Source organism: Callospermophilus lateralis, chromosome 18 (assembly GCF_048772815.1).
Source record: "Callospermophilus lateralis isolate mCalLat2 chromosome 18, mCalLat2.hap1, whole genome shotgun sequence".
In the NCBI taxonomy this organism is placed as follows: Eukaryota; Metazoa; Chordata; class Mammalia; order Rodentia; family Sciuridae; genus Callospermophilus; species Callospermophilus lateralis.
In genome coordinates this window covers 3,441,712-3,513,800 of record NC_135322.1, presented here as the reverse complement: position 1 = coordinate 3,513,800, position 72,089 = coordinate 3,441,712, and the positions used below count along the sequence as shown (strand labels likewise).

The window sequence follows — 72,089 nt, the reverse complement described above, 5'->3', positions numbered from 1 at the left end:
GCTAACATTGTCCAGCCTGTGGTATGCAAGTGTGGGCAGTGCTGTCCAGGGCCTGCCTGGCACACTTTAACATTGTTTATAGTATCCATTGATCTAGGCATTTTTAGGTTATGGATGTTGGGTAGGATCACACAGTAACCTTCTGTGACCGTTAGAGTGACACTGGTCAGTGGAGTTTGTGAGAGTTACACAATTTGAAATAAATTTTAAAAACTTATCTGTTGACCATGTTGAGGAATTCAAAATTAAAAACATTTCTCCTTGCAGAATCTACAAGTGGTCATGGTCAGTGGTACTCTCTTCAGTAAAGACAAAGATTCTCACAGCCCCACAACCTAATGGCCATCACATAAGTAGCATCTCCCTGATGCTGTTGCAGGATCCTCCTCATGTGACCAGGGCTACACTAGCCCAGGGTGCTCCACATTCCAACCCAGGTTGGAACCTTGAGAGTCCAAGAGCACAAGGTGACTGGTGAATGCTAGTCCTGGTTCTCTACTCCCTAAGAGACATGATGTCCACGTAGGCTACCTTCAGGGCTGTATACTTACTTCTGAACTGCTCCAACACTCAGACAGATTTATAGGCAAAGACACCATAGGTCCTCACTAGGACCTCTCCCTGACACCAGCTTCTGAAGAAGTAAAAAAAAAATCTGTGGGTTTTTTTTTTTTTGAAGCCCATTTCAGGGATCTCTCTGCATCAATAGAATGGATCTCTGAACATGGGAAGATGAAGAAGCAAGACTATGGTGGGATGGGCTATGTCCCTTTTGTGACTTGTGTCTCTGACTTAACAATATAGGCATGAATAGATTCAAATCTGTGTTTTAAGAAAGAGGAGCACCTCAGATTCATTCAAGAAGCAGAACATGTAATCAGTGTTGCAGAGTATATCCAGCTCAAGCCCAGCCATGGGTGCTGTTTCCTCAGAAAAAAGGAATGATTTCCATCAGGTGAAGCAACTGCCAAGCTTCATTCTGCTTGCCAGAGCCTATGCACTCATCACTAGAGTCCCACAGTTACATGACACAGAAACAAGTTGTTCCAAAGGATTGTGAAGGGTTATGTGACAACCAAAAGGATATGAACCTAGAGCCCTATTTCAGCAACAGATTTAATTGATACCATCACAACTCACACCAATATGAGTGTTTCACACTTCCTTGGGTCTCACAAGCATTGATTCACAAAGATAAAAGGTTATTAATGCTCTTCCTTTCCCCAAATCTCTTGGATTTAAATTGTTCACTTTTAGCTTTGGATTGTTTCTTGCCCTCTACTTTCATAGCATCTCTGTGTCTCATTCAAAACTATGATTTTACCTACATTTGTGTGTTACCATGAATTTATTTAGATATTTTTTTCCAGAAGAGCCAGATAAGATGGGAATGAACACTTAATAAAAGAACTAATTTTGAGTCCCACCAACTGCCGGTTATCTGGGCTGCCACTCAAGTTGGTGAGGTGTTTTTAGGGAAAAGAAAGACATGTGGCAGAGAAATTGGCAGATTGAGTTCTCAAATTTGGTATATAGTTTATATAAATTTCCATCAGTTCTTTACCTAGAGTGGGTCAAAATGAGATAATCTTTTATGAGTTAGCATTCAAATTGTCAAGAGCCTAGTAACAAAATAGTAAATGACATTCACTTCAGTATAACTACTGTTGTCCCAGGAAGCTAGGTGTCTAAACCACATCACACGGGGCATTTGAGTTGGAGATTGCTGCATTTCCTAGAGGGTACCATTGAAGAACTGAAGTTTTCCATGGGCACTAAGAGAATTTAGCCTAAGTATCATTCAAATCAGAGTTTTCCATTAACTTTCAAAAACAGGATTCTCTATCATGTTCCATTTCATCAGATTTCTCCTCTTAGGAGACTGTTGATTACATCTAACACATGAAGATTGAGCCTGGATTTCTGACATTAAAACAAGAAGAGCACAAAATACCTACCAGATGTTGGAGAGGAGAGGTAGGAGGAATGCTGGATCAAGGGTGAACTCCCCTCAGGAGAGCATGCCAGTGGAATTCCTCACTAAAAATTCTCTACCTTCTCCTCTCCCATCTTCTATTCGCATCCCATTGCCTTTTAGCCACAAGCTTAATGATATCCCATAGTGTGTGTAGAACATACTTTCTGTATCTACACATCTCTTGGGCATTCACCATGGCCATTGTGAAGAATGTCACAATAAGCATGGGCGCCCATGTATCTCCTCAGTGTTCTTCGGAGTGGTAGCTCTGGGTCATACGGCAGCTCTATTTTTAGTGTTTTGAGAAACCTCCATACTATTTGCTATTGGGTTTTGACTAATTTATATTGCCACCAATAATGTATAAATGTTCCTTCTTCTCCACAGCCTCATCAGCATTTGTTGTATTTTTTATTTGTGTTACCCTTTACTTATTTTCTTTTTTATATGTTCTTTTTACATATAATAAAAAGTGAATATTTTGGCATTTTATATAGACATGGAGTACAACTGGTACTAATTAGGATTCCATAATTGGGGTTGTACATGATATGGAGTTACACTGACCATGTATGCACATGTGAACATAGGAAGTGACATCTGTTTCATTCCACTGTCTTTCCTATTCCCACTCCCCATCCCTTCCCCTCATTCCCTTTGTCTAATCCAATGAACTTCCATTCCACACACACACAAGTGTGTGTTAGCATTGAAATATCAGAGCATTCAGCCTTTGGTTATGGGGAGTAGCTTTTTTCATTCACCATGATAGTCCCAGTTTCATTCATTTATCTGTAACTGCTATAATTTTATTCTTCTTTATGGGTGAGTAATATTCCATTGTGTATATGTACCACATTTTCTTTACCCATTTATCTGTTAAAGGGTTAGTGTCATAGCTTAGCTACTGTGAATTGAGCTGTTATCAACATTGATATGGTGTGTCATCCTAGTATGATAATTTTAAGTCCTTTGTGTATATACCAAGTGCTGAGAGCCATAGCCAAGTAGGAATGACGCATGGCATTTTTGGTTTAAAGGTGATGCCAGCAAGCCATTGAGATAATAATGATTATGTTAAGATGTGCATTCAATTAGAGACCCTGCTGTCTGCCTTGGCCTACTACTTTGGAGCTCTCACAGGACTCCCAGAGAGTTCCCATTGGTTGGGGAAGTGCAGTAGGAGGTAATTCCGGAGGAGGGATTTCCTGTTGGTGTAGTGTGTCCCGGGAGAAGGACGCGTGCGTGGCATTCACGGGAGTTTTGGAAATAAAGTTTGTTCCTGCTTGAGAGGCTCATGATTTTGTGCCCAGCCAGACTGAGGCATTTGGTGGCCAGTGCAGGGAATGCCTGAAGCTCAGAGGTAAGTGAAATTTCTCGCCCCTGAGGGAAAGCGAGAGAATGGGTGAACATTTCAAAAAACAATGTGTTCTTGTTTTGATTTATTTTGTTTTTGTTTCAAGCAGCCTATTCCTAGAACTTTCCCAGGCAAACTGGGAAAAATGGTTGGCTCAAGGTTTGAAGATATTAGGCCCTGAGGAAGAGATAGAGATAGACCATGAAAATACATTTCAAGAAAATAGGAAAATTGATACAACGATTTTTTTGTTCCGTTTTTGTTTCATTCTTTTTCGGTTTTGTTTTGTGTTATCTTGTTGGGTTGCGTATCTTTATTGTAGATTAGAAAAAAGTAAAAAAACAAACCGAAAGAGTATTAAGTAAATTGTTAGAGGTCCAGACTATGGTAGAAAACATGTTAGATCAAGCAAAAGAGAAGGTCTCTCAAGCTAGTCTGACAGAGGAAGAAAACTTAAAGGAAGAAAGCTTAGAGGAGAAACAGCTATTAGGGAAAAAGCTACAACAGGAGGCTGATATTAACACTGTTCTATCACCAGAGGATGTAATTCAACCAACAGCTCCACCTACAGAGATAGCTGAGTGGCCCTCAACCCCCATAGTTGATAGATGGGATCCTGAGACAGGACCTCAAAGATTAGCATGCCCTGTACTTGAGCAGGCAGGAGGGCAGTGAATTCACCGTGCTCTAGATTTCAAAACAGTGAAGCAGTTAAAGGAGGCTGTAACAACATATGGTCCCCAAGCACCCTTCACGGTGAGCATGGTCGAATCCATTACCAACTTGGACATGACGCCAGCAGATTGGGCTAGCATGTGTAAATCTGTGCTAAATGGAGGACAATATTTGTTATGGAAGGTTGCCAATGAGGAATTTTGCACAGAGACAGCTAGGCGAAATGCAGCAGCTGGTTACCGTCAAAGAAATCTAGATATGTTGTTAGGAAAAGGACCTTATGAGGGTCAACAGCAACAAATTGAATATGATCCTGCTATATATGCACAAATTGCTGCAGATGCAGTTAGGGCATAGAAGACTTTACAAGGACATGGAGATTTATAAGGTCAATTATCTAAGGTAATACAGAGAACTAATGAACCTTACGCTGAATTTGTAGATAGGCTTATTCAAACAGCTGCCAGAGTTTTGGGGGATATAAAACAAGCAATGCCATTAATAAAACAACTGGCTTATGAGCAAGCAAATCGTTGCTGCAGAGAGGTCATTAGACCATGGAAACATGAAGATTTAAACTCACATATTAAATTATGTAGAGACATTAATGAACAAGGGCAAGTCTTGGCAGCTGCAGTACATCACGCTTTAGATGCCAGGCCAAAAACATGCTACAATTGTGAACAAACAGGACATTTTTAAAGTAATTGCCCCATAGGAGGAGGGTTTAACAAAACTAGGTATCAAAGGAGTAGAATACCAGGTATTTGCCCACGATGCCATAGAGGGAGACATTGAACTAATGAATGCCGTTCTCAAATCACCATAGAGGGTACTCCATTATCAAAAAATGGACAAGGACCAGGTGTTTACCCATGGTATCAAGGAGAAAAGCATCCGGCTCCATTGCCAAAAAATGGACAGGGGGGCCCAATGCTCCGGTGCCCACAACCACAAATATATGGGGCAATGGAGGAACCCAGCAACACCATCAAGGTAGTGCCCAGGACACATTGTCCATCAGACCCCTCATCAGACAAACCAGAGGGAGCCTAGGGTTGGACATCTGCACCTCCACCAGAGCAGTACTAACTCCAGAGATGGGAGTTCAAATCATTCCCACAGGAGTAAAAGAACCTCTTCCCCAAGTAACAGTAGGCTTATTATTGGGATGCAGTTCTTCTACACTAAAAGGACTTATGATAAATCCTGGGGTAATTGATCCTAATTATGTAGGTGAAATAAAATTTATAGCTAGTTCTCCAAGAGGTATATCAGTAATTTCACCTGGAGATAGAATAGCACAGTTGTTAATAATACCCAGCCTGCATGATAAATTTTCCAATAGTACTGTAGAAAGAGGTTCTAGGGGATTAGGCTCCACAGGTGTAGATTGGGCTATGCTGTCTTTAAATTTAGATTCTTGCCCAATGCTAAAACTAAATATTCAAGGACATGAATTTAATGGGCTACTGGATACAGGTGCAGACCTTAGCATCATCTCTCATCAAGAATGGCCAAAACATTGGCATTACAACAAGCCACTCAAACACTTTGAGGCCTAGGAGTGGCAACTAATCCCCATAGAAGTGCAATGGTATTAGATTGGAAAGATCTTGAAGGATGTTAAGGAACTATACAGCCATATGTATTGGATCATCTTCCTATAAATTTATGGGAATGAGATGTCCTAGATCAATTAGGTTTGACATTAACAAATAACATCAATCCAAATGCACCCACTATTAGGGCTAGACAAGGTTTCAGGAAAGAAAAAAAAAGATTAGGAGAACAAGAACAAGGTATAGCAACACCAATTCAAATAGATCAAGGAATAAATAGACATGGATTGGGTTTTCAGAAGGGGTCACTGAGGCAATAAAAATTACTTGGAAATCAGAAAGACCAGTGTGGGTTCCTCAGTGGCCCCTGACTAAAAAAAGATACAAGTAGCTCATGACCTCAAACAACAATTAGCGGAAGGACATATACAACCTTCCGTATCTCCCCATAATACTCCCATTTTTGTCATTAAAAAGAAATCTGGTAAATGGAGATTATTGCAAGATTTAAGAGCCATTAATAATGAGATGGTTATTATGGGACCTGCTCAATCAGGGATTCCTCAATTGTCTGCTTTGCCAAAAACCTGGTATATTTTAGCTATAGATATTAAAGATTGTTTTTTTTCAATTCCAATTCATCCTGAGGATAGTCCAGGTTTTGCATTTACTATCCCTGCACTGAATCATGAAGGCCCTGATCAGAGATATGAATGGACAGTACTCCCTCAAGGGATGGCTAACAGCCCAACTATGTGTCAAATTTATGTTAACAAAGCAATCCAGCCATTTAGAAATCAAAATCCTGAACTACAAATATTTCACTATATGGATGATGTATTATTAGCACATAAAGATAAAAACACATTGCTAGAATGTTATGCCACACTTACAAATTTATTAAAAATTATAATCTAGAGATAGCAATAGACAAAGTACAATTAAATCTTCCAATTAATTATTTAGGAGTTCTATTATCCTCAACCATGGTCCGTCCACCAAAAATTCAAATACAAGTAGATCAACTCAAATCACTTAACGACTTTCAAAAGTTATTTGGAGACATAAAGTGGATAAGGCCTTATCTAGGCATACCAACAGGAGAGTTGGGACCTTTATTTGATATCCTAAAAGGTCCATCAGATCCAAATTCACCCTGCATGTTAACGCCTGAAGCAAGAAAGGCATTGAAAATTATTGAAACATATATGGAAAATATGCATTTGGATAGAATTGATATAAGTTTGCCTTTATTATTTATTGTAATACCAACAAAAAATATTCCTACAGGAGTATTTTGGCAAGAAGGTTCATTATTGTGGATACATTTATCTTATTCTCCTAACCCTATTCTTACTAGGTATCCTGAGGCTGTAGGACAATTAATACTCAAAGGAATAAAAGCAGCTAAGGGAGTGTTTGGAATTTCTCCCAATAAAATTATTACTCCATGTACTATGGATCAAATTGATGAGCTAGCTAATGAGTTAAATACTTGGGCAATAATCATGTGTAAAGTTAATATTTCATTTGATAATCACTTTCCATCTAATCCTTTGTTGTCTTTTTGTTCTTCGCATCCTGTAGTTTTTCCAAAAATAACAAGAAAAACACCTATCATGAATGCTCCAAATATATTCACTGATGGGTCAAATAGATACAGCAGCAATAGTTATTACCCCTGATCAAACGTTTACATTTTTAGTACCCAAACAATCAGCTCAAAAGGTAGAGCTTAGTGCAGTATTACAAGCTTTTGTGATGTTTAAAGATTCTGTATTTAATTTATTTTCTGATAGTCAGTGTATAGTTAATGCTATAGTATCTCTTAAAGATGCTGGTAGGATTTCCCCTTCCTCTACTCTTTTCTTTTTGCTTTCCACTATACAAAGTCTAATCTGGGACAGAAAAGATCCATCCTTTATAGGACATATCAGGGCACATACAGGATTGCCTGGAGCCCTTAGTTTGGGCAATGATTTAGCAGATAAAACTACACATGACATACATATTTTCTCCACAATAGAAGAAGCTATAAATTTTCATAAAAGGTTCCATGTCAATGCTAATACTTTACAAAAGCATTTAAAAATAACTAAGGAACAAGCCAGACATATAATAAAACAATGTCAAAATTGTGTGACCTTTTTACCACAAGTTAATCTTGGAGTCAATCCTAGAAGATTGATACCTAACCATATTTGGCAGATGGATGTCACACACTTGCCAGAATTTGGAAAATTAAAATATTTGCATGTTACAGTTGATACTTCTTCCAGATTTTTGATGGGCTCCCTTCATGCGAGAGAAAAAACTAAAGATACTATAGCTCATTGCTTACAAAATTTTGCCACTGTGGGCATTCCAAAATAGTTAAAAACAGATAATGGTCCTGGTTATACTTCTACCTCTTTTAAACAATTTTGCTCATCATTTGGCATTACTCATATAACAGGAATCCCATACAATCCACAGGGACAAGGCATAGTTGAAAGAGCTCATCAAACTATTAAAATGTACTTATTAAAACAAAAAGAGGTAATTGGAAAGGGGTATATATCCCCCAAAGATAAACTTAAAATAACACTTTTTACTCTAAACTTTTTAAATTTGAATTCATCAGGGTTTAGTGCTGCGGAAAGGCATATGTGTCCAAAAAATGTACATCAGTACTTTGGAAGGATATTCTAACAGGACAATGGAAAGGTCCTGACCCACTGATTGTCTGGAGTCGGGTTCTGTTTGTGTGTTTCCACAGGGAGAACAGCAGCCGATTTGGATTCCAGAGAGACTAACCAAAGTGATTTCTACAGACCAAAAAGATGATTTGACTCAAATCCATAACAGCTGATATCCAGAGCTCCAGCTTGGCTAGTCTTACATCTGTGACAGTGATTAACCAGGATGCTTTTTCAATATCTATTTTATTATTGCCTTTTCCCACATCATAAAGTTTTATTTTATTTTTTGAGCTCATACAGACCTAGGTTAATATTTTTCTGATCAGTTTTATTTTTTGACTGTGAAGTTTTTAAACATTGCAATGGAGATTTCACCTGTGTAAAGCTACAAGGCTTTTACTATTGTCTTATGTGTTGTATGTTTGTGTGCACACTTGTGTTTTGTGTTGTATGTCTGTATGTGCGTATGTCCATATATCATATATGAGGAGCGCTCATGAAAAAAATGGATCCGAATTTTTTTATTCACGTGATTTTAATGGTTTAATTTAAATTGGGTAAACAGCTGTTGAGGATTGTTTTAATATGTGTACAAATAAGGAGGTTAACAGATCTGTTTGTCTACTTTCACCTTTCCTTTTCATTATATTTAATATTTCTGTTCAGGATAATGTAAATTGTTCAGAAAATTGTTTTCTTAGTACCTGTTGGAATGTTACATATTTTTTTTAGCCATCATTGCCAGAATTCCTATCTTCATCCCAGTGCTGGTGAAGACAAAGATAAAACCAAACTACAGCTTCTTCAATAACTGTAAAATGATGCATCAGTGAATAATAACTCAACAAGTAATGCTCAATCAAGGAGTTGATTTACTTTGGGAGGTAATGGACATATTGATAGATTCCTCCACTTTGAACTACTTGCAGAACTTGCCTGGACTATGTATCACTTGTATACATTGTGAACTATCTGTTGGTACAGCGAATTGTGGTAGTGCTGGCATATCTTTGCTGATGGTGTCACCGGTGATACAATTTTTCCAAAGTAGCCATCAATTGGCTTGGTGTCATGGCATTTCTGAATCCTCCTCCCTCTACTAGTGATGGTCTAAAATTTGGGGGCCAACAGAGGTGAGGCAAAGAATCTCACCCCCCCCACTGGCACCAAGGCCAAATTTTGGGGCCAACAGAGGTGAGGTAAAGAACCTCACCCCCCCACACACACTGGTGCAAAGGCCTATCAACAAGTATGGCTGTATGCTGGACTGGTAGTCAGTGACAGGTATGGTCCAATTGCAGTGGTACCAACCTAAGACAGGAGGCTGACGCCTAGAGGTCAGGTCATCCAATGACGGGTAAGAACCATATGTAGTATTGGACAGCCTAACAGGCATGGTCCCTAAGCCACATGCTTGGTGCTTAATTAAACAGATGTCGGGGGGAGATGCTGAGAGCCATAGCCAAGTAGGAATGATGCATGACATTTTTGGTTGAAAGGTGACACCAGCAAGCCATTGAGATGATAATGATTATGTTAAGATGTGAATTCAATTGGAGACTAGACCCCTGCTGTCCACCTCGGCCTGCTACTTTGCAGCTCTCACAGGACTCCCGGAGAGTTCCCATTGGTTGGGGAAGTGCGGTAGGAGGGAATTCCGGAGGAGGGATTACCTATTGGTGTAGTGTGTCCCGAAGAAGGCTGGGTGCATGGCATTTGAGGGAGTTTTGGAAATAAAGTTTGTTCCTGCTTGAGTGGCTCGTGATTTTGTGCCCAGCCAGACTATGGCAACCAAGGATTTGGATAACTGAGTCAAATGGTGGTTCCATTCCAGGTTTCCTGAGGAATATCCATACTGCTTTTCAGAGTGGTTGCACCATTTTGCAGTCCCACTGGCAATGCATGAGTGTCCCTTTTCCCTCACATCCTTGTCAATATTTACTTGTATACTTTATAGTTGTCATTCAGACTGGAATGACATGGAATCTCAGTGTAGTTCTAATTTTCATTTCTCTTATTGCTAGAGGTATTGAACCATTTTTCACATATTTGTTGACCTAATATATTTCTTCTTCTGTGAAGTGTGTGTTCAATTCCATTCCCCATTTATCCCCCCCACACACACACAGTGGTAAGTTTTTTGAGATCTTTGTATATCCTGTAGATTGATGATCTATCTGAGGTGCAGTGGCAAAATTTTCTACCATTCTGTAGGCTTCCTCTTCATGATCTTATTTCCTTTGCTGGGAAGCAGCTTTTTAGTTAGATACTATCTCATTTATGATTCTTTTACTCCTTGCATGTTATATTTTGTTGGTAACAGCTATTCTAAGGGGCGTGAAATGGTATCTGTACTTTAATATGCATTTCCTTCATGATTAATGGTATTGCGCATTTTTTCATATATTTGTTGGTCATTTGTTTTCTTCTTTTGAGAAGTGTTGGTTAAGAGCACTGTCTCTAGCCTGGTACAGTGGGAACACCTGTAATCCCAGCTTCTTTGATTCTGAGAACAGAAGGATCACAAATTCTAGACCATCTGAGAAAGTTAGCAAGACTCTTGAAATAAAAAAATAAACAGCGCTGGTGGTGTAACTCAATTGTAGAGTGACCCTGGGTTACATTCACATACAGAAAAAAAAATAACTCCCACGTGTTTTTAGTCGTTTTCTGTTTTTCTCTGGAACTCATAAACCGTAAGGGAAAACTTGAAAACATTGGTGTGGGCAATGATTTTCTGGATAGGATCCTGCAAGTGCATGGAACTAAAGCAAAAACCAGCACGTGGGACTTCACAACCAGCCAGGGCTTTGATTCACAGCGTGAATATCCAGAATTATAAGAAATTCAATATTCTACCTCATAGTTCTTCACCGAGGACCAGGAAATAGAGAGATTTTCAGGAGAAGATGATCCAAGGAGATTCCTCCTGTGAGGAGAGAAAGCAATCCCAGGTGACTCTCTCCTCTCCCTCTGTGTTGGAAGTGGGATAAGATAACATGCTCAGCCTGTTTCCCATCTGCATGGGAAATCCTCCAATGTCTTGAAGTCCCCTGGATGCTGGGAGAGGGTCTTTAGGGAGCTTGAACAGATGCCTGCAGAGTGACCAAACAGGAGGGACTCAGGCTGATTCTGTGAGGTCACAATAGAGAAGGGACCTGCCCTGGTGAAGCAGCTGACCTGGGTCCAGGAGTGGTATTCTCTGTCTCTGATCAGCTAACACTGGGGTAAGAGAAAGGACGAGAATACTGTGTTGCAGGAGCACAGTTTCAAGGTTGGTATACATGTCGACTGGCTGTGAATATCTGTGGGTTCTGAACCCCTGGAGACACCTCTTCTCCCCTTCTGACATTACCAAACAAGTGTGGGTTTCTCTGTCAGCACTGGGTTTGCCAATGCTCATTTTGCTGTTTTCACTTACAGATCCTTCCTGGCCAAACAGCCCTCAACAGAGCTAGAGCAAGTCACTGGACAAGAGAACTATGGGAGAGTCTCTGACCACAGAGTCCATGTTGATCTCACACAGAAAAAAAAATATTTCCCCTTGGATGGCTGTACATACTTAGTCTGAAGTCTGACCTGTCATATGAATGCCAGCCTAAGGCCAGGCTCATTGTACAGAGTCTAGGGGGATCATGCTGGCCTGGATCCCTGTTTACAGACAAGGGAGGGAAGGTAGAGGAGAGATCCCCTCAAGCAGGGTCCTGATAAAACCCCAGATCTTGGGGTGCAGCTCAGTGATAGAACACTTTTGCAGCCTATTTAAGGCCTAGAGTTCAATTCCGGGTACAAAAAATAATAAAGATAGTAACCACAGGCCCTGTACTCAGAATTGGCAGCTGCATATTTATGTCCCTGGAGAGGAAAGGAGGCTGCAGGCCACAGATGCATATTCCTGTGCATTTGCCAACACAGAAGGAGGCAGAAGATGGTCAAGATTCTCAGGCCAACTCAGTGCACTCTTGCATGTCCAGCTGGGCATCTGGACTCCACAGTCTCCGTAAACAATTTCACATCTCCAAGTGCATCAAAAGCCAAGGCTGGAATTGCCAGTTGCTTCCTTGTGAGGCTCCTTTGCCAGGAACCTGGGCTAACTGTCCTTAGGAAGGTACTGTAGATCCCAGACAGGAAGGAAACATCCTGTGTACAGATTCTGAAGCCAGTGAGCTCTATTCTGCAGAATCCAGACACTCGGGTAGGAGTCTGGCCAGCCTCTGCCAATTGCTCCACTAGAGCAAAGCCTGGTGAGGGCTGCCCGTGTTTATATCCGACATGATTCTGGACAGTGGTCAGGAAATAGACTTTAAAACAAATCACCACCAATCCTGAAAAACGTTCCCCACAATGAGAAGAGGACAAATATTTTATTATTCAATTAAATCAGGATGTGAGATGAATTATAACCCATCTACTCAGGGATTAGAACACCGAAAGATATGTCACCCTTCATAAAATCAACCAGATACCACCCACCACACCCATGTTCCCCAGGTGAATAAACAAGAAAGAATAATTGAAAGTAGGAAGTCTGGGGTGGGTACAGCCACCCTGGGCCTTGAGGGAATACGGTGGGCAGGAGGCTTGCATGCAGACGTAGGGAGGGGACACGGCAGCCAACTTGGACTGCCCACAGTCACTGGACTCTTTCAGCCCTCCCGGGCTTCTAGTTGCTCAGTGTGTATATAAGACAGAAGACACGTCTTCTCTGTACTGATAATCTACCATTCCTTGTTTGATCTGAACACAAACTGACAGAGCTACTTTATTACAATTTATATCAGTATTTAATGTGTGAACATAACCCACTGAACAAGCGCCCCATATTAACTTCCACAGCTATTAGACCCTTTCTACTGTAGTCAGGCACAGTGGAAGCATCACAGTCTCTGAAAGAACTTGGGGCCTTTGACCTACAACTGCATGAAGTCCCTGGGCCAAAATGCTCAGTGTCTGTCGGGCCAGCTGTCTACTGAGGCCATTTCAGGCTTTTGCCTTCCAGCCGAGTGCCGTCTCCACAACCCTACACCCAGTTCATTGAAGACCATCCCACTTGCTATTCATATTAAAGGAACTAACCTTCCAACCTCTTGGCACTTACCTGTGGGGAAGTCTTCAATTGAAAATTACACATTCTATCTCTTATTTATTTAAGAGAACTTATTTTATAATTATTGATGGGGCAATGAACTTTTGTACTCGTTCATGAAATTAAATTATATGTGAACTTACATAATACTTACAACCTATTTGATTTACTGCTGCTCATGTTTAGCATTTATTATGGGAGCAAGATCACATACACAATCCTCTCTGCAATAAGAGTTTATCAAAGTATAATTGAGATTTCTTCCATCAAACTCCAAAAGCACACACAGAAAACCAAAAAATGAATCAGTGGAATTATATCAAACTAAAATATTCTGTACAGCAAAAAAGTGAAAAGGGGACCCACAGAAAAGGAGAAAAATATTTCCAAATCTTATCTCTTTTAGGGGTTAATGTCCAAAATATATTAGAAACTCCTACAATAGAAGAGCAAAAATCAATGAAATAAACATACAATCTAATAGCCAAATAAGCAAATGGAAAATGAGCCAAAGGACAGTTCTCTCGAGAAGACATAGAAATTAGCCATGTATGTGAAAAGAAGAGGACATCACTAATGTTGGGGGAAGATGAGGCCCTCACTATCAGGGAAGGGAGGGGGAAACGGATGTTCACAGGCAGGGGTGTGGGACTGACAATGTGGGAAGCAACATTCTGGGAAACCCACTTCATATAGTTGTAATTTATAAGATATTTATTTTAAATAAAACATAAGGCAAATTAAACACATACCCACAGGAAATATTGCTTTCCTGAAATAAGACTTCTGCTGGACATGGTAGAACATGCCTGTAATCCCAGTGACTCAAAAGGCTGAGGCAGGAGGATCATGAGTTGGAGGCCAGCCTCAGCAACTTAGCAAAACCCTGTCTCAAAAAAAGGGCTGGGGATGGGACTCAGTGAGAAATCGTCCCTAGGAAGACAGACCACCATTCCATGCTTTTGCTTCTCAGGTACATGGCTAAATTTTGCTCTCAAACACAAATTAGGACAAGATTACAGGAAGTTTCAGGACTGAAGATGTAATTCAGAGCAAAAGTGCTTGCCTAGCAAAGGGGAGACCCTGAGTTCAAACCCCAGTACAACACACACACACACACACACACACACACACACACACAGCCTCAGGTTTGAATGGCATTGATTTTTGAAATTTAGTTTTGCTTTAGTTATACCTAATTTTAGTATACATTTTGACATAATAACAACAGCGTGGAATATGATTTGTTCTAATTCAGTCCCCAGGACTCCCCACCTTTTCCTTTCCTCTGGTCCCCTCCATCTACTGATTTTTTTTTTTTTGAATTTTGATAAAGGCTTCATGAATGAACACGTAATTTCAAACATATTAAGACATGGATTTAAAATCAGCAAATTGTTGTACATTAATCACACCACAGTAATGCAAGTATAAAATTAACAGTTGAAAAATGAATAAAAGAATTTTAATAATTGCATACAGTGTAATCAATATTTAAAGAATTATTTGAAATATAAATGATGCAGAAATTAAAATGTGAAATAAATATCTGGATCTGACATGCTGGATGAAGCAAGGATACCTAGAAGAGAAACAAAAAAATATTAAATGAGAGAAAACTGGGGCTGGGGTTGTAGCTCAGTGTAGGGCACTTGCCTAGCACATGTGAGGCATGGGTTCAATCCTCAGCACCACAAAAAAGGAAATAAATAAAAGAATTAAGAAAAATTTTAAAATGAGAAAGTTAACTTAAAGATAGTGTCATTTATGAGATTTATTAGATTGAATAAACAGAATAAAGGCAAAACAAACTTGTTAAATCATGGAGTATATCAATGAAATATACCACATATAGCAAAAATAATGAAGGCAAGAGAGCACAAAAAAATCAAAATATGTACAAAATTATTTTTTAAAAATAAACAGTAAACTGATTTCATGTGGTACTGTTATATATTACTCTTGGTTAGAGAAACAAATGCTTTAGCAACTAGGCTGGCTTCATAATTGCAATTAATAAGGGTACCTGAGTCCCGTGCTACATGAAGCAACCATGATATACAGAAAAATAAGGTACCCATGTGAGTTGAGCTGTTTGTTTATTTCCTCCAGGTGTGGTGGGATGCGCAGCGTTCACGACCCATGAGGATGAAGGGGCTGGCTGTGGGGAAGCACCCATTGACTAAGGCAGAGGTGCTCACCAGCCACCACGCAGTTGTACCAAACTCAGAAAAGCAAACATGAATAATGGAGGACAGGGTGTAGGAGAAAATGAAGGCACTCCCCAGGACAAGGATGCTTCGTGTAGCGCGGGTCTCAGCAGTAGATCTTGATGACACTTGGTATCTGTGAATATGGTGGACACGTTGCATGTGCCTGTTCAGAATGAGAACCATGGAGCCACTGGCCCAGATCATGAGTTCCAGACACAAAACGTCATGTGAGAAAGTCAATGCTGCAAATACTGAGTCTGTGTCTCTGTCGTGGAGCACAGCTGAACAGTATAGAAAATCTATACCTGTGCTGACGTTGCTGTTGCTCCATCTGTCAGTCATAAGCATAGGAGTTCTGATATTTAGCAGCATGTGTAGGACCCAGCAGAGGAAACTAAACAAGCCAATAGACTTCTGGGCTTTCACTCTATGCTCTGCCCACCTGGAGTTCCTGGGGCTGACGGTGATGTACTGAAAGATACTCAACAGGCAGGTGGTGGTAACAGACACACCTCTGGCCACTCTGTGAACAGAGAAAACAAGCTTGCATCCAATATCACCGAGGAAACGTCGCAACCCAAAAGCTGCCATGATCTCTGGGATTCCTCTTGAGAGAAGGACCAAGGAGTTGGCCACAGTCAGGTGCCTGAGAATCAAGTCTGTGGGCCTTGATCTGAATCCGCTGAAGTAAAGGAAGGCATGATAAAACAAGAGTGAGAAATTCCCCAGAGTTCCAATGAAAATCTGAAAAAGGAAGATTATTCCAAATCTCAAAACCTTGGAGGTCATCCTACTATTATCCAGGACTTCATTTAAACATTGAAAACAGGATTCTGTACCAAAAGAAAAGTTGTAGGGTTAATATGTCACAGAAAAAAAATTCAAATTTTTTTACCTACCATCAGTTCTCCTTAAGAATTTCTTATAACATAGATTTTCATTGTTAAGAGTTTTCCAAAGTCTCTGTGTTTCTGTCGCATTTACATTGTATGGTCCTCTGTGACTAATGGTTTACCTATTATAACATTTAACATGATAATTTAACAATCAGAAACTTCTGCCTCAATACTAATATTATTTTTCTTTTACACATAAAGAAAATTTGGCTCCAGGCATGGTCACACATGCCTTTGATCCCAAGGACTGGGAGGCTGAGACTGGAGAGTCACAAGTTCAAGGTCAACCTCAACCACTAAAGAGACCCTGTCTCCAAATTAAAAATGCAAAGGGCTGAGGGCGTAACTCAGTGGTACTAGTCTCCAGGATCATCCCCAGTACCACAAAAGAAAAAAAAATAATTCAGTAAAAATAATGCTCTGTGTCTCATCCAAATATTAATGAAAAGGTTTTGTACTTAGCGGCCAGGTTACATTGATGGTGCTCATTTCAGTACTATATCATCATAGCTAAATGGTGTTCATTCAGTAATCCAAACAGACATATATTTTTGTGATACTTGAAATCCACTGATTGAATGTGATAATTTCCTATTTTCTGTGAATAATTTATTTTATACCCAGTATCACTTGTAAATGAAGATGCAAAGACTTGGTAAAATATTTATGCACCCGATAATTTTCTGTGGTCAAATTTGATTTACTGAATAGAAATACATATTAGAATATCAATAGAAATAATCACATAACTTTTTGCCAATGGTATCTACCACAGACACTGTTTTGGTGTAAACTAAGGTCTATGAAATTTAGAGAAGCAGCAAACAATTTTATGGTAGAATTAAATTTGTCATCATTAGGTAGCATATAATGCTGAACTTCTCATTGTACAAAAATAAGTAAAAGGTAAGGTAATTTTGGAATGATGCTAAAACAGAAGACCACAAGACAAGTATATAGAATGAAATGTGGAGGTATCAGATCTTGTGAAAACAAAAAAAAAAAGAAAAGTAGAGACTGAAAACAACATTAGAATCTTTACAGCCTGACAAGTATCATGAGACATATTTAAATCTGAAACATGCTAAATTCTTAATGCTGTGTGAATCTCATGCATATAATATTAGCTTTTCTTAGAAACCTCCTTCCCTCATTTCAGGAAGAAATACTGTCCCACATTGATCAATAAAGTACAAATATTTTCAGAGAGAACAAATTATCACCTCCATTAAATACATCAAGCCCAAGTGGAAGAAATCTCATTACACTCCAGAAATTGCCATTTGATCCCATTGTGAGATAGAAAACTGGGTGGCTCCGTTGACACCCTCGAACTCATCATTGCAGACATGGAACATGAAGCAACACAGGGCACCCTCGTGTCCTGGCCGGGTCTGCAGAGTAGGCTGAAGAGTCCACTGGCTCCTGAATCACAGTCTCAGTGCTCATACAGAGCAGCCCTCAGTACTTCTTGGAACAAATTCCCACGACCATCATTAGCACTGCTGTGTTAAAGGATGTTAGGAGGAGAGAGGCTGCGGTAGGGTCTCAGACTGCAGTCACTCTGCAAGCTCAGCCCTTGTCCCTTTTCCTCCTTCGTAGGTGGCTTTGTCACCCCAGATGGACCATGTTTCCAGACGTTGCCTAAGCAGACACAAACTCATTTATAGCTGATCCCCTTACACACTGTTTCACAGGCTGAATTGAGAATACTCACCGACTGTTTCCTGCTTCCAGAAAGCCAGGCTCAACTGATAGTCATGACACCCTGTGTCATATGGGAGGGAGGCAGCCAGACCTTGAGGCTGGGTCCCCCACCCTGGGACCTCAACTCCCCAAAGAAACACAATTATCACTTCACTTATAGTTTCAGCAACAGCGCATGATTGTGATGTTGACATTAATAAGACTTTCTTCCAGTTCCCAATTACCACAGGCACTTAGAAGTTTCTATGATTATCAAAGTTTCTATAATCAGGTCTAAAGAGAGAGGATGTGAGTGTTTTGGAAAAACACTTCCTTTGCCTTAATGCCTAGGGACAGACACAGCCTCACATGCTGATGCAGAAAATGTTGAGACCTGACAGATGAAGGATTCAGAGTGAAGAAGGTGTACTATTTTTCCATTTTAAGTGATACCTAAGAATTATATATGTGCCAGATGCAGTGGTGCACACCTACCTGTAATTCCAACAACTCACGCAATTGAGGCAGATGGAAGAAAATTTGAGGCAGCCTCTGCAACTTAATGAAACCCTTTTTCAAAATATGAACATAAAGGACTAGAATTTAGCTCATGATAAAGTGCCCCTGGATTCAATTCCTGATACAGAAATGCATTACTATACATACAGAATGATTATATTAAGCTAATTAATACATACACTACATCACAACTTTTTGTGATAACACAAAATCTACTCTTGTAGCAACTTCCAAGAATACAATACACTGCAATTGACTTAAACCACCATCTTGTACAATAGAGCTCCTAAATGTAATCCTCCTATGATTTTTATCCCTTGACATGGGGTGACAACTCATCAAAGATGATCATCTTTCTATTCTTCTGAGTTCAACAGTTTCCATTCCACATGTTTGTGGGATCAGGCAGTATTTGTGTTTATGTGCCTGGCTTATTTCATTTAACATAGTGTCTTCCAAGTTCATCCATGTGAAAATGACAGGTCTGTATTTTTCAGACCACATTGTATCCTGTTGTGCATATAATCCACATTTCCTTTACCATTCATCCATTGATGGAGTCTTAGGTTGACCCCTTGTGTTGGCTATTGTGTAAAATCCTGTACTGAGCGTGAGAGTGTAGACATCTCTTCAACATACCGACTACATTTCCCTGAAATTTGCACCCCCAAGTGGTGAGATGGATAGGTTTTATGTAATTCTATTTTGCATTTCTTGAGGAAGCTCTGTACTTTTCTCCACAATGGCTGTACTGACTTACTTTCCCCACAATATATGTAAGGGTCCCATTTTTATCACATCCTCTTCAACACATGCCATTCTAACAGCATGTGGTGATACCCCACGGTGGATTCAACGTGCGCTTTCCTGATGACTAGGGAATTGTAAATTTTTCATACACCCATTTACCACTTGTTTTCTCTGAGAAATGACTATTCAGGTTCTTTGCCAACTGTTTGTGATATTCGTTGGTTACAATGGTCAACTGGATCACACTGACCAGTGAAAATAGAAGCACAGGCCCGCAAAGAGCAGTCCTGCAGAGAGCGTGGTGAGAACAGAGCGCGGCCTGCTCTCCAGGGCCCTCGGGGGACCCCGGCCCCAGGCCAGCGGTGAGCTGGGGGACCCGGGACAGGACGTGGCCTCCCCTGCAGCTCCCTGGAGCTCCTGCTGCGACTGCCACTTGCCTGGCTGTGAAGGACTGGTAAGCCTACCACCCAGTGACCCGATGGCTTCCGGCGACCTGTCGGACCTCAGACCCTGCTGGCTGCGGGGTCTCCTGACCCAATCCCGTCCTTCCCAGCTGAAGATGCAGGCGAGGACTGGCGCCTTTGGATGGCGAGGGGCGTGGGGAGAAGAATGGAGGCCGGCAGGGGCTGCAAGGTCCCAAGAAGGAGCGTGGTCACTAGAAAGCTCGGCCCTGCGGTGGACAGCTGGACAGCGGAGCCACACAGACCAGGGCCCTCCGTGAGCGCTCCATGTGGCTCCTCAAGAGTGCACCTGGTCTCAGCAAGGCAAACCTGGAACCGTCCTGGAAGGTGAGCGAAGCCCCCAAAGATGACCACGGGTGGACGGTCAGCGGCCTCGCCTGTTGGCGTTGGTTCTACCAAAGAGAGAAACGTAGAGTCACTTGCCGTATCTGACCAGTCAGAACCCCCCGCCACCCTTCGGGAAGGATTGGTGGCCGTTCCTAGCAGGCCTGTGTATTTAAGGGAAAACCTGCTCTCCACCTGCCCCCGACCCTTCAAAACCTGTGCGACATCTGGACATTCTAGATGTGAAGAGGAGTCCAACATGTGATAGAGTTAGAAAATAATGTCTTGTGAATGTCCATTTGTTTGAAAAAATCAGAAATGCCTTCTGGAAGTGACTTTGAAATGGATTTGTTAGGCCACCTCCAGGAGCGACACTTGTCCACGTTGGTCCAGTGGGTTGTTGGACATGGAGAAGAGTGGCCGCGAGAAGGAGGTCCTGCCCACACTGGTTTTACGTGAAGACAATTTTCAAATGATGACCATTGTTTTGTGTGTGCATTTTATTCCTCATTAGTGTATATATAGTTGAAAATTTTAAGAAATTTTTTTTAATAGATAGGCTTTCTAGGTATTCTAAAGTGCCTGCCTGATATATATTAAGAGTAGAAGTGGTAAAATTAATAACACATTTTGTAAGTTTCTTTTTGTTAAAAATATTACAAAAATGTGTTGGGAGGTGGTGCAACAGCCAATCCCTGTTGAGTGTCCAGAGTTGTGTGCTGGTCCTGGGGAGCCCTGTGCCAGTGCGCTTCCCGAGAGCCAAGAGTTGTCTGTGGGGTTTATTTTACTTTGCTGTGCACATACTGTGTATGAAGGACAAGTGAGTCCTCCTAATCTATATCTAGTCTTTCTAGATGTTAAAGAGGTTGCCAGTGTGTGACAAAAGTAGAATTAGTAAACCAATTTTGTATGTTTTGTGTTAAAATTCCTAGGAAGGACTGTCTTCTGAAAATGTGAGCATTATAGCCCCCTGGGTCAATGAGGGGTCAGAATGCTCATATTTTGAAGTCATTTTCAAATGAAAACTATTGTTACATGTGTACAGTGTATTCAAGACTGTTACAGAGTGGACAGATTGAGTCCTCTAGTCTTGTCTAGATGTTTAGAAGTGCCCGATGTATGTTAAATGTAGAGGTAGTAAAATATCATTTTGTAAATATCTTTCTGCTAAAATTCATATGAAATAGTCTTTTAGGAATGGAAGTATTAAACCACCTCTGTGAGCAGTGTAGTACTGTCAGTACTTGCTCAGGGATGTGGAGGAGGTGGGAAGGAAGCAATTGCAAAAGGTAATATGTTAGTGTGTTCATACTTGGATGTTCTCAGACATCAGTTTTCTGTGTTTTGTGCATTTTGTTTTGCTGTGTATATAGTGTATATAATTGACAAAAAAAAAGAGTCCAAATTTTGCTATATCTAGTCTCTAGATATTAAAGAGGTTGCCAGTGTATGACCAAGTAGTTAGTAAAATTAGAATATTTTGTACATTTTTTGTTGAAATTCATAGGGAAAGCTTGTCCTCTGTAATGACTTTTGGATATGGATTTGTTCAGCCATCTCAAGTGTTACATATGCCTGGACTGGTCCACTGGACTGAAAATAGAAGGAACTGAGGAGGGAAATGTTCAGGACAAAATGATCATGTTAGAAGGTGCCTCATACTTAACCGCTGCTATGTGTGCAATTTTATTTACCAGTGCTGTGTGAACAGTGGACAGGGTCTTTTGTGAAATATCTAGTCCTTCTATATATTCAGAAGTGCTTGATATACTTAAAAGTAGAAGTAGTGGAAATGAAACTTTTTGTAAATAACTTTTAAAAACTGATAAGAAATATTTTGTTTGGAACTGTTAAACCACCTCTTAACATAAAAAACAAATAGGACCACAACCGTAAGATGTCCAGGAGGAAAACACTGAAGGCCAGAATGAATAATATATTCAGGGTTCTAAATGAGGGCTAGGTTTGGAACTCAGTGGTGGGGCACTTGCCTGGAGCCCTGGTTTCCATCCCTAGAATCACATTTAAAAAAAATCTCTGATCAAATGAAAAATACCAACCATTAACAGTGTGTCTGGAAACTGTCCTTCAAAAATAAAGGGAATATAAAAATGAACCTCAGGGAATTTATAAGCATATACCTGCCCTAGTGAAAATGCTAAAGGAAATCAACACTTTACAATGAAAAATAAAATTATGACACACAGAAACACAAAACCATATGAAGTTCTGACTTGAATGAGATGAGCTCTTTGTGCACTTTTGATTTGCATCTCCCTGATTGCTAGAGAAGTTGAATATCTTTTCATATATTTGTTGGCCATTTATGTTTCTTCTTTTGAGAAATATTTGCTCAGTTCTTTTGCCAATTTTCCATTGGCTTATTTCTTTTTGTTGTTTTTGATTTTGTTATGCTTTTTAAACTCTTTATACAAATGAATGTATATCTAGGAGATGGATATTAATCCCCTTTTAGAGGATTAATACAATTGCTAAAGATATTCTTTCATTTTCTAGGCTCTCTCTTTGTACTTGTTTGATGCCGTCTTACTTATTGATCCTTGGTTTTATATCTTGGGCTTTAGAGTTCTCTTTCTAAACCATTGTTTAAAAACATTCTGTAGTTGTAGATGGAAAGAATGCCTTTTTTATTTGTGTATATTAAGTTGTGTGATGGACTGAACCCAGTGCTCTGCCCCTGAGCTACACAGCCCCAGCCCTTTAGAGTTCTTGCTAGGGAAGTCAGGACTGCATCAACATGTTGGAGCATTGACCCAATGTTTTCTTGTAGCAGTTGCAAATTTTTCACTTTAATTCCAAAGGGGTTGATCCATTTTGCATTGACGTTTGTGCAGGGTGAGAGAGAGGGATCTAGCTTCGTTCTTCTACGTACAGATAGCCAGTTTTCCAGCACCTTTTGTTGAAAAGGCTATATTTTCTCCAACCTATATTTTTTGGCAAATTTTCATATTATCAGATTCTTTTCCAAATTATCAGGTGACTGTAAGAATGTGAGTTTGTCTCTGTGCTTTCTCTATTCCATCTGTCTTGAGTTGTACTTTATACCTACCCATTTCATGCTAAAATAGCTAGATAACTATTTTAATAATAGATAATTTTGTTACTATTGTCCTGTAGTAAAATTTAAGATCAGATATTGTGATGGCTCTTACATTGATATCTTTGCTCAGGATTTCTCTGGCATATTCTTCTCAACTAATTTTTTTAATTTCTTTCCAAATTATCTGAAGAAAATCATTGGCATTTTGAAGGGGATTTTATTGTGTACGTACAGTACTTTCAGTAATATGGCCATTTTGACAATACTGATTCTGCCTATCAGAGAACACGGGAGGTGTTCAACCTTCTAGGGTCTTCTTCAACTTCTTTCTTCAGTGCTCTTTCTCCTCCTTACTTAGATAAATTTCCAAGTTTCATTAGGCAATTGTGAAAGGTGTAGATTTTCTCATTTCTTTCTCAGCATAATCACTATTGTACTATAGAAAAGCTGTTGATTTTTTACTATTAATTTTGTTCCATTCTAATTTGCTGAATTCATTTACCACATGTAGAAGTCTTCTGGTGGGAGTTTTTCAGGTATTCTAGGTGTAGGATCAGCTCATCGCCAAACAGAAAATTTGACTTCTTCCTTTCCAAATGGTAACCCTTTATTTTCCTTCTCTTCCTGACTGATCTGGCCAGAGGGTCAAGAACTGTATTGATAGGAGTGGTGACAGTGTACATCTTTGTCTTGTTCCTCATTTTAGAGGAAATGCATTCAGTTTTTCTATATTCAATATGATGTTGGCTTTAAGTCGGTGACACATATAGCCTCGATAATGTTGAAGTAAGTTCCTTGCATTTCTCTTTTCTCCAGCATTTTTAAAAATAATTCCTGCTGGATTTTACCAAAGACCTTGTGTGCATCTATTGAAATAATCATATGGTCCTTGTACTTAACTCTATTTGAAGGGAGAATTACTTTTACTGATTTTCATGTCGAAACAATCTTGCATCCCTTAGATGAAAGCCACTTGATCTTGATGTATTATCTATGTGGTTTTTGAATGTGGTTTGCTAATATTTTATAAAGGACTTTGCCTTTATGTACTTCAGGGATTTGGGTCTGTGACCTTGTTTCCTTGATGTGTCTTTCTCTGGTTTGGGGATCAGGGTTATACTGGTTTCCTGGAATATACTTGAGTATTCCCTTCTTTTTAATTTCATGGAATTAATTTGAGAAAGACGGTGTTATTCCTTTAAAGGTCTAGCAGAACTCAGCTGAAAATCCATCTGGCCCTAGGTTTCTCCTTGTTGGAAGTCTTTTAGTTGCTTTTTCAATTTCATTACTTGAGAGTGGTTTTGTCAGGTTTCTATATCTTTCTGATTCAATGTGGGCAGATCTTATGTGTCTAGAATTGTCACTCTCTTCTAGATTTTTCAGTTTATTGGAATATAAATTTTCAAAATAGTTTCTGATTATCATCTGAATTTCGTAAGTGTCTGTGGTGATATCTGTTTTTTTCATCTCTCATTCTGTTTATTTGGATTTTCTTTCTTGGTATGTTTGACTAAGTACTTATCAATCTTATTTATCTTTTTGAAAAACCAACTCTGTCATGTATTGATCCTTTCTATATTTTTTTATCCTTCGCTTCATTAATTTTGACTGTGATCTTAATTATTTCTTTGTTCTACTGATTCTGGAATAAATTTGTTCTTTTCTAAGGCCTTGAGATGGAGCATTATATTTTTATTTGGAATCTATTTTTTGATGTAGGCACTCAGTGTTATAAATGTTGTCTTATAAATGCCCTCACACTGCTGAGAAATTTTGATAGAATATGTCTGTTCTCATTTGTTTCTAGGGATTTCTTTATTTCTTCTCATTTATTCTATGATATTAAGTGTCCCCCAAAAAAATCATGTGTGAAATGATGCAGGAAGGTTTAGGGGGGAAAGATGATTAAGTTAGGACAGACGTAATCCACTCGGTGAATCTCGGGCAGTATCAACCACACGGTAACTGAAGGAAGGTAAAGTGTGATGGAGGAACTGGGTTCTTTCTTCAGAATAAGATAGTTTTGTTTTCGTGAAAACCCTTTAGTGTGACCTTGGTCATCAAATCATCTTGACTGTCTCCTGGATAACCTGCTGCCCCTTCTACGTCCACTCCCCTTTCACATTCTGGAGAAATCTTTTCTAGCTTCCAGCTTTTCCTCTGCAGTTTCCACAGCTCTCAGAGCCTTCCCCAAGTTAGAGTGAGGGTCTGGATCTGACTCACCATGGGATCTTCCATGCAGGCCTCCAAACTTTTGCTAAACCAGGAGTAATTTGGCTTCATTTCTTACCAATCTGGGGTTCTCTGGATCACATTTTAAGACTCCCCCGGAAGCTTTTCTCTTGCGTTAGTGATGTGGCCACCTGTTTGGCAGAGAGGCCTCGCTCACCCACCTTACCTTTTGCCCTGACTTCTGCATTAGACCTAGCCTTTTGTATCTTTTGATTATAGTGAGAGGTGTGTGATGCCTCCTTTCACTTGAAGACTTGTTGGCCATTGTTGAGTCACTAATTGGTCTAACTGCAGTGTTTTCCTGTCTCTGGTGTAGGCACAAGGGGACTGAGGGAGACAGGGACAGCATGTTCATGAGCTTTCAGAACACACCCATTTCAGAGATATTTTTACCTCATATTGGCCTTGGTTATGGAGTCCTCAAGGAATTACCATGGTGCTCTCAAAGATCACTGGTCAGACATCACCAAAGCAGGCCTAATATTAATGAAATAGTTTCAATGTTAAAAAAATTATGAAAATGAGACATGAAGACAAAAATTAAAGACATGCGCTGGTAAAATTGTGCAAGGGACTTTCTCAAGGCAGGGCTGCCCCACACGTGAGTAGTTGTGAGGGAAATGAAGTGGAGCACAATCAGAGGAGATAGTCTCAAGGCTTTCTGTGGTGTGCTCTTAAAGTTCATCTCTAGTCTTCCACTGGAAAATAAGATAACAGTGGTTGGCAATAATTAATTATTTCTAAAGAAAAAAAGCTTATAGAGAATGTTTTGAATGCTCTCAACACAAAGAAATATTAAATGAGATGATGGTTATGCCAAATCCTCTTGTCCAATCATTACACATTGTGCAAATATCTATAATAAATGTTACGCTGACATGTTATTATTCACCAATAGTATTGTTAAGTACAGCTTTAAAAATATGCTAAGGAAAACATCAGCAGCACAACAACTGCCCTATAGGAAATGCTAAATGGAATCCACCCAATGAAAAACAAATTTCTGAAAGCAAAACAAACATATGGGAAAGCAAGGCTTTCTGAGACATTTTGATACATACAAAATACAGAATTCAGTAGTACTGATGTACTGATGCATAGAAGAGTTTTAATATTGCCACAGAATTTGAAAGACAAAGCATATAAATATTCATAAAACTGTTAATCATTATGCAGTCTGAATAGGTATGGTTTGTGATATCAGCAGCGTGATTGTGCGGGTAGACAAAAAGACAGATACGTGGGTGCCAATCCACAATGGGGGTGGGGGCTCTAAGGAAGAATAGATTTACTTTAGGTAGAGGGTAATGTAGGGAGGTGAGGGAGTGTGGGAGTAGAAAGGATATAATTAATGAATCAGACATTAATACCTTGTGTAAATATATGACTGCATGATTGATGTGATTCTACCCCATGCACAATAAGAAAAGTAAGAAATTATACTCCATTTATCTTTGATATATCAAAGTGCATAAATGCATTCTACTATCATGTGTAATAAGAACAAATAAAAAATTTAAAAATTAACTGAAAAAAAACAAACAGCTTTGTATGAAGTCTAGCAATTTATAATCAGCTTAAAATATATACTTGTAATGTTATGATGGCTATTGTAAGCCCATTATAGAAGAAATAAAAAGAAATGATAGCAGATCAATGCATGCCCCTAGAAAAATCAAGATGAAAAAAAGACTGAGTAATACAGAAAACAATTGACCAAATAGACACAGTAATTCCTTTACCTCAGTAATTTCTTTCCATCAGCAATTTCTTAGTTCTACCTCTCTCTTTTGGAAAATACTGTTATTAGTGCATTACATAATAGTGGGGTTCATTTTAACATACTCATACATTTATAGAACATAATTTGCTTCATGTTAATACCTAGTACTTTTCCATTCCCTCCCCTCCTTCCTGGCCATGACCCCTTCTACTCTATTAGTTTTCCTTTCATTTATTTATTTATCTATCCATTTATTTTTGTTTTTTATTTCTTTATTGGAGAAGGTACCAGGGACTGAACCCAGGAGTGCTTAACCACTGAGACACCCCTAGCCATTTTTAGGGACAGGTCTCACTGAGTTGCTCAGGGCCTTGCTAAGTTGCTGAGGCTGCATTTGAACTTGAGATCCTCCTGCCTCAGCCACCATAGTTGCTGGGATTACAAGCGTGAACCACCACCTCCAGCTTCTTATATTTATTTTTAATAATAGGTTCCTTATCTATTTTTATGATACATAGTCATCATCCAGAATAGTTGGCATTTGCTTATTAATACATGTACATAACAAGGTGTGATTGGCTTCACTCTCCAGTATCCAAATTGTCATATAAGCACTGAATATTTTTCTGTTCCCACTGTAGGTGGCTGTGGTGGACCTTGGAGGCTTTGGGCTGTGTGCAGAACAGTTTTCTGTGTATGGATGGACAGTCATGTCAGGATTTCCTTCAGAAGGCTTCCAGATAGTTCCACCCAACTTCTCAAGTTGGCTCCCCAGTACTTCACAGTGATGTTGCACAGTGACTCCGTGATACAGCATCACCTTCTTTATGTGGCTCCCTGACACTGATTTCTGATCTTGTCAGGGGGAGTTACTTAACTGTGACCTTCCCAAGACAGTGCCAAGACTGAAGTCTAGACTCTATGCCTAGTGCTTGGAGTTCTCAAGCACTAGGAGAGCTCCAAGTTAACTCTCTGTTTAGACTGAATCTCTGCAGGGTGCTCAGATCTGAGCAACTTGTATTCTCTAGATCTGCACCTCACTCCCCCCATTCACTTCTGCCTCAAGCATCTGCAGTGATGTAGGGTGTTAAGAGCTCTGTTCTAGTCTCAGATGCCACCAGCATTTTCAGAATCTGGCTTGGTCTATTCAAAACTAAACTTCAGTTCCTTTGTACAGTCACCCACATTAATAGCCACACTCTCAAACTATTTTGCAGTTTTACTGAAATCAGAATGGATTCCATAAGCATCTAGCGATAACTGAGTATTTTCAGATCATGTTCTTAGAATCTTTCTCAGTAATTTTTAAATATAAATGGATTAAATTTTACAATCAAATTGCTTATTTGCCAAAAGGGATGTAAAAAAATAAAAACATTTTTGACCTAGATATTGTCTAAAATAGATTCAATATAGATCTAGGAACACAAAGAGGCTGCAAACAAAGGAATGAAAAATACTCCCCATGCAACTATAAACCAAACTATAAACCAAAACCATGTTTATTTCATGGTTTACAGTAGTCATTATTATTCTATCATGCAAAAGAGCCCTTTAAGACAGAAACCATAAAAAAAAACAAAAAGAAAGATAGAACAAAAGAAAGAAAAGAAAAACAACAGGCCAAAAGAAATGTGTTCACTATGAACCTATATAATTATAATACATATGCAGTTTGCCTTGGGTTTCCAACTATCTGAGGCAATTTTGACAGAAATGAATCAGTAGACAGCATCACAGGCACACGAGAAGCCTTAATTATCCTACTTTCCATAGTGGATAAGAAAATCACACAGTACGCATAAGGAAGCAAGGATATAAACACAATGCTGCAAAACAATCATGCCTAACAAGCCTATAGAAAGTACTCCACCAAACAGCAGAATACACAGTTTTATCAATAGCTCAAGGAACCTCTCACAGCATAGATCACTACATAGGCCATTAAAATCCTGGAAAATGTTAGAACATGGCAATCCAGTAACTCTCTTTTTTGACCAAAATGGAATATGGAAATAAATAGCAGATGGGAACCCTGAGAAGATATAACATGTTGACCATGTGTTCTGTTCAGTTTCCTTATTAGACCAACCGGAGATGAGAAACTGAGGAAATTGTTCCAGTGTAAGCTCCATGTTAAGTTTTACATCATGTGATCCAAGCTTGGTCCCCAGGTGGCTGTGTTCAGAGGTAGGGCCTTTGGAAGGTGATTTAATCTTTAGGGTCTAACACATCAATAAACTTGTTCGTGGGTGGACTTATAACATATGGGCTACTGGGAAGGGTTAGAGAGTGAGGAGATGGGGCCTAATTGGGTGTTTTTCCAAGGATATATTTTGTCCCTGGACCATGAGATAAGCTGTTATGTTCCACTCTTGCTTCCTGACATAATGTTCTGTATCAATGCAGTCATAGAAGCAACGGAGAAGTTGATTATGCACTAAATTTGGGATGGCATCAAATTTAAAAGCTTCTGCAAACTAAGGAAATAATTAAGAGCATAAAGAGAGAGCCTTCTAAACTCAGAGAAGATCTTTTCTAGCTACTACTCTAGAAGGGAATAAATATCCAGAATATATAAAGAACTTTAAAAAATTAATACCAAAACCCCCCAAATATCCCAATTAATAAATGAGCAGAAGAACTAAATAGACATGTCTCAAGAGAAAAACAAATGGCCAATGGATATATGAAAAATGTTCACGATTTCTAGCAAATTAAAATTACATTGAGATTTCATCTCGTACTGGTTAGAATGGCAATCACCAAGAATACAAATAATATAAATGCTGGCATGGATGTTGTGAGAAAGTACATTTACACATTGTTGTTGGGACTGTAAATTAGTATAGTGACTCTAGAAAACAGTATGTTGAGGGGCTGGGGATGTGGCTCAAGTGGTAGCGCGCTCGCCTGGCATGCGTGCGGCCCGGGTTCGATTCTCAGACCATGTACAAACAAAGAGGTTGTGTCCGCCGATAACTAAAAAATAAATATTAAAAAAAATTCTCTCTCTCTCTCTCTCTCTCTCTCTCTCTCTCTCTCTCTCTCTCCTCTCTCACTCTCTCTTAAAAAAAGAAAACAGTATGTTGATTTCTCAAAATCTAGAAATGGAACCACTATATTATAAACTCTTTAAAGACTACTATATTAAATGGCTTAAAAGGATGTGAAAACTATTCAATCTCCTTAGAAATCGGAGAAGTGCAAGTAAATCTTCATTTTTCATAAAGAAATAGACCAAACAAAATGACAAATATTGGCAAGAATTTTGGAACACTAAGAAAACCACACCCTTCCAGTAATTGTGAAAATTGATCAACATTATGCAAAACTATTTTGCAGTTTTACTGAAATCAGAATGGATTTAAATAACAACACTCCAATTCCACTACTATGTATACATGTGGTACAATTTTGTGTGTGTGTCAACCTAAAATGTTTTCTAGAATCCATGTATTCTATGACTCTTTCTAATAATTGAACTAACTGGGAAACACATTCCTATCTGCAGAGAATGATTAAGGCAGTGGTGTGACATTCACATAGCATAATTCAGTGCTGAAAAAGGATTTACAAACCATAAAAAATACAGATAAATTAAAGCAACCCATGGAATTTAAAAGCCATGGTCAACAGAGTTCCTGTTGTATGATGTCTGTATCAAGAACGATATAAAATGCTCTCTGCTTATAGATGTCAGAATAGGCTCACCCTTCAGGTGAGGGACAACAGGAATCATGAGGAGAGCTCTGTGGCCAGCATGTTCTGATTTTTGTCTGACAAGACTCAGAGCCATACCTTGTTTTTTTTTAACATCATGTCAACATCATGGATGACATATTAATGGAGCATTAAATATTTCACATGCATGACAATTAGTTTTGGGTTCAGAGGACTGAATCCAGTGCCTCACACACACTAGGTGGACACTCTATCAAAGCCCCAATATCAGAATATTTCTAAAGGAAGGCAAATATAATAATGTGAAATTACCCAAGTCCACAGATATTAAATCTCTAACCTGTGCTTAGTATTTCTTAAAATAAGCAATAGTCTAGGTTGATCACAAAGATAAAATAAACATAAAACTAGTGATGAAACATAAAATGTATCTCAAAGTTATTATAAAAGAAAGATGGAAAAATAAAATGTCATGAAGAGCACACATAAGGTGATAAATCACGTCACAATTTTTGTTATAGTCAACAAAAATAGAGTAAGTGTTCCTACTGAAGACATATCTTTCACTATATTCTGTTATATTTTTGAAAAGTTTAACCGTTCATAAATACCCTCCTGGCATAGATATCAAAAGCAGATAATAAATGGTATTTTTTTTCATGTAGTAAATATTTTATACATTTTATTATGTTTTATTAGTGAATTATAGTTATACATAATAATGGGTTCATTTTTTGCTTTTTATTTATTTATTTATTATTTAATTGATTTTATTTATTTAAATACATGACAGCAGAATATATTACAATTTTTATTACATGAATAGAGCACAATTTTTCACATCTTTGTATATAATAGTGGGTTCATTTTGACCTAATCATACATGCATGGAACATAATCTGTTCCATTTAGCCCCCTGCTGGTCTTTCTGGTATTTAATTATTTTTAATTGATGCCATATAGATATACATAAAGGAGGAATTCACTGTGGCATATGCAGATATGTACAAAGCAAAATTTGGTCAATTTCATTCCCCAGTCCCTCCCTGCTCCCCACCCTCCTTCTTCCATATCAATCCCTTTCTTTTAATTCAGTTTTCATCAGTTTTCCTAGGATCTGCCTGTCCCCCTTTTTCTTTTCTTTTGCCCTTGTTCCTGCATATGAGAGAAATCATTCCACTCTTGACTTTCTGAGTCTGTCTTATTTCACTTAGCCTGATGTTCTCCAGTTTCATCCATTTACCCACAAATGACATCACTTCATTTCTCTTTGTGGCTGAGTAAATCTCCATTGTGCATATATACTACATTTTCTGGATCCGTTCTTCTGTGGACGGGCACAGTGTTTCATAAATTAGCTGTTGTGAATTGTGCTACAATAATTATTAAAGTTCCTGAATCACTGTAGTACAATGATTTTTGTTCTTTGGATTAACACCAAGCATGGGATGCTGGGATGTACAGTGGTTCCATTACTAGTTCTTTGAGGTATCTCCATACTGCTTTTCAAAAGAGTCACGCCGTCCCACCACAATGTCTGGGTGTACCTCTCCTCTGCCGCCTCTTCACCAGCATTTAGTAGTGTTTCTGTTCTTGATGATTGCCATTCCCAGTAGAGTGGATGAAATCTCAATGTAGTTTGGATTTTTTTTCCTAATTGAGAGGAATGATAAACAATTTTTCATATATTTTTAGCTATTTGAGTTTTTCCCTTTAAGAAAAGTCTGTTTAGTTCTTTTTCCCATTTATCATTTGAATTATTTCTTGGGGGTTTTTTTTGGTATTAATTTTTTCAGTTTTTTGTTGGTTCTTAACATTAATCCCCCATAAGATTATCTGGCAAAGATATTCTTCCTTTCTTTATTAATTCCTAATCTACAATTTTACAATATTATTTCTTACCACACAAGCAGCATGATATAATAAATCATCATACACACTCAACACATATAGTGGCTCGTTTACACTCCTGCAGATGTCTGTGTTCTGACACTTGCTCGTGTTTACACTCTGTCATATTGTGTTCATGAATCCAGGTAGGTGAGTAATAACAGAACATTTATATGTGCATATAGTTCACGTAGTCATGCAGATGAAAGAGAATGCTCTACTCCAGGTGAAGCAGAGTCTGGATACTTTGGAGTCCCCTCTCATGAGAACAAAGGGACTGAGAGCTGAGAAAGCTATATTGGTTAAGGCACAGAGATGCTCCAACAACTGACTGGGATTTCCAGAAACACCCAAGCAAACCTGAAAGCTGCAGGAGAGCATGTACAGAGACACAAAGGTGCTCGCCAAAACAAGAATGGTTACAGTCGCTCTGGACTCTGGGGAGGATCTGGAGGCAGGACTCTTGCTATGGAGGTGTTGGAACCTCTGTTTGTGCCTGTATAGAATAAAGACCATGTAGCCACTGGCCCAAGGCATGATCCCCAAACACAGCACATCAGGGAACGACAGCAAGACTACATTTACTGTGTGTACACTTTCTTCATAACCACTAGCAGAACAGTATTCAAATTCTTTTCTCTGTGTCATATTAATGTCACCCCTATTCACAGTCATATGCATAGGAAAAATGATATTGACCAGCAGGTTGAGGATCCAGCACAGGAACACAGAGGTGCCAGTGTACCTGGGGGCTTTCACTTGGAGCTCTGCCCACCTGGAGTCCCTGGGGCTGATGGTGATGGCCTGGAAGACACTCAAGAGGCAGGTGCTGCTGAAGGACATACCCCTGCCCACCCTGTGAACATAGAAAACAAGTTTGCATCCAAGATCACTGAAGAAATGTCTAAAGCCAAGAACTGCCATGGTCTGTGGGACTCCCCTGAAGAGCAGGAAAAGGGAGTTGGCTACAGTCAGGTGCCTAATAATCAAATCTGTGCATCTTAACCTACACCCAGAGCAGTAAAGGCAGAGGGAGGAGGAGAGGAGACAGGAATTCCCCAGGATTCCAACCACAGTCTGGGTCAAGAAGACCATACCCAGGGTCAGATCCCCAGAGGCCATTCTGCCAGTTCCCACAGACGATATTGATCTTCAGATCCCAGGATCCTGCATGAGGACAAAAGGTAAGGGGTACAATTAAAAGGTCAACGATGGCCAATATGTCCACTTATTATTAGTTCTCACTTAAAATATTTATGATTTTTCAATTATCAGATTTCAACTGCATTTTAACTTTCTATGTACAAATTTTAAGTGTATGAAAAAACTTGATACGTTTTTAAAAGATTCCAACTTTAGAATGTCGACCATTTCAAGTGTTTTGTGATATACTTATAATTGATGTAAAGTGAAGCATAAACTTTCATTCCTTATAATTCCCTTCATGCTATGAAGCCAGCACTTGTATTACAAGATGAGAAAGATTTAAGCTGAGAGACATCTGATTTGTTTATATCCACACTAGATCAGTAGTATAGGGGTTGATACAGTCTGGCCTGATTTTAAGAAGTGCATTTAGCCTAGTTGTTGTATTTATACCAGTTAGTTGTAACTAAGTTCATTATGACATGATTATATTTCCACAGGAAGGTACTGATATTTGAGGACTTGATCACTAAAACTAATAAAACTTTAAGTTTTATCTACAGTGCTAAAAGAGTGCAGTTAACCACCATGTTCTACCGTCAAAGCTAGTTAGCTGAGTTTTCTCAGTAACCCAGACATATACTTAATTTAATGTTTTATACTTTGTCATTCTATTTTTTTATACCTTTATTTTATTTATTTATTTTTATGTGGTGCTGAGGATCAAATGCAGGGCCTCACACATGCTAGGTGATTGCCGTACTACAATGCCACAACCACTGCTCCTTTGTCATTCTATTTTATATTAGTAATATATAATTGAAGTTTCAGAATATTTTCACTGATATGTAATGCATTATTCTGTAAGCCAATATCAATTAGAAACAAACCTTCAAAGATCTTGATAAAAGGTATATGCACAGATTGATGTATAGATTTATAAGAAACTACCCCATGACCAAGTTGGATTTCATGAATATAGGATTAGCCCCACATCAAGAGAGCCACAGAAAAACTTGTTTTCTTTTATACCAGGAAGAAAGCTAAGTATCCCTACCACAATCTGATGATACCCCTAGATTATAAGTAATAAAACCCTAGTGCATGATAGAGTAGGGTAGAACTATAGTTACCTATTGTTAGTTCATATGCTAATCATGTAACATATATGTTAAATAAAATAATGTAAGAGATAAGATGTGTAAAGAATATTTCTGCATGATAGTTAAAAAATTTAATAGTGTGGCATGAAATCCTGTGCATTTTATACACTGAAATGGTGGGCATGGGAGTTGGTATATATTTTCAATTATATTTGTTTTAATTGACTAATGATTTTGTACACTAATAGTATACAAAGTTATGTATTTATATATACATATATATAACTGCACATTTTTAGAGTCAGTCAAGCTCAATAGCATATCTATCAGCCTGTGACCTTAACAAGATTAAGTAGCTGAAAAATGTAATAATAGGATTTTCTTGTGCAGAAAAAAAAAATCATCCTAAGAGATTTTTAGTAGTCATAGTAGAGAGACACTGCTATCTGACACTGATTCTCATGAATTTGACTCTTCCTTCCACACTGCCCCCGGAACCACAGGAATGGAAACAGTCTCATCACCACCAACATCCACTCATGTCCCCAGTACAGATGCAGCCACTGTACCATTCAGCACCTCTGACAGCAGAGTTTGAGGAAACCTTTCTTATCCAGTCACTAATATTCAGATACACTGAATCTCTACACCATTATAGAGTTCTTGCAGGCTTATCATTTCATTATAAGAATGGAGGTATATAGGCAGACCTCCAGTTATCTTAAAAGTGTGTCCATGATTGGTCTGAAGCAAGTTCCACAGAAGAATAATTTCAGAATTACAGTCTTCAGTTACATTTGCATACTCCGTTTACCACGTCACGTGGACTACCAGGAACCTTTATTTTAATAACTGCACTAACTTCCATTGAGGTCATCAGGTACTGGGGAGGTGTCTGTTATCCTCAACTCTCTTCACTAATTCACTTCCTGCCTCAGGAATCACTCCTCCTCCTAAGTAGCTTAGGCATTGGACCACAATCAAGCCCATAAAATCCCCTTTGTCATATGTAACCACTTACCTAGATCCCTGCTAGGTCTCCTTCCCCTACAGATTCTCCGTGTCAGACACAAGTATAACATCCCCACCTTCCTCCATCCTGCTCACTGGTGAGCACATCCACTGGTCCTGGCGGGCAGTGCTGTGTGGGTGGAGGCAGCCAGACCCTGAGATATGGCTTTGTGATTCTGTGACCTCAACTCCCTGCAGAGCTGCAATTTCTCCTGTCACTAAAATGATGGAGAAGTCTGGGGAATATGAGAATAACTCTGGAAACTTTTACCCTGTTGCAATTAGCAAGGTAAGTTCCTAACTCCCAGCTAGCATCTCCAAAGAGAGTTGAGATTGTCTTGAGACTGTGTTTCCCTCCATCATGATCCCAGGCCGTGGGACACATAGAGAAAAGCAGGGAATATTATGGTGTCCATAGATGGTTGAACAGTTGAAGAAAATGTGGCTCATATACCTGTTGTGATATTATTCAATAATCTATAAAAATATAAAGTATTGTCATTTATATCAACATGAATGAATCTGGACGATATAATAAGTGAAAAAGGTACACATAAAGATGAATACTGCATATTCTCAGTTATGTTTTAATCTGCAAATTTTAAAATTAGGGCAGATTGGTGGTTACTAGAGGCAAGGTAGAGTGGGAAGGGGGATGGGAAAAGGATGGGAAACAGAGAACAGCTGTGCCATTTTATAGCAGGAATAATTTTTAGTTTTCTGCACAGTAGGGTGACTAGTTGATAACAATTAATTGTGTAATTGAGAACAGCTAGTAGAGAGATACTGAGTGTTTAAAACACAAAAATGGTTAATGTTTGATTTGATATGTCGGTTCCCTCCCCACTTTTAACACATATTGTGCACATGTACTAAAATATTCCATAGCCCTTAAATAGGCACACTGCTTACATCAACTTCACATGCTTAAAAAATGTTTCTAGAAAAAAAATACCTAGAATTGTAATGTTTATATTCCTGTCTGGTTCACACTGCATGTTTTTGCCCCGATACAGATAGAACATGATTTCAGATTGAGCATGAAGAAGGTAACTTTAGTTAAATGTTGGCATACTTGAGGGCTTTTGTGATAGGATTAGGACCCTTAAAAGAACAATTCCTGAAGGTGTTACTGTCCTTCTTATACATAAGACACAAGAAGGCTACCATGTGCCAGTTTGTAAGCGCTCTCAAGAAGTTAGGGGCCACTTAGCATCATGCTAAGTAAAATTAGCCAAACTCAGAAATTCATATGAAGAAGATTGAGTAAAATAAAGGAAAGGAGATGGAAGGATAAGATGACATAAAGAACTAATCAAATACAAATTAATACAAGAGGGAAAAGAAGTCCAATAGAATACATGAAGAGTGGAAAGGGGAGGGAAGATGGGAAGGAAAAAGTGGGATCAAAAACAAATCAGGGGGTTGGGGATGTGGCTCAAGTGGTAGCGCGCTCGCCTGGCATGCATGCGGCCCGGGTTCGATCCTCAGCACCACATACAAACAAAGATGTTGTGTCCGCCAAGTACTAAAAAAAATAAATGTTAAAAAATTCTCTCTCTCTCTCCCTCTCTCTCTCACTCTTTCTCTAAAAAAAAAAAACAAATCAGGATTAACCCAAGTACTATATATAACTATAAGGCCCAATAATAATAAAAGAAAGAAGTGGGCCCAGAACTTTGGGGTTGGCCTCCCAGACTTCAGAAATGATAAGTGAACACAAGCTGCTGAAGCACCTGGCGTTGTGTTATGGCTACATGTGCATGGGCTTACTCTCATCCAGCAAGGAGGTCCACAGGACAGGATAGAGAAGAGTGTGGCTGCAGAGTCACTAATAAAGACCTCCTGAGACCAAGCAGGAAGCAGGTCTGATTTTATTATGCAGTTAATATATATTAACTGCATAATAAAAGCAGTAGCTAGGCAGATTACAGGCAGCCACCAATGCAATTTCTGCTAATATCCTTGCAGCAACTAATCAAGGAGTGGGCAGTAGAGCAAGCACAGGGACTACAACACATGCCTCATGCCCAGGGCTGTGCCTACCAAGTAAGCGACCTGCCACTCATGCAGTGAGTGCCTGAGGCCTGCACTCTCCATACTAGCATAAGGGGAGTGGCCTGCCACTCAGACACCCTTAACCTTAACGCATGCCATGTATGCAGTACTCCATGCACCCATCCCTACATCTTCCCCCTCTGAGTGTGCTGCAGGGACTTCAGCCACCATTGCTGTTTTTCATTCAGTGGCCTTTACATGGTTATATAAGCGCCTCACAACACAAGAAAAAATTATCAGTATTATAAACAGTAGGGCCAGGATAATAGCATTATAAGGATTAGTTAATTTGGCTACAGGTTTTTCCAATGTTTAGTTAATCCCTGGAAGAAAGAAGGGGTTGTCAAGATAGACACCCTAGTCTCATTGATTTTGACAATTGTCTTAGTAAGGTTATGCATAGTCATAGTTAGCATCCCTTAATATACTAAGAAAAATGGGAGAAGTGTAAGGTTACATCTTCAGATACAGCATATTGGGTGACACAAATACTATGAAATTCAGGGTCACAAGAGAGCCTTTGCAATATAAACAGAATATCTAGTTGTTCCTGGTGGAGGTCTAGTTCTTGCTGAATGACTAAAATAGTGGTTTGAAACAGTTTATTTAAGTCATTTTGAACACCAAAGGCTTCTGCAATGGCAGTAGACACATTGTTTACAGTCTGAGCCATCTGGATACTATGAGCAAAGATGTATGGTGGCAATGGTGGCTCCAAGGCAATAATTCCAGCCATGATGAGGCTAACTGCACACCTTGTCCAGTGTAGGATCTCATTCAGAAGATTCTTCATCTCCATGTCCCCTGGACTCCTCCACTCTCTGGACAGGTTCATTGGAAGCCAGATTACTGGGGGCAATCTGGGGATAAATATATGTTTAACTTTAGAGGTTGTCTAACCTTTAAATTTAAAGGTTAGACAATTTGTGAGCCAGCAGGATGTATTGACTGCACAAGGGATCTCTGGATGAGTGACATTTATGCCATCAGTATCATTGATTATTAGCATGGCAAAGGAATGGCATAACACAAGCTTGTGCATAGGGGGTATGGGTATAATTTGGCACAAAGGCAAATCCATGGTCAGGGTCTGGACTCAATATCGACCCATTCATCCAGCCAGCTGCTGCCCATTTGATGACTCTAGCAGCCAGCATAATACCATATTGATTTCCTGCATAATGGTTGGAATCAGATTGTCTCACATAGCAGTAGCCCATATGGGTTTGGGGCACATCAGTCACATTCCAGGGAGCTGTGCCGTCCAGCACATAGATGTTTTTCTTCCCCAGAGAACTTCTTCTTATCAAGGAGATAAGCTACGGCAGTGACACTGATACCATGTGATCCTATCATTATCTGAGAGGGGGGCTTTTAAAAAGTGTTGTTGGGCATGTTGGCAGCAAGGGCTTCCTGCATTTGCCATGGGGAAGTCTATGGCTATAGGTAGCATTAACTATACCTCTAAGGTCAGTGAGAGACAGCCCAACATATGGCTTATTATAGTCATCTACGATAGTTTCATTGACGAGAGCAAAACAGAGGGGACTGTCTGGATTATGGGTTTCACTATACACTACAGAGAAACAAATAGGCAGAGTGGTTATGGAAATGTTGGCATTCCAGGTTATGGTCACCTCCTGGATGGATAACTCAGGATCAATAAGTTTGGAATTATTAGAGAAGAGCTTAGGTAAAGCTCCTTCCCAATTAGCAACTGCTAAAGATGGTGGCCCTAGTGACCAAAGCTCAATTTGCCTGATGGGAGGCTTCACCGTTAGCAGTGAGCACTGCACACAATAGGACCATCAACCTAAGCCCAGGGATTGTATTGCCACCAGACAAAGGAGCCAATCTGGTGGCTTGCTCAACAAGACCTTTAATATCAACCAGGTTACTTTAAGGGCTTGTTCAACAAGACCTTTAATATCACCCAGGTTACTTTAAGTGAGGTCCGTCTGCATTGTTGAGTCCTTTGTTTGTGAGGCTTCTCCTCCAGAGTTAGTTTCTTCATCTTCTTGGTTGCTGGTTTTGGGTGTTCAGGGCTTGACTTTCTGGCAGGCTCCCAGATGGGGTGAGGTTCCTGTAAACATATGTAAACCCTCCACTCATGGTTAGGAGGGGCCCCAGACCATCCTATGCATTTGTTATGGCATCCATGAGACCATAGGTAGATGGGAGGGCCCCATGAGGAGGGTCCCAATGCTTATGGACTGCTGTTTCTGTAGAAAATTTTGAAACTGAAAGAAAATTTAAAGTAAATAAGATTCTTTTCAAGGCATCACAAGGGGACTTGGTATATAGTTTCCCCCTCTGTTTTGTAACATGGTCTTTAATTCCTTGTGTGTTCTTTCTGTGATGCCTTGAGTCCAAGGGTTTTAGGGGATCCCAGTTAGGTGCTGTTTTTGTCAATAATTACAAACTGCTTGAAATGTCTTGCTGGCCCATTGTCAGTTTTAATAGACATGGGAACATCCATAATTCCAAAACATTTAAGTAGGTGGGAGATGACCTCTTTTGTGGTTTCTCCTGCAGAGACTGTGGCCATTACACAACCTGAATAGATATCAACAATTACAAGAATTAGATGTTAAATTTCCAAAAGGAGCAACATGAGTGACAGCCATTTATTTGCCATAAAACATTATATCTCAACTCTTGGGGATTCACTCCAGCAGGTTGTAAAGGGCCAGTGGGGAGAAAAGGTGCACATTTTTTTCAGTCTCTGACTCACTGTCTGCAGGCCTCCTAGGTCCTGCTTTTATGCAACTGCCATGGCTGAGGCCAGCAGAGAGGCTTGAACTTCTTGTGTCCCTATATCCTGAGTGGCCAAAATCCAGTCATCCAGTGTGCCATTTTGTACTGGTGCCACTGCTGCTCTATGTTCCTTATTTAGTCGTCCCAGATCAACTCCTTGGCTAAGGCCGTCCTGGCTCCTTCTTGAGACACCTTCCCTTCTACCGCCTTGTTTACTCTGTCAATAAACTGTGGCAAGTCCTCAGTGGCATTCTGCCTTAAGCCCTGTGTAGAAACTGTCCCTTCCCCAGATGCTAACTTCCTCCAGGCTCTTAGAGCAACAGAGTCGCACCTGATCTAAATGATTTGGTGGGCCTATGGCTTGTGCCACAGGGGAACTGTAGATTCCCTCTCCCCGCAAGCTCTCAGCTGGGAGGTTAACATTTGTGGTCACAGACATCAGTGTGTTATGATCCCCCTGCTGTTCACATTTATCATAGAAGAATGCTTTCCACATCAAAAATATTGCAGGCTAGGGCTGGGGATGTGGCTCAAGCGGTAGCGCGCTCGCCTGGCATGCGTGCGGCCCGGGTTCGATCCTCAGCACCACATACAGACAAAGATGTTGTGTCCGCCAAATACTAAAAAATAAATATTAAAATTCTCTCTCCCTCTCTCTCCTCTCTCTCTCTCTTTCTAAAAAAAAAAAAAAAATGTTGCAGGCTCAAGAGTTGCTCTGGCTAGGCCCTTCCAGTTTTGAGGGCAATTAAGTTCAAGACTGAGTGATTCAAGCATTTGCTCTGCAAATAGCCCCCAAGGTCCATCCTCTTTTACTTTAACTCCTTCAGGGTACCCCAATGCATGTGGATACCAAGTGACAGGGCACTGTGGTGTGGGGGCCGTGCTGACTGGGAAGGCTTGTACTCCCTTATCCCACTTCTCATCTCTTACTCTACACAGATGTTCAAAAGGATCTCTGGCCTCCTGGAATGGGTTTCTGAAGACCATGGCTTGGGCTTGTCCAGCGGCCTGGTCATTTCTAAGCTGTCATAGTCTTTGCTGGCTTTGTCATTGCCTCATAAGGAGGCAGTTGCCATTGACTCAGGGAAGATATAATCTTTGCCTGTCTCTAGAAGGTGCACCTGCACCATTTGTGGTCACCTCTTCCTGCACCATGAAGGACAGAGGTACCATTTCCTGTCTGTCTCCTTCCTGCAGCCATTGTGGTTGATTGCTTTGAAGTAGATTCTCACTCCCCCCTTCTCCCCTTGCCTGTCTTTCACACCCTCTTCTTCCCTCAGGGCCATCATTATATGACAAGGGTTTGTTTCAGGGTCCCCTGAACTTTGCTGAATTGCTGTTACAATAGGAAAAATGTAGTGGTAAAGTACAACCCATCTCACTTCAGCTTGCCATGCATTTGCCATTATCTTGTCCCATATCCTAGGATCAAAAACATCAGCAGCACTTATCCATCGACTGGTATCAATTACAACATCCCAGAACTTCTGAGCTTCTCTCTTATTCAGGGTTAAACCTCTAGTATCTAAGAGAATGAACAACACTTGCAGCTGTGAGTCTGTGGTGGAACTCAGTAGGTTCCCCATTTCCCCTTCCTCACTGCTTTGTGAGGGGTCACACCCTGTCTTATAGGCTTACCTCAGGTCCCTGTTCAGGCACCAGCTGCATGGGCCCTCTCTCTTGTTCAGGATGTCCACAGAACAGGGTAGAGGAAAGTGTGGCTCTGGAGTTGCTAATCAAGACCCCTGGAGACTAAGCAGGAAGCAGGTCTGATTTTTTGTGCAGTTACCATGTATATATACTCAGCAGATTACTGGCAGCCACCAGTACAATGTCTGCTAACTTTCCTTGCAGTGATCAGTCGAGGAGTGGGCTGTGGAACAAGCGCAGGAACTGCAACACATGGTCTCATGCCCAGGGCTCTGCCTACGGGGTAAGTGGCCTCTGCTCACGTGCCTATCATGAGGGGAGTGGCCTGCCACTCAGACGCCCTTAACATATGCCCTGTATGCAGTACTCCATGCACTTATCCCCACATACATGAGCAGATTAATACTGTAAACCAGGTCATGACTGGATTTTTCCTTTTTTAAAATGTGTATTGTCTATGTAAGAAAGGACTAATCATTTTCCTTGGATGGTTTTCATATAATTTAAATAATGTTTGATATTATTTTTTGCTATTTAAGTGCAGCCTCTTTTCATAATATCTTATAACTCATTAAAATTTGTTAAAGAGTTATTTTTATTTCTAAAAATTGGTGATGACTATTCAGAGATAAAATGATTACACAATGAGAGTTGTGACATAATTCGTCCATTCTTGTTTGAATGAGCCACTGCATGGTAACTGTATGCAGGGGGTGTTGCAGAAGGAAGTGTGTCACTGGGGGCATGCCCTGGTAGGTTTAATCTTCCCTGGGGACCTTTGCCTCCTGTTCCACCATGAGCTGATCATGTGTCCTCCTGCTTGGCCCTTTGGCCATAATGTGCTGCCTCATCTTGGGCTCAGAGCAATGGTTTTGGCCTACTATGTGCTGACCCCTAAAACCACAAGCTCCAAATAAACTTTCCCACCTCTAAGATGTTCTTGTCAGTTATTTGGTCACAGCAAGGATAAGCATAAGATGATTGAAACACCCAGTATCATTGTATTTGGGATTATCTGATACTCATCCTGAGTAGGGTTTCTTTTACAGACATGAGTGTGCCAATGTTTGGGATATAAGTATTGATACTTATTATAAGGGACCCAGAATAACCAAAGCAATCCAGAACAAGAAGAGTTATATAGGAGGCATCACAATTCTTGACTTCAAATTATGCTACAGAGCTATATTAACAAAAACAGCATGGTATTGGAAAAAACAAATATGAAGACCAATGGGATAAGATAGAAGACACAGAGACAAACCAACAGAGGTACTGGAATGTCATACTCTACCAGGTACCAAAAATATACATTTGAAAAATGGTGTCCTACTTCATAAATGGTGCTGTGAAAACTGGATATCCATATTCAGAAGATGAAAATGACATCCCTATCTTTTACCTTTCACAAAAATCAACTGAAACAAATTCAATGACCTTGAAATTAGGCCAGAAAATTTGCAACTACTAGAAGAAAACATATTTCTTCACACACCAATGACCATTAAAGCTCAAAAAATAAAACCAGGAATCAATAAGTAAGAGGGCATCAAATTAAAGCTGTCTGCCCAGCAAAGGAAACAACTAAGAGCAGGAAGAGAGGGCCCACATAATGGGAGAAGAGCTTGTTCAGACACCCCAACAACATGGAATTTATACCCAGAATACATATAGACCTCAAAATACGTACACAAGAAAATAACCTCATTAATAAATAGCCAAAAGCACTACAATGTGTATCAAAAGAATACAAATGATCCATGTGTATATTTAAAACGTTCGAGACCTCTAACAATGAGGGAAAGGCAAATCCAATCCACATTGAGATTCTATCTGCTTCCAGTTAGAGTGGTGATCATGAAGAGAACAAACAACGCTGGAAAAGATGTGGGGGACAGGTCCACTTACATACTTACGGTGGGACTGAAAATCAGGACAGCTCTTTGGGAAGCATGGAAATTCCTGAAAAAACGAGGACTGGAACTGCCATATGACTCAGCCATCCCACTGCTTGGCATATCCCTAAAATCTGCACACTGGAGTGATACAGGAACATCAATGTCCACAGCACCACAGTCCACAGCGGCCAAGTTAGGGCACCAGCCCGGGTAGCAGAAAACAGACGAGTAGATAATGATAGTGCAGTGTTTTGTTTGGCCATGAAGAAGCAAGCGATCATGGCATTTACTGGTAAATGTATGGAGCTGGGTAATATTGGGCTAAGCCAGGCAGAAAGTCTGGCCCTGAGAAATGTCTCTCAAATGAAGCAACTAGAGCAAAATAAGAGGGGAAAGAGGAAGCCCATGGAAAGAAGATGATCAGTAGAGAAAGGGAGGAGAGCTGGCAGGAGAGAGGGGCAAAGGGAGAATGTAGGATGAAACTGACTGAGTAATGTTTGTGTATGAATAGACCACACAGAATCTGACATTTCTATATTTCCTTAAAGCACCAATTATGAAAAAATGAATGAAGAGAAGTAAGACCACCAGAGCAGAGGAAGGGGAACAGGGGAGGAAGAAGAGGAGACAAAGAGACATCACCATGTGGAACAAATCAAATTCCATGCATGTGTGATTGTGTCAGCATGAACCCCATTAATATGTAACTAACTAAACACAACAGGGAAAAGTGAATGCCCTGATTATGAAAAGGCTAAAGGATTTGGTAGATATTTCAATATGGTTAGTCCACAGTGAGATACCTCCTGGCCCCGTTGAGGATGGCTGTGATCTACCTCAGAACATCACACGTGCTGTGAGGGGTGTGCAGAAGGAGAAACCCTGCTGCTCTCATGGTAGGAAGGAAATCACCACAGCCATTGTGGGGAGCAGGTGGGAGGTCTCTCAAAGCTGGCACTAGAGTGGCCATGGGGCCCAGCAACGCCGATGCTGGAAGTAAGCTGAAAGGGATGAACTCAGGATGTCACTGGTGTCTGCCTCCCATGTCGACTTGCAGCACTATTCAGTACAGCCAGGATGTTAAATCAACCTGAATGTCCCTGGTTAGACAAATGGAAACGAAAAAGAGCCGTGAAGTCCTTTCATCGGGATCAATCCCCGGGAAGGAACTGGAGAACATTTTATTACGGGAAATGACACAGAATGACAAGCAACACGGCCTCAAGTGGAGTCTAAACAAACAGATGCATTGAAAGCTGAAAGCATGATCGTGGATATTTGATACTAGGGAGAAAGTGGTGTACTCTGTGGGTACAAGGTTATTGTCTGATACCAGGAATATGTTCTGTTGTTCTACAGAAAAGAGAGTACATACAGTTAACCACATGCATCGTGCTTCTCCACATAATCAGAAAAGGGGAAGTTCATTATAGTTATTATAAAGAGACAATAAAATTGGATGTGCATGGGGCTAGGTTGTAGCTTAGTGGTAGAGCACTTGTCTAGCACACGTGAGGCACTAGGTTTGATCCTCAGCATCACATAAAAATAAATAAATAAAAATAAAGGTATTGTGTCCATTTTATTTATTTAAAAATTAAAAATATTTTTAAATAAATAAACAAATGGAAGTGCATGGATATGCTAATTACCCTGAACTGATCACTATCCAATATATGCACACAGCATATTATCACACAATTTCTCATAAATATATACAAATATTGTGTTAATAGAAACAATCAAAAATGAATTTTAAATGATTCCTTCGACCTACTTCTCCAACCTTCCTTTCTGTTTCTTCAGATCTATGTAATTCACCTCTTTATCTATGCAACTTACATAATACAATGATAGGGAAGAGAAGAGATATAAAATTCTGGAGTGAATTATGGGACACTCAGTACCCACCTCTCTGTGTATTATAAAGATTAACTCAGAATATAACTGAAGTTCCAGCAGATGGCACCATAATATACTTTGGATCATGCAGTACAAGTTTAGTAAATTCTGCATTAGTAAATATAAACATGTTGATTTCCAAAGAGCAGATTTTTGTTAGACAACTGTCTTTACCACTTTTCACACACTAGAAAGCAACAAAAAATGCGGTCGTTCAGAATGATGATTAGCATTTTCACTGGGAACAAACAGAAGCAGCATTTGTGTCTATATAATGGATCTGCGTGGAAGGACCCTGCACAGTACCTGCTTTCTCTAGCTTAGTGTTGCTGACAATGAATGCAGGGGGAAGAACATTGCCACCAACAGGGAAGTTCTTAAAGAAGCCAACTCATGGTGTCACTCCAAGTCTGCAGAATTGCAATGCCTTAGAGAAGGCTGAGGACACCAAGTGATCGACAAGCACGAGGAAGTTACCGAGGCAAGACTTGCCCAAGTGGTCTCAGCCCAGAGTTCCAACTAGGATCCCATGGCCAGTTGTAGGGAATGTATTTCCACTGTCACCACTGTGAATACAATCTATTTATCTGGGTTGAAGCATCAGTGGCGTTTGAATTAACTGTCGGTTTTGAATTAAGATGAGTCCACAGTCAACCATGAGGGTTCTGACCGTGCTTATAGAGCTGAGTTTCGTGTCCATTCCATACGGAGGCAACAGGCTCTGCCTAGTTGCATTAGGGCAGGGCAGGGCCACCCACATTCCCATTACTGTAGCAAAAGTTCATATTTTGGAGGCAGGAAGGAGCTCCCATTTTGGTCTCCATGCAGATGCTCATTGTTCTTGAACCTCTGCTGTGACAAAGGACAGGGGAGTTAGGCCTTATCTGTTTGGGAGACCCTTGTGCCCGAGGGTGTGGTGGGATAGGTGAAGGGGGATTGCAGATGCTTTTAAAGGCAGATTCTCAAGAGGAAGGTAGGAATTGTCAAGGTAATCCTGCCTGAGAAGGAAACTTACAACAGGAGGAGGAAGAGATGGCAGCCTCTCAGGTAGGAAGTCCCAGGACAAGGGCCCTGTCCATTTACCTCCTGAAACAATATGTATTCAAAACTCTCAAATTTTTGCTTCTGATGCCCTTACCCAATGCGTCTATATCCAATGACTTCTTTTTATTTTTCTTTGTATTACAGTCAAGGTTACTCTTGGCATGCTAGGCAAGGCTGTACCAACGGCCTACCTGCCAACCCAAGGTTGACCCTTAACATTTTTCCCATAGCCATCAAAGCCAGCTCTCCATTCTATCTTCATCGGGATCTTTTGTTTGGGACAAATCCCGACCATGACTTCATGAGCTGTGATATTGCCAATGTTCCAGTTGTGACAGATGAAGATGGACACATGCTGACACTCACGTCCTACTGGCAATGGAGTCTAGCCCTCAGGATCAGTGAGGAAGGAGCAAGCAGGTCCCAGGGGTGCTCTATCAGCTGTTTGCAGTCCAGGATGTGGGAAATGCACATGGAAACAGAATGGCCTTCGTACAAACCTTTTACAAATCTACTGGGCAGTACCACCTAACGCTGAAGAGATTTACACACCTCCTCACCACTTCCTCCACACCACTCCCTCCACACCACTCCCTCCTCACCACTCCCTCCACACCACTCCCTCCACACCTCTCCCTCCACACCACTCCCTCCACACCACTCCCTCCACACCTCTCCCTCCACACCACTCCCTCCACACCACTCACTCCTCACCACTCCCTCCACACCACTCCCTCCACACCTCTCCCTCCACACCACTCCCTCCACACCACTCCCTCCACACCACTCCCTCCACACCTCTCCCTCCACACCACTCCCTCCACACCTCTCCCTCCACACCTCTCCCTCCACACCACTCCCTCCACACCTCTCCCTCCACACCTCTCCCTCCACACCACTCCCTCCACACCTCTCCCTCCACACCACTCCCTCCACACCACTCCCTCCACACCACTCCCTCCACACCTCTCCCTCCACACCACTCCCTCCACACCTCTCCCTCCACACCTCTCCCTCCACACCACTCCCTCCACACCTCTCCCTCCACACCTCTCCCTCCACACCACTCCCTCCACACCTCTCCCTCCACACCACTCCCTCCACACCTCTCCCTCCACACCACTCCCTCCACACCACTCCCTCCACACCACTCCCTCCACACCACTCCCTCCACACCACTCCCTCCACACCTCTCCCTCCACACCTCTCCCTCCACACCTCTCCCTCCACACCACTCCCTCCACACCTCTCCCTCCACACCTCTCCCTCCACACCACTCCCTCCACACCTCTCCCTCCACACCACTCCCTCCACACCTCTCCCTCCACACCTCTCCCTCCACACCTCTCCCTCCACACCTCTCCCTCCACACCTCTCCCTCCACACCACTCCCTCCACACCACTCCCTCCACACCTCTCCCTCCACACCTCTCCCTCCACACCTCTCCCTCCACACCTCTCCCTCCACACCTCTCCCTCCACACCACTCCCTCCACACCTCTCCCTCCACACCACTCCCTCCACACCTCTCCCTCCACACCTCTCCCTCCACACCACTCCCTCCACACCTCTCCCTCCACACCTCTCCCTCCACACCTCTCCCTCCACACCTCTCCCTCCACACCTCTCCCTCCACACCACTCCCTCCACACCTCTCCCTCCACACCTCTCCCTCCACACCTCTCCCTCCACACCACTCCCTCCACACCACTCCCTCCACACCACTCCCTCCACACCACTCCCTCCACACCTCTCCCTCCACACCACTCCCTCCACACCTCTCCCTCCACACCTCTCCCTCCACACCTCTCCCTCCACACCTCTCCCTCCACACCTCTCCCTCCACACCTCTCCCTCCACACCACTCCCTCCACACCACTCCCTCCACACCTCTCCCTCCACACCTCTCCCTCCACACCACTCCCTCCACACCACTCCCTCCACACCACTCCCTCCACACCTCTCCCTCCACACCACTCCCTCCACACCACTCCCTCCACACCACTCCCTCCACACCACTCCCTCCACACCTCTCCCTCCACACCACTCCCTCCACACCACTCCCTCCACACCTCTCCCTCCACACCACTCCCTCCACACCTCTCCCTCCACACCACTCCCTCCACACCTCTCCCTCCACACCACTCCCTCCACACCTCTCCCTCCACACCTCTCCCTCCACACCTCTCCCTCCACACCTCTCCCTCCACACCACTCCCTCCACACCACTCCCTCCACACCACTCCCTCCACACCACTCCCTCCACACCTCTCCCTCCACACCACTCCCTCCACACCTCTCCCTCCACACCACTCCCTCCACACCTCTCCCTCCACACCTCTCCCTCCACACCTCTCCCTCCACACCTCTCCCTCCACACCACTCCCTCCACACCACTCCCTCCACACCTCTCCCTCCACACCACTCCCTCCACACCTCTCCCTCCACACCTCTCCCTCCACACCTCTCCCTCCACACCTCTCCCTCCACACCACTCCCTCCACACCACTCCCTCCACACCTCTCCCTCCACACCTCTCCCTCCACACCACTCCCTCCACACCTCTCCCTCCACACCTCTCCCTCCACACCACTCCCTCCACACCTCTCCCTCCACACCTCTCCCTCCACACCACTCCCTCCACACCTCTCCCTCCACACCACTCCCTCCACACCACTCCCTCCACACCACTCCCTCCACACCTCTCCCTCCACACCACTCCCTCCACACCACTTCCTCCACACCACTCCCTCCTCACCTCTCCCTCCACACCTCTCCCTCCACACCACTCCCTCCACACCTCTCCCTCCACACCACTCCCTCCACACCACTTCCTCCACATCATTCCCTCCACACCACTTCCTCAGTATATATGTGTTCCAGGTTCATCCATGTGTCACCAAAAAGCTTTCTAGAATTCACACGCCCAGCATTCTTCCTGGCAGCCCACTGAAAACACTCACCTGTGCATCTGTAGTGGGCAGTTAGGTCAATGAAGCTGACATAAACACTGGCACTCAGTGCTGTAAAAGGACCCACAATTCCATTTAAAAACACACATGAATTTAAAACAACCTATAAAACATAAATCCACCAGAAATATTTCCTGGTTTATAAGAATTGCATAAATTACAGAGTTTACAGTGCTCTTAGTTGATAGATGTCAGAATACTGCTCATCACTGAGGAGAGTCAACAGAGAATCCTGAGGCGAAATCTGTGGGCAGAACATGTCCTGATTTCTTCTAGAAAGACTCTATGGAGTTGTGTCCAGTTTTTAAAATTCCATTGTGCTGTCTAGCAATGACCTGTTCATGGGCCTTTAAATAACTTTACCAAACTAGGATTTATTTAATATGGAAGGAAGGAAAGTGATTTATTGTTATATTTTCCATAAGTATCAAACTACTTGAAACTGTGATCAGTGTCTTAAAATAAGCTGTCATTTCTAGGTGAAACATGAAAATGTAATAAATGCACAACTTCCACAGAAAACGACTGAAAAGAAGGATTCTGTTTGGATTATTATGAAGTATGTTAAGATAGAAAAGGACAATAGATCAGGAATCATGAAGGGAAACAGTAAGTTGATGAATCTAGTTCCAGATGTTTCCACTGTTTACTCAACAAAACAGACAAAGGCCATGCTATTGAGAACAAATGTTTCTCTACATATAGAAGCAGCATTTGTGTCTATATAATGGGTCTGGGTGGAAGGACCCTGCACAGTATCTGCTTTCTCTAGGTTAGTGTTGCTGACAATGAATGCAAGGGGAAGAACATCGCCATCAACAGGGAAGTTCTTAAAGAAGCCAACCCACATTTCTGTACATATAGAAGCAGCATAATAATTAAAGAAATATAAACTACTGACCATAACCATACCGATATATACATGACATAAAATGTAGGACAGAATAGGAATTCATTCCTGTCATTAATATTATTTTTTTTTGTTTTGACATGCAATTTTCCCAAATTACAGCTTCAAGGTAATACACATAACCAGACAGATGGTCACAGAGACACACATACACACACATAGAGGAACACACTCATAACCATCTATGTGTGTACAGTGACAATTTTTATGTTCTGATTTGTCATAAACCATTCAGCTCTAGGGAGATGAGTCAATAACCAGCAAGACATTGTACAGGGGCACACATGTCACGTGTTCCTGAGGACACTAGGGGACGTTCTACTCCAGCAGAGCCTAGACACATTGGTGTCTCTGCTCATGAGAATAAAGGGGCTGAGAGCAGGAAAAGATGCATTGGTTAAGGCAGAGAGGTGCACCAGCAGCTCACTCACATTACCAGAAACACCCCACCAAATGTGCATGGTGAAAGAGAGAGTGTAGAGAGACATAAAGGTGCTCACAAGGAGAAGGACTGTTTCAGTAGCTCTGGACTCTGGGGAGGACCTGGGGGAGGGACGGATGCCATGGAGGTGCTGGAACCTCTGCTTGTGCCTGTACAGGATGAGAACCATGGAGCCACTGGCCCAGGGCATGATCCCCAAACACAGCACATCAGGGAAGGACAGCAAGGCTGAATTTATGGCATAAACATTTCTCTCATAATTACCATCAGAACAGTATCCAAATTTTTTTCTCTGTGTCATATTAATGTCAGCCCTATTCGCAGTCACATGCACAGGGACAATGATATTGACCAGCAGGTGGAGGATCCAGCACAGGAACACAGAGGTGCCAGTGTACCTGGGGGCTTTCACTTGGAGCTCTGCCCACCTGGAGTCCCTGGGGCTGATGGTGATGGCCTGGAAGACACTCAAGAGGCAGGTGCTGCTGAAGGACATACCCCTGCCCACCCTGTGAACATAGAAAACAAGTTTGCATCCAAGATCACTGAAGAAATGTCTAAAGCCAAGAGCTGCCATGGTCTGTGGGACTCCCCTGAAGAGCAGGAAAAGGGAGTTGGCTACAGTCAGGTGCCTAATAATCCAATCTGTGCATCTTAACCTACACCCAGAGCAGAGGGAGGAGGAGAGGAGACAGGAATTCCCCAGGATTCCAACCACAGTCTGGCTCAAGAAGACCACACCCAGGGTCAGATCCCCAGAGGCCATTCTGCCAGTTCCCACAGACGATATTGATCTTCAGATCCCAGGATCCTGCATGAGGACAAGAGGTAAGGGCTTCATTGAAAGGGTCATCTAAAGTCCAGTGCCTCTGCTTACTATTAGGATCAGAACATTTAGGAACATGTTCACATTTAGGAACATGTACTTTAAGGTGTTTCTGTTATTAAGAGAATTCCAACATTAGAATGTCAGTCATAAAGTGTATAGAAATGTATTAAAGCTATTCTAGGAGCAGACATATGTAACCTATTTATTCTTTAGAATTCTTTACATTCTGTGAGGCCACCACAACTGTTATCAAAATGAGGACAATTTAAGGACATCTGACTTTTTTTCAATTCCATTTGGTTAGTACTACAGGGAATCGAACCTTCCTGTGTCAATTCCAAACAGTGCATTTAACCCACATTGCCCTACTGTCCAGGCTAGTTAACCGAGTTCCTCCACTTTTCCAGGTATGCATTTAATCAGTCCTTAACAACCTGTCCTTATGTTTTACACCACATGTAAGTAACTTTATAATTTTCAGCTAGTTACCACTCACATAGAAGTAATTTTACCCAGCCATTATAATAAATTAAAAGATGATGATGAAAGTCAGATGCACTGATTATAATATGAATTTGGAAGAAGCTGTGCCAGGATCAGGGTGGCTTAAATCAAAATTATTTGTTTAATATATTATCCCCACATCAAGACTGTTGTGATAGACTCATTTCCTTTTATTACATTAAAAAAATGGAAAGAGCCCCTAGCACAGGATTTATTAAACTTCTGACACCACACACTTAACTACAACACGTGAAACAATAGTACTTGAATGGGCAGGGCAGAAATTCAGTTTGCCAGATTTTCTTCTTACAGACATTAATCAATGTATGTTTTACAGGAAACAACTGCTCATATAATGAGATACAGGGGAAATACTAATGCAAGACAATTATGGAAAATTATAAAACATGGAATCATGTGCATTTTACCTATTAAAATGGTAGACTTGGGGGTCTACATTTATTTCCAAATGACAGATAATTATGTGTATTTGCTAAAATGAAATGTTCTGATCTATTTATATATGGGAGAAAGTGTTGATAAGTGAATTAACATATCTATAAGCTCATGAACTAATCTTCTTGGGAAATTGTTAAGGTGAAATTAAAATTTCATAAATCAAGGAAACTCATAACAAGAACTATCAAGGTCTGACAACTGCCATGTGACACTATCATAAGTCACCTGTTCATTCCACACTGTCTCCTGAACCTCAGGAATAAGGACTGTCTCACCATGACCAACAGCCCCTCAGGTCCCCAGTGCAGATGCAGTTACTCAGCACCTCCTACAGCAGAGTTGAGGAAGCATTTCTACTCCAGCCAGCAAAATTCAATGCACAGAAACTGCACGGGACTACACAATTCTTGCAGGCTTATCCTGCTATACATTGTAAGAATAGAGGTTATATAAGTACACACATAGTTACTCTAAAAGTCATATGGATAATTGATATAAAAGCTGGCTGAAGGAGCTGGGGTTGTGGCTCAGTGGTAGATTGCTCACCTGGTATGCATGAGGCACTGGTTTCGATCCTCAATACCACATAAAAATAAGATAAAGATATTGTGTCCACCTAAAACTAAAAATAAATTTTAAAAAAGCAGGCTGAAGAGCAGATTGATTTTAGAATTTCATTCTTTAAGCAATTGACACTCAAGTTTCAGTATCACGTGGATTAACAACAAAAGTATTTTTCACTGATGGGGACACTAATTTCAATTGAGGGCACCAGAAATTGGTGGGGGTCTGCTGCTCTCACCTCCCCACACTAGCTCAGCTCAGGACTCAGGAATTTCTACTCCTGAGTGGCTTTGGCACTGGAGCACGTCCAAACTCTAAGATCCCCTTTATCCAACACCTCACTTACCTAGACTCCAACGTGCCTCCTTCCCTCACACATTCTGTCAGGCTCCAGTAGCAAATTCCCCCCTTCCTCCAACCTGCTGACTGGTGAGCACACCCAGTGGTCCTGACAGGCAGGGCTGTGTGGGTGGAGGCAGCCAGACCCTGAGATATGGCTTTGTGACTGTGTGACCTCACCTCCCTGCAGAGCTGCAATGATCATGTCACCTGTCATGGCAGGGACCCTGTAGCTGGGGACGCTGAGATCATCAGAAAACTTTTTGCCCAGTGTAATTACCAAAACAAGCCCCTAGCTCCTACCTGGCATCTCCCAAGAGACTTGGCAGTGTCTGGGGAGGTTCCTTTCCTTGATGCCTGGACACAGACAGTGGAGCACATACAGCAAGCAGGAATTCTGCAGTGTCCATCCATGGATGACTGGAAAAAGAAAATGAGCATGCATACCTCCCCAGGAATACTACTCAGCCACAAAAAGGAATGAAACATTGTCATTTGTGACAACATGGAAGAGTCCTGGAGTCATTGTATTAAGTAAAAATTGAGAAACTTAAAACACAGTTACAGCATGTTCTCACTTACATTTTAAGCCATATGGCTTAGCATGCACACAGTCAAAAAGTGGTAACCAGAGGTCAGGAAGGGTAGGGAGGGGCAGAAAGAGAGCAGATGCTCCACAGGTACAGGGACACAGTCATATTGGAGGAATCACTTCCAATCTTCTGGAGCAATATAGGGTGATGTAGTCCACAACTAATTGTATATATTTCAGAACAGCTATTAGACAGGATTCTGAATGTTTCAACACAAATGATCAATGTGAAGTGCAAAAGATTTAACAATTACCCTGAAGTGAACCTACACATTGTATACACATGTGAAAATATCACATCATACCCACAAAAATATTTAATATCAAAAAGTGTGTTTGTAGAAAAATTGCATATACTGTTATACGTAGATATACATTAGATAGTTTGGCATTGATAGATACATGGCTGCCATCTCAAGAAAGCACTCACAGAAACTTAGTGGCCAGAACTCTAAGAAATAAATATATAAGCATAATTTATGTTCTTATCTATTAGGCATTGCACCTATTTGTTCCCCAACAGGCATGTGATGGTATTTGAGATGGGAGAACAGAGGGAAACTTCAATCAGAGATGCTGAAGATCTTCTCCCCTTCTTGGCCCTCAAGGACACAGCAAGAAGGCCACCAAGCACCACTAAGCACTCTCAAAAAGGCGGTGACCAGACCTTGATATTGGTTGTCTCAGACGCCAGAGTGGTAAGAAGTAAATCACATCGTTCAAGCTCCCAGTATTGTTATAGCCCCTGGGCAGATTGAGGCAGGTTGATTCTGTATCAGAAGAAACTATTAGAAACTTCCTTTCCCTTAAATCTGCAGTTTCCACATTAGGAATTCTTGATAATTTTATTATTATTTTGTTATTTTTCAAATGAAACCTCTTTTCCATACTATCTTGTAATTCATTAAAACATATGGAGCTGGGCACCATCATCATCATCTTTAGTAGGGGCAACTCCAACCCTGGGACATGGCTGGGGCCTAGAAGGAATATCAAGGTACCTACAGTCCCCCAACACCCACACACACACAACCACCAACCTGGAAAAGCCCTTGCAGCTAAGTGGCCAGCCCTTAGCTCTCAAAGCCTGGTCCTGATCTGCCCGATCCAGATCAGCACTCGCAACAGGTGCACAGGCCTCACACTGCAGCCCACAGGACCTCTGGATAGAGAGGTTCCTGATTGGGAAGTAGAAAGGGAAGGGGCAAGAGAAATACAGTTTAGAGACTAAATTAGAGACCAGGAATTGTGGGACCTACAGGTAATATAAGGGGCTAAGACAAGGTGTCCCCATCACATGAGTGAGCCCCAAGGAGATACATGGGGACGGATAAGTGCTAGGCCCCACCTCCAAGACCAACCCTCCCACACTAATAACCTTTACCATCCTGAGGGTGGAGATACCAGCAAACCCCAGTCAACCCCACCTACCAGATGAGAAAGGAAGCGAGGAAGATACTGAACTCCAACAGAAACAATTGCTCATTTTTCCTTGAAGATTTTTTCTTCTTCTTCCTTTTTCCCCTCTCTCTTTCCCCACCCTCACATCCCAAACATTTGTGAAACCAAGTACTTTTTATACATTAGGCTACTGAGGACTGCAATGTCTGGATAGTGTGTATTACAGTCTTGTTGCATAGTCTATTATCTTTTATTGTTACATTTTTTCCTTTTTCTTTTTTTTTTTTTTTTTGGTTGTGTGTTTTTTGTAATATATTCCCGCTGTCTGTCTCACCAGAATGTCCTTCTGTCTTTCTCCTGCTACCAGCCAACTTCTTTTGATTTCTCATTCATGCCTTCTAAGATCTAATACCTCTATATCCTCACTTCCTACCATCTTAACATCTCATTCTACACAACCTGGTTTTCTCTTTGTCACCATTAGAAATTTGTAGACCCTTTGACAAACCTACTGTTTATATTATATGTAATAATTGAACAAACCATTTCTGTCTATTGTGACAAAACTGTAAATGCCTTAATAGGAGCTATTTGGTTTAAGGCTGCATACTGTTTGCATTGGGATCTGTTGATATTGATCTTCCCCTTAAAGGAAAGTTATCAGAGACCTGCAGGGACACTATAAGTCTATAGCGTAGAAACCGTAACACCTCAGGTCTGCACTGCTAGAAGGGAATACACATGAACAACATGAAAAAACAAGGGAAGAAAGTGCCCCCAAACAAACCAAGATACTACACGATTAGAATCCATTGTCAGCACAGCAGAAGAAATGTCAGAGAAGGAGCTCAGGATGTACACCATTAAAATGTCTGCAAAGGAAAGGATGATATAAGAAAGCAATCACGAGCAACAAAAATCACTCTGATAAAGAGCTTCATGAGAAAATACAGGAAGCAAAAGATTACTTTAATAAAAAGAGACTCTGAAAAAAAAAGAAATCTTTGAAATGAAGGAATAAACTAATTAAAAACTCAATAGAAAGCATCACCAACAGACCAGATCACTTGAAAGACAGAGCCTCAGACAGATACAACCAAAGGAAAGAACAATCTATTGAATGAAATAACATCAGAAAATTTCCCAAACATGAAGAACAAACTGGAAAATCCAATAAAAGTGGCTTACAGGATATTGAATGTACAAAATCACAGATCTACACCAAGGCACATTGTCATGAAAATGCCTAGAATATAGAATAAGGATAGAATTTAAAGACTGTGAGAGAAAGGGATCAGATTTGTGTATAGGGAGAACAATTCAGATCTCAGCAGATTTCTCAACACAGACCCTCAGAGCTAGAAGGTCTGGGACCAACGTACAACAAATTCTGAAAGAAAATGATGCCAACCAAGAATCTTATATCCAGAAAAAGTATGCTTTAGATTTGATGATGAAATAAAAACTTCCATGATGAACAAAAGTTAAAAGAATTTACAACTAGAAAGCCTGCAGTCCAGAGGAGGAAATGAAAAACAACAACGAAAATCTGCAAAGGAGGAACTACACTAAAGGAAAAGTCATTTGAAGTAGAAACAAAGTCAACTTAAAAACAAAAATGACGGGGAATACAAACCATGTCTCAATAATAACCCTGAATGTTAATGCCTAAACTCATCAATCAAAAGACATAGACTGGCAGATTGGATTTTACAAAAAGATCCAACAATATGCTGCCTTCAAGAGTCATCTCATAGGAAAACGCATCCATAGACTGAAAGTGAAAGGTTAGGATAAAAACATACCACGCACATGGACTGTGTAAACAAGCAGGGGTTTCCATCCTCATAACAGATGAAGCAGACTTCAAGCCAAAGTTAGTCAGCAGGGATGAAGGTCATTTCAGATTGCTTATGGGAACCTACCTCAGCAAGACATAGCAATGCCCCAAACAATGGGGCATCTACGTACATCAAACAAACTCTTAACTTCAAGAATCAAATAGCCCACAACACAATACTGGGTGACCTTAACACACCTCTTTCACCACTGGATAGATCTTCCAAACAAAAACTAAACAAAAAACAACTATAGAACTCAATAATACAATCAATAATGTATACTTAGCAGACATATATAAAATATTTCATCCATCAATGAATGAATACACCTTCCTCTCATCAGCACATGGATCATTCTCTTAAAATACACCATATGTTATCCCACAAAGCAACTCTTAGCAAATACAAAAAAATAAAGATACTACCCTACATTCTGTTGGATCATAATGGAATGAAGTTAGAAATCAATGATAAAATTTTTAAAAATAAAAACTACTCCAACACCTGGAGACCAAACGATATGATATTAAATGAGCAATGGATGGCAGAAGACGTGAGAGCACAGATTTTAAAATTCCTAGAGGTAAATGAGAACACTGATAAGACATATCAAAATCTCTGGGACACCATGAAGGCAGTGCTAAGACAATAGTTCATTGCATTTAGTTCATTCCTCAAAAGAATAAAAAGGCAATAAATAAACTACCTGACATTTTATCTCAAAGCCCTAGAAAAAGAACAAATCAACACCAAAAGTAGTAGAAGACAGGAAACAATTAAAGTCAGAGTTGAAATCAATGGAATTGAAACAAAAGAAACAACTGAAAAAAAAATTGGCAAAACAAAAAATTGATTCTTTGAAAAAAATTAATAAAATTGATAAGCTCTTATCCATGCTAACAAAGAGAAGGAGAAAGAAAACTCAAACTACTAAAATTTGTAATGAAAAATAAATATCATGACAGACACCATTGAAGTACAAAAGATGATTAGAAACTATTTTGAAATTCTTACTCCAGTAAAATAGAAGATCTTGAAGACATCAACAAGTTTCTAAAGTCATATGATCTACCCAAACTTAATCAGGAGGATATACATAATTTGAACAGATCAATTTCAAGCAAGAAAATAGAAGAGGCCATCAAAAGCCACCAACCAAGAAAAGACCAGGACCAGATAGATTCACAACCAAGTTCTACAAGACCTTCAGAGAAGAATTAATACCAATACTTCTCAAATTATTCCATGGAATAGAAAAAGAGCGAACCCTTCCAAATTTACTTGATAAAGCCAGTATGACCCTGATATCAAAACCAAACAAACACACATCAAGGAAAGAAAACTACAGACCAATATCTCTAATGGACATAGACGCAAAAATTCTCAATGAAATTCTGGCAGATCTCATACAAAAACATATTTAAAAGATAATGCACCACAGTCAAGTGGGGTTCATCCCAGGGATGCAAGGTAGGTTCAACATACAGAAACCAATAAATGTAATTCACATCAATAGACTTAAAGATAAGAATCACAAGATCATCTCAATAGATGCAGAAAAGACATTTGACAAAATACAGCACCCCTTTCATATTCAAAAAAAGTAGAAAATCTAGAGATAGTAGGAACGTACCTCAACATTGCAAAAACCTATCTGTGCTAAGCCCAAGGCCAACATCATTATAAATGGAGAAAAATTGAAAACATTCCCCCTAAAACCTGGAACAAGACAGGGATACCTTCTTTCACCACTTCTATTCAACATAGTTCTTGAAAGTCTAGCCAGAGAAATTAGACACATGAAATAAATGAAAGGGATATGCATAGAAAAAGAAGAATTCAAACCATCACTATTTGCTGACAACAGGACTCTCTACTTAGGGGATCCAAAAAATTCCACCTGAAAACTTCTAGAATTAATAAATGAATTCAGCAAAGTATCAGGATATTAAGTCAACACCCATAAATCAGTAGCATTTCTGTACATCAATGATGGATTCTCTGAAAGAGAAATTAGGAAAACCACTCCACTTATAATAACCTCAAAAAAATAAAATAAAATACTTGGGAATCAACCCAACAAAAGAAGTGAAAGACCTCTGCAATGAAAACTACAGAACACCAAAGAAAGAAATTAAAGAAGAGCATAGAAGATCGAAAGATCTCCCTTGTTCTTGGATAGGAAGAATTAATATAGTTAAAATGACCACACTACCAAAAGCATTATACAGATTTAATGCAATTCCAATCAAAATCCCAATGACATTATAGAAATAGAAAAAGCAATCATGAAATTCATTTGGAAAAATAAGAGACCCAGAATAGTCAAGGTAATCCTTAGCAAGAAGAGTAAAGCAAGAGGCATCACAATACCAGACCTTAAATTATACTAGAGAGCAATAGTAACAAAAACAACATAGTACTGGTACCAAAATACAGATGTAGACCAATAATACAGAATAGAGAACACGGAGAAAAACCCACAAAAATAGTTATCTCATACTAGACAAGGATGCCAGAAACATATATTGGAGAAAAGTTAGTCTCTTCAACAAACGGTGCTGGGAAAACTGGAAATCCATATGTAGCAAAATGAAAGTAAACCTCTATCTCTCACCCTGCACAAAAATCAACTCAAAGTGGATCAAGGACCTAGGAATTAGACCAGAGACTCTGCAACTAATAGTAGAAAAATCAGGCCTAAATCTTCATCATGTTGGCTTAGGACCTGACTTCCTTAATAAGACTCCTATAGCACAAGAAATAAAATCGAGAATGAATAAATGGGATGGATTCAAACTAAAAAGCCTCCTTGTAGCAAAGGAAACGATCAATAACATAAAGAAAGAGCCCATGGAATGGGAGAAAATCTTTACCACACACATCAGGTAGAGCACTGATCTCCAGAATAGACAAAAACTCAACACCAAAACAAATATTAATAATGACCCAATCAATAAACGGGCTAAGGAAATGAGCAGGCACTTCACAGAAGAAGCTATACAATCGATCAACAAACATATAAAAAAGTGCTCTTTATCTCTCACCCTTGGAGAAATGCAAATCAAAACTACTCTAATATTTTATCCCACTCCAGTCAAAATGGCAATTATCAATAATACAAGAAATAATAAGTGTTGGCAAGGATGTGGGGGGAAAGGTACACTCATACATTGCTGGTGGAACTGCAAATTGGTGTGGCCACTATGGAAAACAGTATGGAGATACCTCAGAAAACTTAGAATGGAACAATGATTTGACCCAGCTATCCCACTCCTTAGTCTATACCCAAAGGTCTATACCCAAATCAGCATACCACAGTGTTGCAGCCACCTCAATGTTTATAGCAGCTCAATTCATAATAGCTAAACTGTGGGATCTACCTAGATGCCCTTCAGTGGATGTATGGGTAAAGAAACTGTGAGATATATACACACACACACACACAATTGAATTTTACTGAGTCTTAAAGAAGAATAAAATTATGGTATTGACAGGTAAATAGAGTTGGAGAATATCATGCTACACAAAGTAATCCAGTCCCCAAAAACCAAAGGCCAAATGTTTTTTCTGAAAACTGGATGCTGATCCATATTGCGGGGTGGTCATCAAGGGAAGAATAGAGGAACTTTGGACTGAGCAAAAGGGAAGGAGTGAAGGAGAGTGGGTCTCAAGGGAAAATACGGTCGAATGAGATAAATATTATTACTCTATGTACAGGTATGATTGGACAAATTGTACATGACTCAACATCATGTACAACCAGAGAAATGAAAAGTTTTGTTCCACTTGTTTAAAATATAAAATAAAGGGCTGGGGATGTGGCTCAAGCGGTAGCGCGCTCGCCTGGCATGCGTGCGGCCCGGGTTCGATCCTCAGCACCACATACAAAGATGTTGTGTCCGCCAAATACTAAAAAATAAATATTAAAAAATTTCTCTCTCCCTCTCTCTCCTCTCTCTCACTCTTTAAAAAAAATATAAAAAAAATAAAATAAAATATAAAATAAAATTTTAAATAAATAAATAAGGGCTAGGGATGGGACTCAGGGGTAAAGTTCTCCTGGGTTCAATATCTGTAAAAAAAAAATATATATATATATACACACACACACACACACACACACATACATATATGTAAAATATGTAGTATATATATGTATGTATTTTATTATCATATTTTATTCTCTTAGAATATTCTATTATTTTATTTTTGTAACAATTTTCCCATTTTTTCTTTAGGGGGTGTTTTTGTGTCCGTATGCTCAACAAACACATATGATTTTCCCATTAATATTCTGTGATCCATTTCCATTAGAAATGCTTCCAACAAAGGGCTAAATAGTTTAGAAGAGTCTCATAGTGCTTTACATGATTTCAGTTAAAAAATAACCTGTTTCTCTCTAGATGTTATATAGGGATGCATTTTATGTATATTTCCACAGTTTAGAACAAGGCCAAATCATTACACATATTTTCTGTGGTGGCAAAAAGACACATGACCATTTCTGCTGCTTTCCTAAAGCTGATCCAGGTCCAATTAATTCTCTTTGCTCCTAGAATATTATTGAGTGCATCTGTATTTTATTAAGACCTTTGAATCTTTATGTACATATGATATTGGTATATAGAAATATTTACACAATAGTGGGAAAACAGTATAATCAAACTTACTAATGAACCAGTTTGAAATAGCACAAGTTACCTGCAGGTTTGCATTACTTAGTAGACATACAAGTAATTATGATTGTGTGACACAGTGTGAACCAATGCAGGAAAACACATCTTCCAGACTCAGCAAGGACTTCATTGAAACTCAGAGTCTCATAACCTCCTCTTAGCTCAATTATCATTGTATTTGGGGGAGGGGGAGCATGGGGTACTGGGGATTGAACCCAGGGTCTTATGTTTGCAAGGCAAGCACTATACCAACTGAGCTCTATCCCCAGTTCTATCATTGTCTTTAAAGGAAAATATTACTAGGTGCCAACCACAGCCTCCTGAATATTTAATTAAATTTAGAACAGGTAAGCCATCAATAAGTATACCTACATTATGGGTATTATATTAAAAAAACACATCTGCCTTTGTAAACATATAAACAATAAAAATATATCTAGAAAATAGAAATGAATTCTTTTTTAATTAGAGCTTTGTAGTTATGCATAGTAGTGGGGTTCATCCCAACAAACTCATACATGCATGTAATTCCATTTCTGTTTATGATTCTCCTTTTCCCTCCACTCTCCCATTCTCCTTTCTCTGCTCTACTTGAGTTCCTTTTACTATTTCTGTTACCATAGCTCTATAATATAATTGGAGATCAGGTATTGTGATGCCTCCAGCATCATTCTTCTACCTTTATTGATTTGCATATGATGAGCCAACCTTGCATTCCTAGGATGAAACCTAGTAGATCATGGTATATTATCTTCTTGATGTGTTTTTAAATGTGTTTTGATAATATTTTGTTAAGGATTTTTGCATCTACATTCATCAGGGATATTGGTCTTTAATTTCCTTTCCTTGATCTGTCCTTGTGTAGTTTTAGTATCAGGGTTATACTGGCTTCATAGAATGTGTTTGGGAGTGGTCCCTCCCTTTCAATTTCATGGAATAATTTGAGAGAGACTAGTGTTAGTTCTTCTTTAAAAGTCTGTTAGAATGCAGCTGAGAGGGGCTGGGGATGTGGCTCAATTGGTAGCGTGCTCCCCTGGCATGGGAGTGCCCCGGGTTCGATCCTCAGCATCACATACAAACAAAGATGTTGTGTCTGCCGAAAACTGAAAAACAAATATTAAATTTTTTTCCCTCTCTCTCTCTCTCTCTCTCTCTCTCTCTCTCTTTCTTTCTCTTTCTCTCTATCTCTAAAAAAAATTTAAATAAATAAATAAATAAAACAGATGAAAAAGTACAAAGATTTAAAAAAAAAAAAAAAAGAATGCAGCTGAGAATCCATTTGGTCCTAGGCTTCTCTTCATTAGAAGGCTTTTAGTTACTGTTTCAACTTCATTACATGATATTGTTCTTTTTAGGTTTTTCTATATCATCCTGATTCAATTTGGACAGGTCATGTATGTCTAGAAATTTGTCTGTGTCCCCTAGATTTTACAGTTTCTTGGAATATAAATTTTCAAAAATAGTTCTATAACAATCCTCTGGATTTTAAAAAAGCCTGTGGTTAAATCTCCTTTTTCATCTCTAATTTTATTCATTTGTGTCTTCTCTTTCTTTTGGTTAGTTTGGCTAAGGGTTTTTCAATTTTGTTTATATTTTTGAGGAACCAACTCTTTGTTGCATTGATCCTGTGTAGTTTTTTATTCTCAATTTCATTAATTTCAGGTCTGATATTTAATATTTCCTCTTCTACATATATAGGAATCATATGTTCTTCCCTTTCTTAGGCCTTTTTCAGAGCTTAAGATTAACTATTTAGAATCTACTCTTTAATGTAGGCACTCAGTGCTATAAATTTTGCTGTAAGAACACCTTAAAAATGTCCCACAGATTTTGGTATGTTGTGTCTGCTCTCATTTGGTTCTAACAAGGTCTTGATTTCTTCTCTCATTTCTTGATCCATTCCTTATTTAAAAGATAATTGTTCTTCTGTTTGTTGTTTCTATTAGTTTGTGGTGGTTTTTTTCTGTTAATTTCTAACTTCATTCCATTATGATCTGTTGTTTTAAAAGACAAAAGCATAAAATAATCATAAATCTGTGTTAGTGGATACACAATATAACAAAATAGTTTGTGACATCAATAACATACAATGAGGAATGTAAAAAAAAAAAATGGGCGTTTGTATGGATTGAGATGTTTTGTATAATACCCAAGGTAATCACAAAGAAATAGCCATAGAAGATAAAATGAGAAAGAGATCAGAAAGTGACACTAGAAAAATTAACACAAAAGAAGGCAGTAAGAGAGGAAGCAGAGACAAATAGATACCCTGCATGGCACTTCACTCTGTCCCACAGATAACCAGTTACAATGATCAAGGAGCAGATTGGCTCCACTCGTCTCACCAGCTGTTGACGTTTGAGATTTTAGTCTCAGGGCTACAGGTTTTTTTTTTTCCTCCCAAGCAACAGTGGGAGCAACTTTTTTGAGGGTTCTGCTCACCTCCCAATGGACCCATTGCAAAAATTTAACCCAACCTCCACCCAGGAGTCTTTTCCGATGTCTGAAAATGAAGAAGATTCAGTCTCTCCCTCTTCATGAATCTGCCTCAGTGCCTGACTTACACAAGTGGACTCTCATCCAAAGGTCCGCCCCAATCACTGGACAGGAGTGAGAGGGCCTTACTGGAGATCAGAAGGGGCTTTCCCAACAGGCAGCCAGGAGTCTGGACATTGTTATCTGCAGGAAAGACCGTGTGGCAAGATGGAGGTATCTCCTAAGACTTCAAGAAGAACAAGAAAGAGACAACAATCTTAAGGAAGTTCAGAGTGAATCACAAAGTATACCATTCAAATGTACCTGCAGTTTTTGCATATATCATGGATGGGATCCTTCTGAGAATGCTAGAATAGGGTATGATTATGACACAGAGTCAATACAGGCGTAAAGTGTACTTGTTCTTCATGATGGTAATTTTAGGCACACTTTTCTATACTTATACTGCATACCAAAGATTTTGGTTTTTTTTTGTTTGTTTGTTTGTTTTTGTTTTTTTTTTTTTAGAGAATTTTTTTAATATTTAGTTTTTAATTCTCCGCAGACACAACATCTTTGTTTGTATGTGGTGCTGAGGATCGAACCCGGGCCACACGCATGCCAGGTGAGCGCACAACCGCTTGAGCCACATCCCCAGCCCCCATACCAAAGATTTTGAATAGCTTATGTATGGGTTCTGTGATGTCTTCATTCTTTTGCATCCTTTTTTTTTTTTTTTTTTTTTTGGTGTTAGGGATCCCTTCATGCCTTAATGCCAGTAATTTATAAGGAATCTGAGCAGTTAAAATGTGCATAAATGATTTCAATATACTTTAGTTTTACTTTCCTGTTTGACTCAAAGAAGTACCAATAGGTCTCAAATCTTTCTGTGGATTTTAAAAGCCTGAAATCTGAAGTAAAACTCAGGAACTGGAAGAGATGTAAAGAGAATATTGGATAGTTTGATTAAAGTGTAATAATTAGAGTAGATAATTAGATTTTCTGGTTTTCAAAAATTTGAGTTGCAATAAAAGGAAATTTTGATGTGTTGTTTTAATTTTCAGTAGCAAATAAATGTGTATATAAAGGAACTTCAAAATAAAATGGTCAAGGAGCTAAATTATCGCCTGGGATATCTCAGAACTCAAAGCAAGGACTGTGACAATTCTTTGGGTTGCAAAGCACCTTGAGCCGCCAGTAAGAAAAACGGACATCAAGCAGGGCGCAGTGGCGCGTGCCTGTAATCCCAGCAGCTCCGGAGGCTGAGACAGGAGGACCGCAAGTTCAAAGCCAGCCTCAGCAACAGGGAGGTATGAGGCCACTCAGTGAGACCCTGTCTCTAAATAAAATACAAACTAGGACTGGGGATGTGGCTCAGTGGTTGAGAGAAGAGAAAGAAAGAAGGACGTCACTAGCGTGCCTATCCCTGACAAAGTTGTCACCAGGAAAAAGTGAGGTTGAGGCAGACAGCAGCCCCTCCACCAGCAAGGGTTCCCTGGCGGGAAAAGGGTCCTGCCTTGGCACTAAGGCAGCATCCCCACCTGGGTGGGCTCCGCTGGCATCCGTGGGTGCGCCAAGCATGCTGGAGCAGAGCTCCGCTGGCCTTGGATGGCAGTCCCAGGCTGGTGGCTTCCTTGGCTCTCCTGGGTCCAGCAGGCCACACATGTTGGTAAATTCAAAAGTGGTTGAGCTCAGGCAAACCTGGGCTTAGGTCACCATCTAGCGCTCAGTTGGAAACAGTGACCCTGGGTTAAGGGATAATCTGCAAAGGACCAGGACGCAGACCTTACATTGCGAGCACAGACAAAACAAACTAGACAAGAAGACCTAAGAAATACTTAATTATTCAACTTGAAGACGTAGATCTGCCAGGCCTGCGGCGCCTGTAATCCCTGTGGCAGGAGAGGCTGAGGCAGAAGGGTCCCAAGTTCAAGGCCAGCTTTAGCCACTTAGCAAGACCCGTCTCAAAATGAAAAACAAAAAGAGCTGGGGATGTGGTCCAATGTTAAGCACCCCCTGGGTTCAATCCCTCATATATTTAAAAAAAAAAAAAAAAAAAAAAAAAAAGCAAGAAAAGAAAAGAAAAAATGGGCAAGAGGGCTGGGGATTGTGTTCTGTGTTAGAGCGCTTTCCTTGCCTGCCAGAAGCCCTGGGTCCTATTTTCCAATCATACAACAAAAAAAAAGAAAAAGTGGGCCGTAAGCCCAGGAGGGCCCCTGACACGCTGCCCGGGACCTCCATCGCCATGCTGGACACACCTCCCTGAGGTCTCTGGGCTCGGCGCCCCTAGGGCTGCGCCCGGCTGCACGCTGGGGAGAAAGGCGGCCGTTTCCGCTCCCTGGACTCCCGGCTCGGGACTACGTTTCCCAGAGGCCTCCGGGACACGGCCCTGGAGGCCCGGCCGAGTTGCATGTCGGGAGGCCAGGTCGGCTGGCGGGAGTTTGAAACGGGCTGCCTCTGGACCGCCTCCGGAGTGCTCAAACCCCGCGTCCCTTCCTCAGGCGGCTTGGAAGGCGAGTCTGCGGGAGTGAGGAGTTGTCGGGGTCGCAGGGGGAACACGCACGGCGGGCGGCGAGGATGGCGCAAGGAAGAGGACCCGAGAGAGGAGACCCGAAAATAACCTGGCCGCGGCTTGGGAGGCGCCGAGAAGCCCACGTGCGGCCGTGTGAGTGGCAGGCCCGGGGCGGGCTCGGTCCGGGTCACCCAGACGCCGGTGCTCGGGCAGCGCAGGGGGCTGCGGGGTGAGGCCGCAGGGGCTGGGGCCGTGCGGGGAACGCGCTCGGCGTGTGGCTGGTTAGGAGCGGGGCGGGCGGCGTGTGCCCCGCCGCCAGCCCAGCCGCCTTCTCGGACTTGGCCTCCCACCGTGGGTGCCGCTGGAGCCCGATTGAATAGGCTTCCTTTGAGGAAGAAGTACTAACTTGGGAAACCACGGGAGGCCAACGTGGCGCCCCAGGCGGCTCTGGAGACGCTCCAATCCCAGTGCTCTCCTATTTGCGGATGGATTGTAATATGGGCGGGGCAGGGGGGGGCAGGGGTGCCTTCCGAGAATGTTTCCTGATGTAGCTTGCATCCAGAAAGGTCCTTGTGCCTCATTCCGACTCCCTCATTCCCCCTGACCACATGTCCTTCAGAGAAAGCATCCTCAAATACCTCCTAGGGAGATAATGTTGGCAATTTATTTTACGTGTTTAGATAAGAAGGGGATTCGTTTCTAGGTAGAATCAAACAGCAGAAATTTTCATAGTCTTTTCCATAGTTTTAGTTTCAGAGCACAGCAAAAGTGAAGGTGGTTTGGTTCTTTTTATTTTGGTAAGTGGCAAAGGTGGCAGCTGTGTGGAAGTTTTGAGAGTGGGGTCTGTGCAAAGCCAGGAATTTTTCCCAGTAACCAATAAGACAGATTTTGCTCTAGCCATGCACAGTTGTGCACACCTAACATCCCAGCTACTCAGGAAACTAAGGCATGAAGTTCCTGAACAAATCACAAGTTTAGAGCTAGTCTCAACAATTTATCAAGACTGTGTCTCAAAATAAAAAGAGCTGGAAATATGGCTCAGTTATAGACTTCCTGAATTCATTCTCCAGAACCACACACACAAAAATTTTTTTTTCACCCTGTCAACTCTGCCTTTAAATCTGATAGTCTCAGATATTTTCAGTTGCTTCTCTTTGTGAAGTGCAAGAAGCAATATGATTTAAATTAGTTCAGGATCTAAAACCAGAGTTAGAGTTTTTTTCTGTAAAGTGTAGGTGGTGAATATTTTATGCTTTGTGTACTACCCATGGTTGAACATTTTTCTTCTTTTTATAGTTGTTTTTTCTTTCCAAAACAGTTTTAAATTTGTAGAAAAATTACAAAGATAGTACAGAGTTTCCAGACATCTACACCCAATCCTCAGTTAATTTCTGAGATTATAGTAGGCTGGTGACCCTCACCTGTAATTCCAACAACTCAGGAGGCAGAGGCAGTAGGATCACAAGTTTGAAGCCAGCCTCCACAACTTAGCAAGCCCCTGTCTCAAAATAAAGGTTGGGGATGTGGCTCAGTGGTTAAGGGCCCCTGGGTTCAGTCCCTAAAACCAAAAAAAAAATAGGTTAGTAGGAGATTTTTTACAATTAATAAGCCAATTTTCATGTACTATTACTAATTAAATTTTGTGATTTATGCCACTTTTCTGTTTTTCTTTGTGTTTACCTAACTTTCTTTGTGCATTCCAGGGTCTCCTCCAAGACACCACATTGCAGCTGTTGTCACATCTTAGATTCATCATGCTTGCAGTGGCTTCACAGACTTCAGTTTCAATGACCTCAACAATTCCCAAGGTGAAGTATTTTGTCAGATGCTCCTCTACTGGAATTTGACTAATATTTTTCTCATGATTAGACTGGGTCTACAGTCTAGTACAGTCTAGTACTACAGTGAATATGAACACAGAGGTAATTGCCATGTTTATCCCATCTTAGCAGGGATACTATTAACCTGGTTTATGACTGCTGAGCTTGACCTTGACCTCCTAGATGAGGTAGCATTTGTCAGTTTTCAGAACTATAAAATTACTCCTTTTTCTGCCTCCCCATACTGTACTCTTTGAATGGAAGTTACTGTGCTCAGCTCACATTTCAGGAAAGAATTATGCTCCCTCTCCCTTCTTGTATATTTCCATTTATAAACACTTTTAAAATGCTCATCAACTCTGGCTATCCATAGCAGACTGAGACTGGATTTGGCCTGTGGCCAGTAGTTGCTATCCTGATCTGTTACATCAATTTCAATCCTGTCCCATCCTTTTCCTGGATTTTTGAGTTTTGTAAAGATTGTGATGAAGACAAAATGTGTTAATATATCGCAAGCCCAGAGATGAGCCACTGGAGCATAAGTGCTCAGTAAATGCCTCCTGCAGAGGCTGTGTGGAAAGCCTTGGTGTTCATAGATGATGAGCCACATCCATGCCTACCACAGGCTTCTACATGCATTCTCCTTAATGATGAAAAGACACCAGATTCCCCATAAATCTGGTCTTCCTACTTTTTTAATCTTCTTTATTAGGTCTTCCTTAAATTACATATTTTATAATGGGACTAATGAATTTCTGCTGCAAAAAAAAAAAAAAAAATTGAGGCCCCTAAAGAGTTCATGAAGAATGTCAGAATTGGGCTGGGGATATAGCTCAGTTGGTAAAGTGCTTGCATTGCATGCACCAGGCCCTGAGTTTGATCCCCAACACCACAGAAACAAAACAAAAAGAAAAAGAATGTCGAAATTACCCATAGTAGTACTATACACTGCTAATCATTGCTATTTTCATATGTGTTTCCGATCCTCACTCCCCCTCTAAGCATGGCTGTGTTTATTTCCAGAGTATAAAATCCTTCTAACTGATCGAGTAAATGAGTCAAAGACTCTCCAGATCTTAATTTGTAAAAGGAATCCCTGCTGCAGATGGGTCACATTATACCTGTGAGCTTGTGAGGGAAGGGGTGCACCAGGGATATTTCTCTTGCTTTGGTAAACCTCATATTCACACCTTATAGGATAAGAAATACATTATTTGAAGCTAATCCCACAGCAACAAATGATCAAGACATCCTTTCAGAATTAGGTTATCCAGGATTTTAGGGGGTTTTTCTGATGGTTTTTTTTTTTTTTTTTTTTTTTCCCCACAGAACATAATAATTATTGATCTGATGCCTTACAAAGAGAAATTTTTAGAAATGACATTACTGGGATTACATATATAATAAAAATATATACAAGGAAAAAGTCCAAGATTTATGAAGAATGTTTAAGATGACAATAGTTTAAAATGTTTTCATAAGTCTTTCATATCAGTTAGATCACATGATTCAGTCTCTTGCCAGTGTTCTCAATTTAGAATCTTGTCATTCCTTGAGCTAGATTTTTGATGAAGAATCATGTCCCTGTCTCCCTGGTTGCAGATGGAGAGGAAACAATTCCTCCTTCTGTGTCTTAGAATCTGTTTTACTTATTTTGCTAATTAAAAAGAATCTCATGCTTAACAATCATGCTCTGAAAGTTGTTTTTATTTAGCATTGATTAATTAGACAGCAGAATTGGGAAGCATGTCCTTTTTAGCATAAGGGAAATTGAGTTTAATTTCTTTTATAAAAATGGATTAAGGCCAGGCACAATGGATCACGCTCTGGAGGATCGCAAGTTCAAAGCCAGTCTCAGCAAAAATGAGGCACTAAGCAACTCAGCGAGATCCTATCTCTAAAATACAAAAAAAGGCTGGGGATGTGGCTCAGCGGTCAAGTGCCCCTGAGTTCAATCCCTGGTATCTCCATCCCCCCCCAAAAAATAATTAAGGAATGTGTGATGTTATTGATCTCAAAATAATAGCTAACCTACATTAAATTACATATTAATGACCTGGGGATATTACTCATTAGTAGAGCATTTGTGCCTAGCATGCCCAAGGCCCTAGGTTCCATCCCCAGTAGTACAAAAAGAAAAAGAAATGAAAAAAAAGTTAGTTTTTTAGTATACTTTATCCAAAATACTTGGGAACAGAAGTGCTTACGATTTTGGAGTTTTTCAGAATTGGGGATATTTGTATAGATTTTTCCTGGGTAACATCTGTAATCCCACCAACTCTGGAGGCTGAAACAGGAGGATTGCAAGTTCAAGTCCAGCCTGGATAATTTAGTGAGACATTGTCTCAAAAAATAAAAAGGACTGGAGATGTGTATAGCTGACTGGTAGACACCCCTAGGTTC

The 72,089-nt window shown here is 40.6% G+C and overlaps 3 protein-coding genes across 3 annotated transcripts; all 3 read right to left on the bottom strand.

The window, feature by feature from the left end:
* Nucleotides 1–15,438: 15,438 nt before the first annotated feature.
* Nucleotides 15,439–25,879, bottom strand: LOC143638196 (vomeronasal type-1 receptor 4-like). The gene is made up of 3 exons (XM_077105884.1): nucleotides 25,875–25,879; nucleotides 15,995–16,234; nucleotides 15,439–15,685 (listed from the first exon to the last, which is right to left on the bottom strand). The coding sequence occupies exons 1-3, from the start codon at nucleotides 25,877–25,879 to the stop codon at nucleotides 15,439–15,441; spliced, it is 492 nt and encodes a 163-aa protein (XP_076961999.1).
* Nucleotides 25,880–32,964: 7,085 nt separating this feature from the next.
* LOC143384202 (vomeronasal type-1 receptor 4-like) lies at nucleotides 32,965–33,900 on the bottom strand. Its single transcript, XM_076839247.1, has one exon. It carries the CDS (start codon nucleotides 33,898–33,900, stop codon nucleotides 32,965–32,967), a length of 936 nt encoding a protein of 311 aa, XP_076695362.1.
* Nucleotides 33,901–51,516: 17,616 nt separating this feature from the next.
* Nucleotides 51,517–52,437, bottom strand: LOC143384201 (vomeronasal type-1 receptor 4-like). The gene has a single exon (XM_076839246.2). The coding sequence runs from the start codon at nucleotides 52,435–52,437 to the stop codon at nucleotides 51,517–51,519; it is 921 nt and encodes a 306-aa protein (XP_076695361.2).
* Nucleotides 52,438–72,089: the final 19,652 nt, after the last annotated feature.

What these genes read in the sequence shown, in the direction of transcription:
- LOC143384202 (XM_076839247.1), bottom strand. Translation starts at nt 33,900, where the DNA reads ATGGCCTCTGGGGATCTGACCCTGGGTATGGTCTTCTTGACCCAGACT.
- LOC143384201 (XM_076839246.2), bottom strand. Translation starts at nt 52,437, where the DNA reads ATGGCCTCTGGGGATCTGACCCTGGGTGTGGTCTTCTTGAGCCAGACT.
- LOC143638196 (XM_077105884.1), bottom strand. An exon ending in GTCAGCCCCAGGAACTCCAG is followed by an intron (nt 15,686 to 15,994) that starts GTGGGCAGAGCA and finishes CCATATTCACAG; the next exon opens with ATACCAAGTGTCATCAAGAT.